Source organism: Brassica napus, chromosome A1, assembly GCF_020379485.1.
Source record: "Brassica napus cultivar Da-Ae chromosome A1, Da-Ae, whole genome shotgun sequence".
In the NCBI taxonomy this organism is placed as follows: domain Eukaryota; kingdom Viridiplantae; phylum Streptophyta; class Magnoliopsida; order Brassicales; family Brassicaceae; genus Brassica; species Brassica napus.
In genome coordinates this window covers 21,242,314-21,303,261 of record NC_063434.1, presented here as the reverse complement: position 1 = coordinate 21,303,261, position 60,948 = coordinate 21,242,314, and the positions used below count along the sequence as shown (strand labels likewise).

The following is a 60,948-nucleotide window of genomic DNA, read 5'->3' as shown; positions in this document are numbered from 1 at the left end:
ATAATATTATCTAAAAATTAGTAACTTAAAATTTTAAAATTAGCACTTTTAATTGTAGTTTTTAAATATATGAGTTTGATATGTTTTTAACATCAACATCATATATGTATAAATTAAAAATGTAAAGACCCAGAAAATATAATAAAAACATATCTAAAGATTCATGTGTAATAAAATTACTAAAAGGTTAAAATTTATATCTTATATAATAAAAATATAATAAAGATTTACATGTAATAAAATTACTAAAAGGTTAAAGATGTACAAAACAAGAAAATATAATAGAAATTATATCTTATCTAATAAAAATGTAATAATAAATCTTTAGATAATTATTATTATATTTTCTGAGTTTTTACATTTTTAATTTATACATATTTAACGTTAATGTTAAGAACACATCAAACTCATATATTTAACAAAAAAAAAATTAAAAGTACTAATTTTGAAAATTTAAGTTACTAATTTTTAGATAATATTATAAAGTTTTTTTCGATTTTTAATGGTAAAACCCCTCAACTATGTTTACTTAATGTAGAAACCCCCAAACTAAATATTTACCGGTAGTAATAGTAATTATGACTTGTTAAAATTTAATTCATTAAATAAAGTTAGTTTAAGGGATTTTCCGCTAAATACTTATTTCATCTCCAATAAGACACCAAAACACCAAATTTGGTGTGATTTCATCTCCAACAAGACACCAAATTTGACACCATCCCACCAAATTTGGTGTAATGTGAATAGTGTTATACCAAATTTGGTGTAACACTATTCATCACTCCAAATCGTTAAAATACATATTTTAATATGTTTCATTTAAAAATATAATTTAAATTTGTAATTAAACATAAATATATTGTATTATTTTTGTTTTAAATTTATTTTCACATTTGGTGTGATAACATTCATCACACAAAATTTCTAAAATATATTTTAATATGTTTCATTTAATAATATAGATCAATTACTATCAAATTTGTAATTAAGCATAAATAATATTATATTATTTGTATATTTAATTTATTATTATATTCAAAATAAATTAGTAAATAACTATTATTATTTATCACTTACAAATAATAAAATATAAATAGAATCCAGATATAACAAAATTATTATTTATCAATTACAAATAATAGAAATATAAAAGTTTCAAAACTGAAAACATCAAATAATATATAATATTAGTTTTGGTGTAAGATTTGGTGTTATTTTTGGAGATGACAAAAAAAATTGACACCAAAACACCAAATTTGGAGATGCCGTTAGTTTGTGAAGTTTTTATCCAAAACAAACTTAGTTGAAGGGTTTTAACGTTAAAAATCATTTTGTTAATAAGAAGATGAAAACTGCGTTTTAGTGTAAATACTTTTTAAGATATATAGATAGAGATAGATAAAATCATTTAGTCTGAAACCTCGTTGGGGATACTCTTGACTCTCCATTCAGTCTTAAGACTTGAGTATGCGACTGATCTAATGCATTTCTGAATCCAGCCTCGCCAGTTTTCACCAAAACCCATTGTGGGCATATAAAATGATGATTACTGATTAATTAATGAAGTAAAGGGTGTAAGCAATATAAAAATGATGATTAAATTAATATACGAACGAAAGTAGCTCTGCGGACAAACTCATTATAAAATAGAATAACAACATGTTCCCTCTATGTTCACGCATCTCGGAGAAAGAGAGAGAGAGAGAGAGAGAGAGAGAGTACGTCCAAATCTATCCACCCGTCACTTCGCTGTCATAAAACCCGGAGCCTGACCCGGATCCGATTTCTCACAATCTCCATACCACCCAAATCTCTTCTCTTCTCTTCTCTCTCAACTTTCTTTCTTTCGGGGGAACTGGAAAAAAATGTACTCGGCGATTCGCTCGCTTCCTCTCGACGGCGGTGACTACCATGGACCCCTTGACGGTACTAATCTTCCCGGCGACGCCTGTTTGGTCTTAACCACTGACCCCAAACCCCGTCTCCGGTGGACCGCGGAGCTCCATGAGAGGTTCGTTGACGCCGTCACGCAGCTCGGAGGTCCCGACAGTGAGTTCTTTTCTACTCTTTATGTTCCGTCTTCCCTCTCTTAGTTTTGTTATTGTCTTTTTGGATCTTGTCTTAAATGAAATGTGAGCTAAGTGGAAGGTTTTTATTTTATTTTATTTTATTGTGCTCTTTGCTCTTTATTGTTCTTTAAGACTTGAATCTGTGTCTTACAAGATCTTTACAAATAGGAAGATATGCTGCAGTCTATAAATTTGTTTCCTTTTTAGAATTATAGTAATTTAAGCAGTGTCAGTATCAACTTTGAAATTTTGTTTTATAAAAAAAAGAACTTTGAAATTTTGGTTTTTGTCTGAATCCTGTAGTTAAGATCCTACTCCAGTTTTTGTTTGTTTTTTTTTTTTCTTGACACTTGTTAATGGAGACGTTTCTGACTCTATCCCTGTTCATCTTTTATAGAAGCGACGCCCAAAACAATCATGAGAACAATGGGAGTGAAAGGCCTCACCCTCTACCACCTCAAATCACATCTCCAGGTTTCTCTATTCTTCGTTTCCCTTTGATTATGTGGTTTCTAATAAACTGTTCTCAGAGATATTTTGTTAATGATATACATCAACACCACCTTAGATTTGCTAGAATTTTTAAGAGTTGTAGACTGAAGTTCAGCTTTCACAGTATAGCTTCCCATGTTTGATGGTGTTATGCTTCTCGCCTTTGTATGTGTTCTGTTTTTGCCCGACAGAAATTCCGTCTAGGGAGGCAAGCTTGCAAAGATTCCACTGACAACTCCAAGGATGGTAATGTAATCTTTTTCAGTTGACCTTTTTGTTTTTCTTCTTGGTCTATATCTCTCTGTTTGTCTTCGCTCTTTGTTTCACATTTGGATCCTCGTTTGTTAGACCTATATCATGTGTAAGGCACAAGGGATACTGTTGTTTTCTCATAGGTGTTGTTAGAAAGATATATAGGCAGTCTTAAAACTGATTATAAAACCAAAAAAAAAAAACTTGATTTAGAAAAGAGAAAACATAGAGTAAAACATCAAGTTGGGAACACTTTTTTTTTTGATGAAATCTCAGTTGTGTGTACACATCTCTTGAGCTCCACTGATTCTGTGATCTTGATGCTGCAGCTTCTTGTGTTGGGGAGAGTCAGGACACAGGTTCATCTTCATCATCATCATTGAGGATGGCAGCGCAGGAGCAGAACGAGTACGGTCAAACTTGATATATCCCTACTGTTTTCTACTGGCTACTCTTACAATTTTATTAACCCTTTTATTTGCTTGCGAGCCCAGGGGTTACCAAGTCACTGAAGCTCTACGCGCTCAGATGGAAGTCCAAAGAAGGCTGCACGAGCAATTGGAGGTTAGGTTCCTTCACTTCTCTTGTTGTACTTTTTGAACCACAAAAATGTTATGCAATCACATTAACCAGAGTACAATCCAAAATTAGGATGTGGTTATTACCAATTTTCTTTTCTTTCTTGGCTTTAGAAATGAACAGTGAGTGATCCCTGTTTCCATCTGCCTATATCTCTACCTAATAAGTAGTAGGGCTAGGCAATTGGTGTTTGGTTCGGGTTCATTTGGGTTTAGCGTTTTCGGGTTAATGAATTTCAGCACCATTCGAATATTATAAAAATATGGGTTGGGGTTTGTTCAGGTTCGGTTCAGGTTTAGATATTTGTCCAAGATCCGGTTGAACCTGAAATAGTTTCGGTTTCAGATATTATTTTTTATTGGGCTGGGTTCGGATCTGTTAGGATTCATTTTTATCGGGTTTGGTTTGGATTTTTCGGTTTCGGTTTATTTGCCCAGCCCAATAAGACTGAACAAATATGACCTTGAGACCCAAACAGAACTTTTGTTGGCGTTTTTGCAATGTTGTTAAAGTTTGATATTTTAGCATGGGCAGGTACAGCGGAGACTCCAGCTGAGGATAGAGGCACAAGGAAAGTACCTACAATCGATTCTTGAGAAAGCTTGCAAGGCCTTCGACGACCAAGCTGCTGCTTTTGTTGGGCTCGAGGCAGCTAGGGAAGAGCTCTCAGAGCTAGCCATCAAAGTCTCCAACAGCTCTCAAGGAACAGCAGTCCCGTTCTTCGATACAACAAAGATGATGATGATGCCATCTTTGTCCGAGCTTGCAGTAGCAGTAGACACCAAAAACAACATCACAACCAACTGTTCAGTTGAAAGCTCTCTGACTTCCAACACCAATGGGAGCTCGGTTTCTGCTGCATCGATGAAGAAGCGGCTTCGCGGAGACGATGTAGGCCTAGGGTATGAGGCAGGGTGGAACGTGCCTAGTAGTAGTACCATTGGATAAAGAAAGTTTAGGACCGAAGAAAGGGGAAGGCAGAGATAAGACTTAACTCTTCTTTACTTGATTTGAGGGGTGTGGGTGGGATTGTATTATTGGATACAAAACTTGTCATCAACATTTCATCTTAGCCTACTTATGTATATATTTGATGTTGAAGCTTTAGTGTTGAAGCCTTGTCATCAAAATTTCAATTGAAAGGGGTTGGAGGCAAAAACTATAAAGAAACAAATAAGATAATGATAATCATTAAAAAAAACACATTGAAATGATCAAAGTGTCACCAAAGGTTGAGTCTTTTACTTTGCTTCTATACGTAATGCCTTTCCTCATGATTCTTTATGCTTTACTTAATCTGCTACGCCTTGTCCCTCTCTTACAACTTTTGCATCGAACATCACAATTAACATGAGTGAGTTCTTGTTTTTTTTCCATAATTTCTAACAACTTTTCGATGTTTATTTGGTTTAACACGTACTTGTATAATACAAAAACCTCGTAGGAAGCATGCTCTGCTGCTGCGTTAGCTCGGGGAGCAACAAGAAGTATGCTGAACTGGATGCTAAGCTCGCACGGAAAATGGTGGAGAGCCGGAGATATTATCCGGGACATCGGAGTTTAAAGTCCATTGATTCGGTGATCATGAAGTTTCCTAAGCTAAGAGAAGGATTAAGAAAGATCAGAACCGTCTTCGAATCCTATGGTAACGTTTTCTAGAGTTTACCTTTCAAGATTCCACCGGTTTGGAGTTTCTTTTTTTAACATTTTGGTTCATGGGTATCCACAGATAGCGATGGAAACGGGACAATCGATATGGAAGAGCTGAAGAAATGCTTAGTGGAACTGGAGCTGATGAGTTTGTCGGAAGAAGAAGTGAAAGGTTTATACGGATGGTGTGATGTTGATGGAAGCAAAGGGATACAGTTCAATGAGTTTATAGTCCTTCTTTGTCTCATTTATCTTCTAGCTAAACCTTCCTCTCAATATAGCTCGGTATTAATCAACACATGTGATGATTGATAGATTTAATGTTTTAGCTATTGAGCGTAACTAAATTTTGTTGTTGTGTTTCTTAGGAGGAATCGAGTGAGATGGGTCCGAAGTTGGTTGAATCTATATTTGATCCGATAGTGGAAGTGTTCTTGTTTTTGGACAAAGATGGTAAAGGGAAACTGAACAAGGCTGATGTGATAAAGAGATTAAATAATGAAGACTATCCGCTTGAGAGATCTCCTAAACATGTCACCAACATGAGATTCGGTACGTAAAAATCTCTTGTATATGCTTTTGTTTATCAGATGAAATGTGTTGATTACTCATTTGGATTATATCTCGCCTATGGTTTTTGTTTTGTTTGTGTGGTGCAGAAGAAATGGATTGGGGAAGAAAAGGGAAAGTGGGTTTTAGAGAGTTTCTATTTGCTTTCATGAGTTGGGTGGGTCTTGATGATGCAGATGATTATATCAGTAGCTAAGAAACAACACTTATGTCTGTGTACTAATATGTATTATGTATACCAATCTGTGATCAAGATGATTCATTAAGCTTGTTTAATTAACATATATACATAATGAATAAGATACAATTTGTTTTCAAAAGATATACATCTTAACACACAGCTGCATAACATACCTACTATGTTTAGCTGATAACGTATTTACATGAAAATTAAAATTTATTTAGCAAAAAAATGATTTACAAATGTCGGAAATAAATAAATAATAGTGCTCTATTACTAGTTATAAACCAAACTAGAAATGGAGCAAAAACATAGTAATTTTCAAATTTCAAAGAACTATCTACGCGAATAGACACAGAAGCCGCTACTCTACTCTACGATTAGCTTGTACAATGGATGCAGACAATTCTGTTTTGGATGGATTTTTTTTAGTTTCTTCGTGTGAGGTCTTCTTACGTTACGTTCCTTGCACAAATAGTAAAATGTTACTTGAAAACATAAACGTATCATGATGTAGTTTAACCTGCAATATAGCGGTGCAATAGTATTGATTACCAGTCCGGACTCCGGAGTAAAGATTGTTGCCAAGTAATCATGAGCTTATGTCTGGCCATATTGTGTAATCATATAGGGACACATGAAGAGATGATATCTCGACCCCCAACATAAAGCACATCGTGACTTAATACCCACATTTTTTGGTTATCAATACTTCAAATATCATACTACTATGAAAGCCTTTAAAAGAGGAAGGTTGTTTACACATGCTATGTAAAATTACAGGTCGTTTGATTATCATCAGAGAGGTTTAGAAAAATATACTGTCTAGTATTCTCAAAGTGTCATTGTTCAAATCGAAAATAGATTCCATTAAAAGAGAGCAAAACACCTCACACCACAAACAATCAAGTCATTAAAAAGCACAGCTCAACATACAAACAATACCCGATTTCAAAAGAAAGAAAGTTACAAAAACACATCATTTCTTATTATTGTTTCCTTTGCCTCCTCCTCCGGAAGTAGCTGCTCCTGCAGCTTGAGCAGCTTTCTTCGCCGCCTTCTCTTGCAATGCTTTTGCATCCCTAACCATATAAACACACAAATTAAGGAACTTATTAACCCTCTAGAAATCGGATTCAAGGGCCAATACGAATCTGGTCACCTTTCACGGCGTTGCTCTGGAGTTAAACCATCGTCTTTGGTCTTTCCCTTGCCTCCGGCACGAGCTTGAGCCCTTTCACGGTCTCGCTCTCTCTGGCTTCCTCGTGAACACAAACCCATATAGTCAAAGAAAACAAAACTAATTTGCTTCTTATCAACACAAGTATTAGAGTAACATCACTCCCAAGATCAGATCTGCTTAGAATATTCACACGGAGAAACCAAAGACAATTGCTGATCTAATAATAAAACCCTAAAAATTGATAAAATTTCAAGAAATTTCAGACTTGTAGAACACGCAAAACCAAATTCAAGAACTATGAGGTTCGACATGGAACAAACCTAAAGAACAATTAATCGAGATATAAGAAAAGATTGGAACAAAGAGAAGTTCAAACGAATAGACAAGGATATGAGTCATGGTGGTGAGCTTAGCAGAGAAACCCGCGCAGCCAACAAGAGATCTGGAGAGAGATCTCTCCCTTACAGAAGCCAAAGGCCAAGAGACAATGAGGAAGATTGATGGTGTGCATTATATTTTAAAGATTCCAAACGCCGTCTTCGTGTGACTTTCCTCTTTCCCATAATGGTAGTTTCTGGATTCTTTATCGGTTTGGTACCGGTTCTTTTGGTATTTCTTTTCGATAAATTGGTTCGACATTTGGTTTGTTATAAATTCGGGCCGAGTTAGATTACTTACACGGTTACACACCTACCGAATTGAAACGCTTCTCATATCCCCAGTATACTAATAGAAAAATATTTAAAAACTTATAACATGTAATTTGTAGTAATTAAAAAAGTGTCATACTGAGTTGTCACGTAATTGAAATGCTAATTTTGCTTACGTACGGCTTGAGAATCAATTGAGAATTTTGTTAGTCCAAAATTAAATTAATAGTAAATGTTATATTATATAGTATATCCATTATGGACCATTCATTTATCAAACTGTAATTATTATATATTATTTCCTTAAATAAAACATACAGAATTACCTAATGTGATTAAGATATATATGATAATTAATGATTTTAAATAATAATTTTTTTCTAACAATCTATATACTTTCTATCATTTTTGTTTAATTATTTATTATTAAAATAAACTACACGATTACATTAAGGGGGATTTGCCAAAAGTGACTCAAAACTTGATTTTGAATCCAAAAGTGTATTCCAAATTCAATCAAATACAAAAGTAACCTAAAAGCCTAGTGAAATTACAACAACCCTCATATGAACAAACAAAAAAGTTGTATTCAGTTTTACCTTTATAATCCTCCGTTAGAGAATACTTCTTTGTAAGTATTCTCTATGATGACTTCTTTGTAAGTCTTCTCGTTCAGTAGATCTTAAAAGTAATTTTATAAAAAATATTTTGGTAGGTAAAAAATTGAAATCATGTAATAATAAATATTTCTCAATGATGTAAATTTAGTTCATCTGAAATTGAATTATTTTCAACATAGATGAGTGAATGTATATTGGCTCATGAGTCATTGGTTTAGGGTTTGGTTACATATGTTAAAGTATTGTATGTATCTTTAGGGTTACACTCTGAAATCTTACCTTCATTTTTTTCTTTTTCAAATTGACCCATATATGTTTAGTAACTATCCAATAACTTGATTTAAACACTTTTTAAGTTTTTTTTTTAAGTTTAAGAAAGTGCTTTCTGTATACTTAATTGATTTTAGGGTCTGGAAAACTCACATAAGACTTAAAAAGAAGTCTTCAGACACATTCCGCCTAAATTTTAATAGAATTTATGGTTCCCGCCTAAATTTTGGAATAATTTAGGTTTCCCGCATAAATCAAAGTCTTCCATAAGTCTTCCGAAAGTCTTCCATAAGTCTTCGAAGAGTCTTCCATAAGTCTTCCAGGAGTCTTCCATAAGTCTTTCATAAGTCTGCCAGAAGTCTTCCAAAAGTCTTACAGAAGTCTTCCAAAGAAAGTCTTCTCATAGATTAGATCTTAAAAATAATTTAAATTTTTTATAAAAAAGTATTTTTCATGGGTTAAAATTTGAAATCATGTAATAATAAACATTTTTCAATGATGTAAACTTATTTTATCTGAAATTGAATAATTTTCAATATAGATGAGTGAATGTAGATTGGTTAATGAGTCATTGGTTTAGGGTTTGGAAACATATGTTAGTATTGTTGGTATCTTTAGGGTTTTAGATTTGAAATCTTATTTTTATTTTTTTTCCTTTTTCAAATTGAACTATATATGTTTAGTAACTATCTAATAATTTGATTTAAACACTTTCGAAGTTTTTATAAGTTTAATAATTTTTTTTTTTGCATAGTTATTTGATTTTAAGGTCTAGAAGACTCACAAAAAAACTTAAAAAGAAGTCTTCCGACACATTCCGCCTAAATTTAAGTAAAATTTAGGGTTTCCGCCTAAATTTTGGAATAATTTAGGTTTCCCGCCTAAATCAAAGTCTTCAAAAAGTCTTCCATGAGTCTACATAAGTCTTCCATGAGTCTTCCATAAGTCTTCTGGATCGAAAATATTTAACCTAATTAGAATTTTTGTCTCCATATATAAAGATAATTTACACATTCTCTTTCTTCCTCCCAAATGACTGCAACAAAAATGTAATATGTCTCACTCTAAAACTCTCCAACCTCTCTCTAATATCTTTGAATATCAAAACACCAAACTTTATATCCATTTCTCACTTTTTATGTCTTCTCACTAATTTATCTTCTTTTTGCAGGTTTTTCATTACATGATTTTCATCTTTCCATCTTCTAAAGGTAGATCTCTAAATTTTGGATATGAATTTATGTGTGTGTTTATATGTTAGATTTTAAAAAGTTATAGATTCAACATAGTGTGACTGTTTTGTTTATTTTGTAAACATAAAATTTTCATTTTTGAAGTTTTTCTCTGTTTTGAAGTTATTTGAATGTTTTTGAATTTGCAGATTTTTCCAGACCTGAGAGAATTTGAAAGACTTCTCAGAAGACTCTTAGAAGACTCTCAGAAGACTCTCAGAAGACTTCTCAGAAGCCTTCTTAGAAAGTCTTCTAATGCATTTTATGCTAGAAGACTTCATGAGAATTCTTCCGAAGTCTTCTGCCTAAAGTAGTATAAATTTTGGATATGTATTTTGTATGTGTTTATATATTAGATTCTACAAAATCATAGATCCAACCTAATGTGACTCTTTTGTTTATTATCTAAACATTTATGTTTGAAGTCTTCTCTATTTTGAAGTCATTTGAATGCTTTTGAATATGCAGTTTTTTCAAATCTGAGACAGATTTTGGAAGACTTCTAGGATAATTCTTGGAAAACTCTCGGAAGACTAGCGAAAGACTCTCGGAAGACGTTCGGAAGACTTTTTGGAAAATCTTCTAATGTATTTTATGCTAGAAAACTTCTCACGAAGTCTTCAGAAAGTCTTCCAAAGTCTTATGCACAAAGTGGTACAAAGAGATGATGTAAAGTGGAGTTCAAGCTTATCTATGTTCAGAAATAATATCTAGCTGTGTAATAATTTTGTTTATGGTCTTTTTATGATTTGTATGTGTAATATTTTAGTTGTGAATTATTTTGTAAACTTTAAGAGATGTCAATCAAAAGAATGGTAAATATGTTCACGTTTTGCCAAATGTACTTGACTTCATTATAGTTATTGATGCAACATGCCAAAAAAATATTTTAATCATTCTACCCACACATAACAATACACAACAACACAAAAACTTAGTAAAATTTGCTAAAATTAAGAGAGAAGAAGTCTCAAGAAACCTTAGTCAAATTCATAAAAGATCAAAATTGAATTTTAAGTGAAAGTTCAAATTTTAAATCTCATGGAAGTTAAAAATTATATCTTATGAGGAAGACAACAAACACAGAACATCAACGTAATAAAACAAAATCATCGGAGAAGACTTCTTATGAAGTCTTCTATGAGGAAGACTTACAGAAGACTTCTCCGTTTAGCTAGAAACATTATTAAACATCAATATTTGTAACTTCATAATTATCACCAATTAAGTTATAAATTTGACTCAGTAGTCCCAATATTTACTAATAAACATGAATTAGCAAGACGATATTAAAAATTCATTTTAATATTGGATAAATTTGAAGTTTAATAAAGATTTACGTAGAAGACTTCTTTTGAAGTCAGCTACGGAAGACTTCAAAAGAAATCTACTTTGTGTAGACTTCAAAAGAAGTCTTCTATTTAGGTCATTTTTGCAATTACAAATTTACGAAGGAAGAGTTTTTAAGAAGTCTACTTTACAGAAGACATCTTTGGAAGTTTTCATTTGTAAATATTAGCTTACTTTTGAAATTGAATTTTTTTCGAAATTCCCAGAGAAGACTTCTCGGATAAACATGTCACTTTTGAATTTGACCGAAGTTAGTCAGAATTTTGACTTTTATGTTTTCAAATTATACTTTGAGAGCCCTTTTACTTTTTCAAATTCAAACTTTTTTATAATTTTTTTTTAATTTTTTTTTGAATTTGTTTTTTTCAATTTTTCTATTTGAAAATCAAAAATTATGTTTGAAACTATTTTTAAAATTTGTTTTATATTTTTAAGTATTTAATTATATATTTATTAGAATCCTAAATTTCATATTCAAAAAACTCTACCCCACCCCTCAACTCTAAATCCTAGGGGTATAAGTGTCTTCTACCATTCATTAAAAGTGAGGGTAAAAGTGATTAGTGTAGACATGAATAGATACTATGAATGTGATATATGTGGCAATTTCCCTTAATAAATATCCATACCCATATTAAAAGTATACTATATATCTATGTTTATATCACTTAAATTTAATTAAATATCATATACAATAGATAAAATTGATTGTTTTGATTTATCTACCCTAAAGTGATTGCGAATAAACAAGAGCGGTCATTTGATTTATATGCACACGCCAATTTATTACATAATAGTAACTGATTTCTTAGTTATTTAATATTAAATTATTATTTTATTATTTCATAATATGTAAAAAAACATAAAATAAGTAATAAATATAAAATATTTATTCTGCAAAGGGCTCGGATCTTAACCTAAGTATCTATCTCTTTAATAATTTTAAATCTTAAACATTTTCTAAATTTTAGGCCAAAACAAAATATGAAATAATTCAAAAATCAATATTTATATCGAGCAATAACCAAAATGAGAAAAGTGACCCAAAACTGAGGAAAATATTGAAGAGAGATAGGATTGACACGTGAACGTAAACTTCTCATAACCATAATTAACTTTTAAATGACTAAATTATGATATAAAACCGAGCTGACATAGTTTCATTGTAACCAAATAGTAGGCCTGAGATTTTTCGGCCTAAAGTTAAGTTTTTATAAGAAAAGTGATTTTTTGACCTAAAATATTTTTAAAAATGGGATTAGCTCATCACTAAACAAATTATGTAATTAACAAAAAAAATTTAAAAAAATTGTTCAAGGGTCAAAAATATTAATTCGATCAAGAATATAAATTTGATTTTTTCATATAATATTTCTTAAATAATTTTCATATAAATTCACCCTGCATAAGGCGCATGTCTTATCTTAGTATAAGCTATTATTTGTAACCATGGCCATTTGGATTGCTCATTTTTCGTCAAAAACGCATTTTCCCGCTGGAACACATTTTCTCGTCGAAGCCACAAAAATGAAATTTCACATCAAAACACATTTTTCCGTCAAGACTGCCAAAAAGCACTTTCCCGCCAAAATCGCACCACACATTTTCCCGTAAAAACGTGTTTTGTCGCAAAAGCCGCAATAATGCGTTTTTTCGTCAAAACCACAAAAACATGTTTTCTCGCCAGATTTGTAAAGACATGTTTTCCCTCCAAAACTGCAAAAACATGTTTTCTTGCCAAAACTGCAAAAACATGTTTTCTTGCCAAAACGTGTTTTCCCGATGGCTCATTTTGATGGAAAAACTAACAACCCCTTTAAATCTGGATGAATCATCTAGATGGATCACATAGATGGAACAGCTGAATGAAGATGATAGATGGAGAAACGAACAGAGCTGTGGAAAAATCAAACTAGAGGAAAAAATAAGCTGCAATTTTTTTAAAAATTTACTGAATGATGGAATACATGTTAGATAGATCATAATATTTTATATGGTATTCATTTTGTTATAAGAGAAACAAATATCTATAAACTAATCATTACAAATTGTAAAAATAACTAAAATTTATTAAAAAAATATTAGTTCTTATTATAAATATTTAACTTATATCTCAATATGTTTTAGTAATAGAATGATATTTTATAATATTATAAGGCAAATTATAGTATAACTTTATTTAAAACATATTTATTGAACATTAAAATATTTATTGCTATTAATTTAAAATTTAAAAATGGTATTAGCATATAATTTAATAATATAAAAGTGTTGATTTTGTAAATATGTTTTTCACTTTTTATAAGAAAAAACAAATATCAATAATTAAACTAATTATTACAAAATGTAATAATCAACATTTACTAATTATTAGAAAATGTAGTAATCAACATTTACTTAAATTGGAATTAAATATTATTTTCCAAATTACATTTTTCATAATTTAATAAATCTAAATTTTAAAAAAATATTCACATAGAAAGATATAAACTAACAAATAAAAAAAATAAAACTTTTAATTAAGCATATTCAGTTTAGTTGGAAAATATATGGGAGCAAATCTAGATTTTGAAAATATTATAGATGGCAGATTTTGTGCCAAAATATGAACATCTGTTTAAATTTTAAAAATATATTTTATAAATAAATTCAAGCAAATTTAATATTTTGAAAATAAATCAGAGCAACTCTAGATTGAGATCTTTATTATTAAAATTTTAGTATTGCTTTAACAAAGTTTATAGCAACTTAACAAATATGCTTTAAGAATATCCCTCCAAATGTTCACTATTTACTAAATATTTCCAGTATATAAGAATATATTTTACATTGTAATATGGCGATTGTATTGATTTATATTTTATCAGTGATAAATTATTTAAAAAATTCATAGTTATACCATTAAAATACTTAGAATATTCTGTAATTATTAAGTGAATATTTGCAACGGTTTTAATATGATAATACACTTCATATTTTATTTATAAAATCTATCATTAATTTTTTTAACTCTGTTATTTATCAAATATAAAATAGGTTGTACGAAATATCCGAAAACGAAAATCGACCAAGCTGAATTCAACTCAAAATATTGCTATATTAACCAAACTAAAAACCAAAACTAAACTCAAATTGATAAATAGCTGAACCGTTTTCTTGAACCGAAAGACCGAAAACCATAACTGAACTGGAATCAAATCAATACAAAATAAAAAAAAATTGGAGCTGAGCCAAAAACCGAAAGCCCGAGCAAACGGAAGAGTTAATAAATTTACCAATAAAATAAAATGTGAAATCTAGTAATGTTCTATAATATGAAATCTAGATATTTTACAAACGTTAAGTGTGAAAACAAAATAATGTATTTTTTGTAGAGAAAAAGACTAAAATAGCACCAAACCAAGTTTTTGTTCTCAAACTAACATTCAAGACTCAAAGTCACAAAAATAGGTTTCATTAAAGAGGTAAATATACACTTATACTCCTTGGATTAATTAATCCAAACCTTAGGGTTTAAAGTTAAGGGGTGGAGTTTTGGAATTAGGGTTTAAAATTTTACAAAATAAAAAATAAATACTAAAAAATTAAAAATAAAAATTTAAAAACAGTTTCAAAAAGTATTTTTGAATTATAAAAATAAAATTTGAAAAAAAAAATAAAAAAAAAGATTTCGAAAAAAAAATTATGAAAAATTTCGAATCTGAAAACATATAATCTGAAACTATTAAAAAATTCTTTTCTCATTACTTTATTTTTATTTTATTTGTTTTTATTTATTTTTGTTTGTTTATTTAATTTTAAACCAAGAGTATTAGAGATATTTTATCCTTTAATGAATGTCATTTTTGTGACTTTCTTCTTCTAGTGTCATTTTTGAGATAAAAACTCAAAAAGTGCTATTATGACAATTGCCCTTTTTTTGTATTGACTACCAAATATTTTGACTCACAACGTTAAGTTAGGAAATTAATTAATTATATTTTGAATAGTATCTTATAAATTAAAGTTTATTACTTTAATTTCAATAAACAAACAAAATATTAGTACATTCTTTTTTATTGTAGCACTAAAGAAAACAAATTATGGCAACTAATTTAATCTATAAGATATTTTTTGGTTATAAATAGGTTTAACATTGACATGCAAATACATCAACAACAACAACAACAAAAATCAAAGAAAAAAACAATATAATGACTAAGTTCATTACAGTCTTGATTGTATTAAGCTTTTTGTTTGCTACTCAGTTTTCCAATGTAAGATTACAAGAAAAACTGTTAACCTTCTATTGATTTGTAAATTGATCACATTCATAAATATTGTTCTTTTTTCTCAGGCAAATGAATTAGAATATTCATCAGAGTCTATCCACACGGTATTTATATTTTTTAAACATCAATAAAAACAGTTATTATAAGAATAAACAAAATGCATCGTTTCTAATTAACACAACACTATTTTCAGGAAGGAGGAGAGGGTTCTGTAAAAATTGGAGGTAATATCATTTAAAATTTTATATACTTTCGTTAATAAACTGATAAATAGTTGATTAAAATATTTTTTTAATACATTTAATAATATTGTATATTTCTGTAAAGATTGTCCGGCGGCATGTGATGTTCGATGTTCAGCGACATCCCACAAGAGTGCTTGTTTGATGTATTGCAACCAATGTTGTAAGAAATGTTTGTGTGTACCATCAGGAACATACGGGCATAAAGAAGAATGTCCTTGTTATAACAACTGGAAGACCCAAGAAGGTGGACCAAAATGTCCATAATTGTCAAAATATAAAAAGAGAAAACAATTTTATTTCAATATACGTAAATTTTATGGTTATTATTACTTATGAAATAAATTGAAAGTTTTATTTAACTATAGTGAAAATCTATTACAAAAACTATTTAACTGAAAAAACAAAAATATTATTAAATATAAGAGAAAGTGTATAAACTATTGAAGCATACACAAAAAGACCCAACAGAAAACTCATGACATATCCAAAAGCTTATGTAACTTAGCAAACATTTAGTCATATTAAATGATACTAATTGAATTAATTTTGGGTGTACACCTTTGGAAAATGGGGTACCTCAAGTTTTGGTGTCAATTTCACAAATTCTTTCAATAGTAAAATTTAATTTAATTTACTCTCACTTAATCTCACATACTCTTAATGAATTAATAGAATTCATTTTTGTCCCTATGTTTTACCCTCCAAATTCAAATTTCAAATTTTAGATCTCACTAGTCGGAGTACAACTATGTATAACTAGGGTTTTAGTCATACCAAATTGCACTCGAGTGATGATAGAAGGCAGCAAAACTATTTTTTGGGTTGTAGTTTTACTTATGCGTTTTTCGTATTTCTTTGTAACTGCATAAATTTGTACATTGAAAAAGGATGAACATATAGACGAAGAACAAAAGAATTGGATGACGTATGAGCAGGACGAAGAACAAGAAAATCTGATGAAGAAGGAGGATCAAATCAAAGGAAGAGGATGAATAGATAGAAGAATAACAAGAGAATACAATAAGAAGAAAAGAAAACAGAAGCTATCAAACTTAATATAACAAGATTTGTACGTCATAATATTTGAATCCACAAAACGTAAATATAAACTATCATTACGTATAGGTTATGTTCTAATTTTTTTTATCAATTATGCTATTACAAACTACGATAAATATTACATAGACGATATTATAACTGAAAAATCTACCAGTCTTATGAGGATTTAGGTTTGACTGCATTACTCCGAAGCCGCCGTATGAGATCCATTCTTGATGATACTCTTTGCGCCATGGTGAAGATCTCTGGTAAGTCTTTTCTCGATCATTCTGCATAATTCGTCTTTGCTGGGAATCAAAACTCAAGACCTCATGGTGTACAAGTTATATTCTCTATGAACTTAAATATTTTATGAAAAAACTTTAATTTGCTAAATCATATATTTCCAATACATATATCATCAAATTTTACTTAAATTTATTTTATTTATAACTATATTTTTTATAATATAATTGGCACCATATACAAGAAAATTATTTTGATCCCACATACAAATCAACATTTACTATGAATCATAATTTATATTCCTCCTATTTTTGATTGTGTAGTACTGAGCTATATAGTAAATGTAAATTAGAATTAGAGAAAAAGACTAGGATAGCACCAAACCAAGTTTGTGTTTCCAAAGTAGCACTCAAGGCTCAAAGTCACAAAAATAGGTTTCATTAAAGAGGTAAATATACACTTATACCCCTTGGGTTAATTAATCCAAACCTTAGGGTTTAGAGTTAAGGGGTGGGGTTTTGGAATTATGGTTTAAAATTTTATAAAAAATAGATACTAAAATAAAAAATAAAAATTTTAAAAACAGTTTCAAAAAGTATTTTTAAATTATAAAAAGAAAATTTCAAAAAAATAAAAAAAAATTTCAAAAAAAAATTTTTTTAAAAAAATTTATAAAAATTTCGAATCTGAAAACATATAATCTGAAACTATAAAAAAAATTCTTTTTTTCATTTTTTCATTTTTTTATTTTTATTTTATTTATTTTTGTTTGTTTATTTAATTTTAAACCAAGGGTATTAGGGATATTTTACCCTTTAATGAATGTCATTTTTGTGACTTTTTCCTTCTAGTGTCATTTTTGAGACATAAACTTCAAAATGTGCTATTATTGACAATTGCCCTTAGAATTATATATTCTTTTCTAAATTATATTTTTCATAATTAAATAAATCTAAATTTCAAAATATTTTCATATAGAAAGATATAAACTAACAGATAAAAAAATTCAAACTTTTAATTTAAGTATATTCAGTTTAGTTGGAAAATATATGGGAGCAATCTAGATTTTGAAAATATTATATATGGCAGATTTTGTTCCAAAATTTAAATATCTGTTTATATTTTGAAAATATTTTATAAATAAACTGAAGCAAATATAATATTTTGAAAATATTTTATAAATAAATTGAAGCAAATCTAATATTTTGAAAATAAATTGGAGCAAATCTAGATTAAAATTCGAATATTGTTTAAACAAAGTTTTTAGAAACTTAACAAATATGTTTTAAGAGTATCCTTCCAAATTCTCATTATTTACTAAATATTTCCAGTATATAAAAAATATTTTATATTGTAATATATATTTTACATTGTATTGATTTATATTTTATCAATGAAATATTATTTACAAAATTCATAGTTATAAACATCAAAATACTTAGAATATTATGTAATTATAAAGTGGATATTTGCAACGGTTTTAATATGATAATAGTCTCAATAGTTTATTTATTAATCTATCATTAATTTTTGTATGTCAATTATTTATCAAATATAAAACCGGTTGCACGAAGATGAAGAGAGCTGAACTTGCTCACAAAAACACTGGAATGGACATGTTTTTGATTTCTCTATGAAACTATTGGTTTGGATTTATTTTATCTTAAAAATACAAAAAGTCAAATAATTGATTCTATGACTATTATATATTTTTACTAGGGTCGACTCGCCCTAAAGACGGGATATACTTTACTTGTGATTTACGTTATTACTTTTTGTATGATTTTGTGATTTGTATTTTGAGTTCGAACTAGATATTAACCCGCACATCCGTGCGGATATAATTATATTTTTAAATTAACTTTTAAAATTTAAAATATGTTATAAAGATATATATTTAATATCAATTTTATGTATATAATTTTTATTTTTAAAATTTTTATTTGTTGAAATTTGTTTGATGATATTGTACAAATGATATATTAATGAAGTATTTTTGTTTATTTATTTAAAATGCAACATCAATATTAATAGTTTAATTTAAAACATTAGTTTTATATGAAATAATAAAAAAAATTATTAACTTCTTTGTTTAGAAATTTTTATTCTTGAAATATTTTTATGTGAATAAATTTATTTTATAATATTATTTTATTTAATATATTATATTTCAGTTTAATATTTTTATTTTTACTAAAAATATCAAGCATAAAATGTTAAAACCAATAAAATATTATTTATTTTGTTTTATATAAAAATTTAATTTGATAATTTAAAAATAATTAGACTATACTATTTAATTTTAAAATTAGTTACTGAAATATATAGAATATGATCGATATTAAATATGATAAACACTCAAATGATAATTACCTAATGAGAATTTATTTATCTTTTTTTAGAAATGTTATTGTTTAAATGTATATTTTTTTTGTTAGGAGAATATTATATAGGAGTAATTTTATGATGTTTAGTTAAATTTCTAATGAATGGTCTAATATAGACTTGTGTATGGTAGATAAAAAATAGGATTCTATTTTAATAGAGTAGATTTGCAAGAAATTTGTATGATAACACTACAAAAAAAAAGATCACATAATATTACATAAATAGTTTGAAAACAAATGATATCAATTTGAGACACTTATTAGTAAATGATACAAAATAATTGTTTTAATATCAATTATTGTAATTGATGTTGTTTTTTGGGAAAATTCCCATAACAGAACAAAAAATAGCATGGTTGTCTTTTTGGTATAAAACCATTTTTTTTCCATTTTGTCTCCTTTTGCCCTTTCCATTTCTGAAACTTAATGAAATAAATAGTTTCATGAATCAAAAAAATTATTAAAAATATAAAAAATTAATAAAACACCCATATACATAAAATGGTATTTTCGTTTAGCTGAAAAACTCAATAAATAAAAAATTTAAAATATGTTCTACTAAAAGTAGATTTTATCTTCTACAGAAAATGAGTTAGTAGAAAACGAATTCTATATTATACAAGTTCAACTACTTTTTTCAGAACGAACAATTTACTTTTAATTAAAATTCTAAATATGGAGAATGCGAATTCTTCTATTTATAAAGATATCTACTTTTCTCCATAATGCAGTTTCTACTTTTATGAAATATTCTAAACTTCTCGGAATACGAAATCTAAACACTCGTACGTCTACATGAGGTAGAAATTGCATTCTTAATTTTTGTCATTGTTCTACACAGTGTAGAAGGTGTCTTCTACGGATAAGAAAACATGTTTTTTTGCGAAAATTAAGGAAATTTCAGTTAAGAAAATATTCTTAAAATATATTCTAACTTCCTTAAAATGTGTATAGGTCGATTTACCTTGTCAAAAACGTTTTTTCCTTTTTATTAAACTTTTTTTTGAAAAAAGTTATTTTCCTTTTTTGTTAAACCTTTTAATAAAAAAATAAACTTTTTAATTTTAAAAACGTCTTACATATTTTTGTTTTTTATAAAAAAATTTAAAAAGTTTGTGAACTTTTTAGCTTTATTAAAATTTTTTAATAAAAATAAAATTTTTAAATTAAAACATTGTTTTCCTTTTTATTAAACTTTTTAAAGTTCTGTTAAGCTTTTAAATTGTGTTTAATGTATTTATATTGATTAATCAAGGGTTAGTTTTGCTATTATGAAAAAAAATATACTAAAGGGACAACTTAATGATGGTATTATACCGAATGGACAACCATGCTATTTTTTTGTTCTGTTTTGGAAAATTTCTCTTGTTTTTGTTTACGTCAAAAGACCATTCTATTACTCAAATTTGAAGTGGTATGGGTAACCAGACCGGAATAGAACAACCAATAAAATGTAACTCTTTATGAAAGGATCTAGCAGTTTTAGCTAAAAGTCTAAAATCTGATTGCGCACTCGTGGAACTTGAAGTCAAGCATATTTGTAGCGTCTCTATCCTCTCCATTTCCGTCGCAAAGTATGGCCAAGCATGAAGTTCTTTTATCCATTGTAATTGATGTTGTTATTAACTTATCTTTGCCATAAATTAATCTCATTTAAGCAAGTGAAGATCAATTAGAAGATAAATTGTATTTTCATTATATACGTGTAAAAATATGCAGTTTACTCTAAACTAAAAATAATTTAATTTTTTTCTATTGTTTCTTTTGTTCTTATTAGAAATCAAAGGTTTGATAAATTAATAAAAAGATTTTATATTTTCATTAATGTAATTATTTTTATCTTTAGTGTTTGTTATATCTTTATTATTAAAGTAAGTAAAATAAAAATACTTGTCACTACAGTTGAAACTCAATACAAATTATGAACTATTTTTCATTCTTATATATTTGTTTATGAATGTGTTGATATTTTTTTATACATTTTTAAAACCTATTAATTTAGATAATGTGAAAAATGAATGAAAATATACATTTATATAATTATATAGATCACAGCCTAGGATTGTTATGGCCTAGGATTGGTCCACGCTACGCGCATAATTTAAACATTGTGTTATTTCCTTTTGAAGAGAATTGTGAATCATATGTGGACTTGTTGCCCTGGAAAATTAGTATGTCTTTTTTGTTATGTTTGTGTGTTTGTAGTAATAACTTGTCTGTTAAGCAATCCTTAATTTTGTATTGTACTTTTAGTAATAACTTGTCTGTATTTTGTTAGTGTATCATATTTCATTGTATATATGGTAAATATTTGTTGTTTTTAATATTTAATTTGTTATCTTTGATGATGTTTTCACTTAAGCTTCTAATAGCTAAGTAGGCAACTTATGGAAAAGGAGATTAGTTATTGAAACGGGAAAATTTGAAACATAGTTTAGCAAACTAAAAATCATGAAAACTGTTAATCATGCATCGTGAAGATCCGCAGCAATAGTCTTAATCAGTTGTCTTGGTCTTCTTCTTGATCATGGCATCAAACCAGCAGCTCCACCTCCACATCAGCCAAGCACGACTTGTTCTCTGCTGTTTCTTCCCGAAGCCCTCCTCCACCCTCTAGTTCAGTTACATTTCCACTAATAATTAGCGGGTTAGCAACTGAAGTTATTGGTGAAGAAGAAGTCATTGTCGTGGTTGTGTTCCCAATTTGCCTATTACCGGTTTCTCCGAGGATTATCTGAAGCTTTTGTGAGTCTAGGCATTGTAGAAGTTGCTACAACTCTCTCACAAACTCTATTGATCCACCTATGATCAAAGCTTGATCTCCATGTTATATACATGCATACCAAATAATGTTTGAAGATATATGAATTCAAAAAAGAAGTATATGCGTTATTAGGATGCCCTTTGAACGTAAGATCCATGCATAAGAGACCTGAGGACATGAAGATGCTCGTTCATTTTCTTCATAGGGCTCTTTTAACGACTGCGATATAAGTCGTTCGTTGGCTTTCTACTTCTTCACTTGTCTTGCTTGTTTTTGTTCTCTTCCTCTTGCTCTTTAACTCCTTTGTGAAGTCATTCTTGTTCTCTCTATCTCCTTCTTCTTCTTCTCCTCCAGTAAAAGCGAGTTGCACGGAGTTGTTATTTTCATCATCTTGATTCTCCTTTTCTTCGAGAAACACGTTGGCCTATATCTTAATATTTAAGACTGGTAACTTCAAGAAATAATCTGGGTCCATCCCGGTTTCTTGATCATTTTGATTTCTGGTCTGGTTCAACGCCAGTTTCGGACCAAAGTGCGCAAACTGCATCACGCCTGCGAGGCTAGGTGTTGCTCTAAATCCCGACGGAGACAGTTGATGCTTCTGCTGCATCGTTTGCTTTTGTTGTTGAATGCTTTTTCTGGACATATAGTATATCATATCGGAGAAGTTATCGTCGTTAATACCTGAGGATTCACTGAAGAAGTTCGGTTCCTGAAAGAAACCGGAGTATTTATGTATATATATATATATATATATATATATATATATATGGAGAAAACTTACATACCGAGTTACCTTTATCCATGGCTTCGTACTTGATTATAAAGCTTGTTGGCCTGATAACAACAATCCATGAGCTTCACAGTGACTTTGAATCAATTTTTTCACACTGCAAGTTGATTCCATGGTTTCTTACTAATGTCAAGAGCAAAATACAGAATTTTGGGTTTTGATCAATGAGGAATTGTACCAATAGAACGGGCACGAAGGAGAGATCCAGTTAGCAAAGGCTTCTGCACAAAGTTATCAATTACCTAATAGCGAGAAGGATAGATGAGTGAACAGTTATAACGAAAATTAAGTTTCTTGCGAGGATGATGTTTATTAAGGGATGAAAGTTGACCTTTTCAGAGGAGAAGAACGTAATACAAAACGACAGCATTGAATGTCGACCCAGAGATTCCTCATGACGATTCTGCTCACACACCATCCTGGAATTCCATTGTCAGAGATTGAAGAAGGATGAAGAACCCTAAATATGAAAGTTGCTATTGTCCTGAGTTGAAGGCGAGAAGGCGAAGGTGAATGGATTTAACTTTTGTTAATTTTAATCCAAGGCCACTTGGTAAAAGTCCATAACAAATTAAACGAAATCAACGATGTGCACATGTGTCACATGAAAGCCGATTTAATGAGGTGGAATCCTATGTGGCGCATCATAGAGTGAGATAACTGTACTTTATTATTATTTTTTTTATTTTTGTCAGCGTACGATATTTATTAGATTCCTATAAAACTCGGTTACAAACAAGATATGGTTTTATAATAGGGAATTCGGCAAAAAAAAACACGAACTTTGCAGGAATTGCCAAAAGAAACCTCGACATATTGGTTGGCCAAAAAAACACCATACTTTTGTTGACTTTTTCAGTTTATTAAGCAACTTAGGATTGACTGACCAGATTAACACACCGTTAGAAGAGTTAACAGATATTTAAGACGGCTTTAAGCGACGTTAATTGGGGGCGTTAATTAGGACGACCTCGTTTTATCTCTTTGTCTCATTAAAGACAAATGAATGAAACGACATCGTTTTAGGTAGCTTTGTTATTAAAAATATGTGCCTTCCGCGGGTCGAACTCGTGCACTCGTGATCAATGGTAGGGGTTGTGCCACTGAGCTAGTGGACTTTTCAATGGATTGATGAACAGAGTTATTTTTAAACTATGAAATATGAGGTAAATGAATAAAAAAGAAACGACGACGTTTTCCTCTTCGTCTTCAATTTTTTAACGAACACGAACCCTAAATTCCCAAAATCTCAAATCGTGTTTCCTCTTCAAGCTCGATTCCCTCCTTTCCTTCTTCGAGTATCGCATGATGAGTTCGGGTTGTGAGGATTCGTCTGTCAATGCGATGGGTATTCGTGGTATTCCGGAGAAATGCGAGTGTGGTCGAAGCACTGCGATATACACATCAAAATCGAAGCAGAATCCAGGAAGAACCTTCTTTAGATGCCCAACGTTTCGAAATGTAAGTGTTTTATTTGATTATGGGTGCAACTGATTGTGTTTAAGAAATTGTTTGAACATAAAAGCTTCAATAGCTAGGTAGTGAGATGTAATAGTCAATCATGATTCTTTTTTTCCAAGATCACTTGTATAAATGGGTAGATGAAGCTGTCTACGAAGAGGTTCAGGATGCATTGCCAAAAATCGAGTGCTTTGCATCGGATCTCATGAAAATTAAAATGGAGATCGAAAGCTTCAAAACTGCAGAGGAAGAGTTGAAAGAAGATGTTAGGAAGGCGAGCAGTGAACTTAAGAAGCTGAATGTGATCATGAAAGTGGGTTTTGTGATGGTTTTCTTAAGCATTATCGCATGTCTTGTGTTGATCATGTTTGATAAAGCAAATGGGTTGTCTTTGAATAGCTACTAGGAGACTCTATTTATGTTATTGTAATGGTTTCAGTGATTTGAACTCATGGTTTATTTGAGTCTAATGTTGTAAGACTGTTTATGTTATTCTAAAGATTTCGACTTATGGTTTATGTAAATCGGTAGTAGTTAAAACAACATCATGAACACACCAAAAAGACAACATCTTGTTACAAAAGCATAGAGTAAACCATCATACAAAAGCATTCCGAGAGAGACACCATCTTGTTCCAAAAGCACAAGAGTAAACATAAGCATTTAAACATAGATAAACAAAAGAGTAGTTCTTGTTCCAAAAGCATTTAAATTGATCTAAAACCATCTTCCCCACGCTCCTGTCTGTGATGCTTGACCTTGTGAAGCTTGTGAAGATTGTGAAATTTCCCATGGTGATGCTTGAGCTTGTGACGAGTGAGCTTGTGACGAGTGAGCTTGTGAGGCTTCAGCTTGTGAGTCTTGAAAATGTAGTCCCTATATCATATAAATGAATCGTCAATAACATCAAAAAACGCAGACACATTACCAATAGCTAAAAAACTAAGAACATAACCTGATTTTTCCTTGGTCTGCCTCTCGGTTTCTTAGCTGGACTCTCAACAGAAGCATTCCGACATGTATTTTTGTAGTGACCTTCTTCTTTGCAATTAGAGCATGTCATAACTCTGTTCACACGGCTCAGCTTGGTGGTAGACACATTCTCATTAGCTCCCTTCTTTCTATCATGGTTCCTAGGCCTACCAGGATTTCCCTTTCGATTAGGTGGTGGAATCACACCTAATCTATTGGTCTGAGGCCACTCTATCATCCCATTTACCGGATGATCCCATAACTGTACGTTTCGCGCCACCTAGAAGTTGTGTAGCAAGGAGCAACAAATTCAGAAAGCTTTCTTTTCGCACCAAGGATGACCTTAGCAGCATGGATGCATGGAATACCATTCATTTGCCAGCTTCGACATGCACAAGTCTCCTTCTCCAAACTCACAACATATGACAGGTCTTCATGCTCCACCTCAGTCTCTGGCCCAATTGCCAAACGCAGTATACACTCTTTGGACTTCTTCTCAACTCTGTCTAAAGCTTTATGTGTCTTCATGGTGAACCTAGTCTTCCTGTCGGTAGCCATCTTAGACCTATTGTAGTTCCTAGTCATACATTAGCCCCTTATCTCCTCTAACATGTCGAGCAGAGGCTTCTTCCTAGCCTCCCTGATGGTCTTGTTGAAGGACTCACACAAGTTGTTCAGATTATCATTGCAGTAGGAGCCTATCTTGAAGAAAGCTCTAGACCAAGTCTCTGGCTTCGTCTTTATCAGAGATGCATGTGCACCAGAATCATAGGTCTTAAGCTCAGCCATGTGGTAGTTGAACATACCAGGAGTGTAGCTCCTTGCAATCAACCAGAAGAACCTCTGTAACATTAGATCCTTTCCACCTTTCCTCCAGTTCTCGTATATATGTCGACAACACTGCCGATGCTCAGCTTCTGGAAGGAGGGTATGAACTGCCTTCACTAATCCCTACAAGATCAAAAAAAAAAAAAATCAGAAACTAGAATCAAACATTCACAGAATCAAACAAGAAAGCAAAGTGTTTACCTTTTGTTTGTCAGACATGATAACAAATCTTTTCCCATCTTCCAATCCCAAATCCAAGACCAAACGCTTCACAAACCAATCCCAGTTTGTATCATTCTCTATCTCCACTACAGCCCAAGCAATAGGGACAATCCTATTGTCTCCATCTCTTCCGACAGCAGCCAACAACTGTCCCTTGATGTCCCATTTCAAAAAAGCTCCATCTAAGCCAATAACTGGCCTACAAGTCTTCTTCCATGCTTCTTTTTGTGCTTGGAAACACATGTAGAGCCTGTAGAACCTCTGCGTACTTCCAACTGTGGCTCCTGGTATGGTCTCAATGTCCATGGTTGATCCAGAATTGCTCCTGAAGATCTCTGCTTGGTAATCCCAGATTTTATCAAAATGCTCCTCATGTGTCTTCCTCCTTTCTCTCATCAACTTCGTCTTGGCCTTAATGCACGAGTTTTCCTTGACTTCCATCTTATACTCCCTTAAGATCTCAGCCTGTATCTCCTTCGCTGTGATCTTAGGATTCAGCCTTAACCTCTCAGCAAATAGACTTGCAATTGCTGACCTCTTAAGTATCCTCGACTGCCCTGTCTTCTCACACTTATGGTCATTGACGTATGTCTTTACCATCAGGTTCTGTTTCCTCTTATCGTAAGAACAATAGACCATCCAAGGACATGGATCCTCATCATCTCTCATTTCAGCAGCACATTTTGCACCCATCTTCAAGCTACTGGATCTGTAGTACTTGATGTTGTATCTGGTTTTGAGTGTATATCTCAGACAAGTATGTTTGAAGTCCTCAGCATCTGAAAATGTCTTGCCAAGCCGAAGGAGCTCCGTTGGATCAGTGTCTGCTCTGTAAGCTTCCGCAGGTATCATCTCCTTTTCATTCTCATCATCTGATGACACAGGATCAGGGATTTTATCATCATCCCATGCATCATCATCCCCTTCGTCTTCATCAACCTCACAGTCATCATTTCTTGCTTCATCACCAAACAGTAGACCCAAATCTCTACAGTTTTCTTCCTCAATGCCACCAATACCATTCTCATTCTCTAATTCAAGCAGGCCATCTTCTAATTCTCGCTTACCATCATCTTCTATATTTCCAAATTCCTCTTCTTCATTTGTCTCCTTCTGGGGATATTCTTCTTCTTCTTCATCTACCTGCTTATTCTTCGAGTTTCCAGGAGGAGGAGACACAGTTAGAACACCAGTAACCTTCTGCTTCTTCGATTGTCTCGGAGACGGAGTTGAACCACCGTATGGTGTCCCACGCCTCGTAACCTTCTCCGGAGATGACACAGGTGAACCATATTGTGTCCCACGCCTTGTCTTCGACGCCTCTGTAGATGCCAACATCGATATCCCTTCAACTCTTTTACTCTTCCTCGATCTCTCCGGCGATGACAAACTCACAGAAGCACCGCGTTTTCCACCCTTCTTCGCCGCTCCCTTAGGTTCAGACGCACTCTCATCACCACCTTTTCCACCCTTCTTCGCCGCTCCCTTAGGTTCAGACGCACTCTCATCACCACCTTTTCCACCCTTCTTCGACTGTTGAACCGCTTCTTAACTCCCGTAATCGAAATTCCTCATCGCTCCCCAAATCACTACCTCCTTTCCATTCCTTGTGAACTTCGTCTTCACCATCTACAGAGACTAATCCCCAAATCGATTTGAGTTTCTGAGAAATTAGGGTTACGATTTGATTAATCCTCAAATCGATCATCCACATATTTTGATCAATAAAACTAAATATGTGTGGTAATCTTTCGAAAAGTCCACTAGCTCAGTGGCAAACCCCCACCCCCACCCCCTAAGGACCACGAGTTCAGGAGTTCGAATCCAACCAAAAACAATTTTTATCAAACAAAACGACGGCGTCTTGAGATTTTGTCTTAAACAAAACAACTGGATGAAACGACGTCGTTTCACTAAACGGCAGTATTTAACGGTTAGTTAACACTGTCGTAACTGTCGGTTAACGGTGTGTGAATATGGTCAGTCAATCGTAAGTTTCTTAATAAACTATAAAAGTCAACAAAAATGCAGGGTTTTATTGGCCAGGCTCGAGTACAGGTTTCTTTTGGCAATTCCTGCAAAGTTCGTGTTTTTTTTGGCCGAATTCCCTTTTATAATAGGAGGCACTGCCATATTTTGGTATTCTCAGAAATAGACACTCATGACTACTTCAAATCATGCTAAGGTCATAGCATTTTTATTATTAATAAGGTTGACAAAATAAAACATGTAATGAGTGCATCATAATAACCTAAGTCATAACGAGTCATAATAATAACCTAAAGAGTGCATCATAATAACCTAAACATGCAAATAAACTACTTTGATAATTTAATATATAACGTAAAGAGTGCATCATAATAACCCAAGTCACAACGAGTCTTTTTCATATAACCAGCAAAAGACGAGACCGTAATGAAACAAACACTATCTGGACAATCCGACATACACCACACCGATTACCCCGAGCATTTCCCATATTAAATGGTACCACTACATACTGTTCTATTCTACTTGCTTCTACCGAAAACAAAACACTAAGCCTTTTTGATCACCAAAAAGACATTGAAAACTGTCAAGAAAATGTCTACGAACCTAGATCCCTGACAGTTATAACCTTCATGAGATCATTCTTCTCCAAGTGGTTTGGGGTTTCGTCAGAGCTTCCTCGAATCCTCTTTTCCAGAACACCATCATCCTCCTCCACTGCTTCAAACTTCCTTTTAGACCCTTCTGCTGAAGTTCCAACCATTTCAGACTGCACCTGCTTACCATCACCTCCATCAACCCCATCAAGACCTTGCATCTGCTGATGCTCAACATCTTCACTGGCTGGTTCGAGCCCCCCCCCCCTCCAAAGTACCCGAAGAAGTTCCCCTTTCACCATTGTTCTCAGCAGAGCCATCAAAACTAGCATCTGGAGGCGGTGGGGAGAGAGCACGCTCATTAGGGTCAGGAACATCAACCCAAACGAGTTTACAAGACTTTTTAAGATGCTTCAAACCACCACAGTTCCGACAGAACCTGAACCGCGCTGTGTTACACGCAATGTCCTCATAACTTAAACTCACAACCTTAACCTCTCCGGACTCAAACCTAACCACTTTCTTGAAACACAGTCTTGTCTCCACAGAAACATCCACGCGAGCACGCACGAAACGCACATCAAAAGTCTTATCATCTAAGTCAACCTCCATTATCTCACCCATACCCTTAACAATCTCACGAACCGTTCCTTCGGACAAATACCGAACCGGGATCCCTCGAATCTTCACCCACATCGGGATCGATTTCAGAAAATCAGGACCTGGTTCGTCCTCCCAACGCTGCAACACGACGAGCCATCCGTCGTACGTGTAAGGACCGGACCAGAGAACCATCTCCATATCGCGCTCCGTCTCGAACAGGAACTGGAACTTCCCGCCGCCGTTGATGCGGCCGCGCAATCGAGATCTATCGGCGTGCCAGTCCAGAGGGAGCCTGTCAAGCAACCCGTGGAGATCCAATCTTCTTGGGGAGAGAACACGACCAATCAAGCTTCGACGGTTGTTTTGTTGGGCTTCGGCGTAGGCAGTTTCTGGAACGATGATCTGAGGATCGGCCAGACCCAAAGCGAGATGTCTCGGCGCTCTTCGTTGATTGTTCAAAGCCATAACCGCCGGTGCGAGAGATGATCGCAGCGATCGGAGAAAGTTGAATTAGGGTTTGCTTTCGAAAATGAACGATGAATATTTATTTAGTAACTGTCATTGCCGCTAACCGCCATGTGTAGTTACTTTTGGATACGGGTTTTGGCCTACTAAGCCCAAACATTATTAAAAGCCTGATAAGAAAAGCATGCAGAAAATGGACAACGTCTCGGGCCCGAGAATTTTGACCAATTGTTTGTTCCAAAATGTACACAGTAACGAGAAAATAACACTAACGTATCTGACGACACGAAACAACGGTTCCGAGACATTTCATAAATGTTCATCGTCTTCAAGAAGCTTAAGTGGATGCCAGTGGCCGATGGCGTATTATGATTTAATGATATTAATGTAGTCATTAGCAAATTGTTTTTCTGAAATTTATATATTATTATTTTGTTAGGTTGTGTTATACTGACTAGTTTAATTTCAAATCAAAAAATTATTAACTAATCATATCTATTGATTTATATAATATTATTTTCCAAAGTCTATACTACAGTTGGATTCAGAAACATCAGACTTTAAGAATATTCAATCCGGTAAAATCGAACCAATTAAAAGCGAACCAAACTTTAGAATTGGTAGTATCGAATAAGCCTAATGAATATTATTTTGAGAAACTGCAGTATATGGATATGGTTCGGTATATAAACCGGTCAAACCGAATAAACCGAAGAAATCAATTAATTAAAATATATTCGTATATTTATATATATAATTTATAATAAAGTTAATAATACATACATAATTTATTTTATTGCTAAGATATTTATAATTAAAACTTTGATTTTAGTACCTTTTTTTTTTAGTTAAAAAGTTATTTTTCTAATTTTCATCAAATTAAATATTTTAAAAACAATTATTGGTAATTATTTGTACTAAATTATAGTTATATAATAATAATATGGTATTACTATTTTTAATTTTATTTTACTCTTTAACTAAAACAGAAAATGTTATATTTAAAAGTTAGAGTAAGGAATATATATTTATGTTTTAATAAATCTGATTTCTAATCATATAATTTATTTATTTTTATAAAAGATAAATATAGTTATGGTTTTTTGTATAAAATTCGAATAAACTGAAAACCGCTAGTATAGAAACCAAACCAAACCAAATTAGATATGGTTCCAATATGATAGCTAATTTTTATAAACCAAAATACCAAAAAACCGAAAAACCTGAATGGAAACCGGACCGAAATCCGGACTGAACATGCCCTACATCAGACCTACACAACATGATTAAACCCATTTGTAAATGAGATTGGATGTATTTGATATAGGGGTGGAGACAAGTACTAGTTACCGTCTCGTACTCGCTACTTTGGAACTTGACTCATACAATCAATTGCTTGGTTTGACTAAATCGAGTATCAAGTGATCTATTTTAATTACTTGAAAATATAAATAAGTATCATGTATTAAAATAAAAGTAATTACTTGACGTTGTTTGGTTTGTTACTCATTTTTACTAATGAAAAAAAAAATTCTTAATTCATAATAAAATAACTCATTTATATTTTTATTTCCATAAGCGAATCAATCATAAGTGATATATTTATATAAGCATACTGGAGTTTCCTATTTGTATATTTCCTAAATTGATTAAAACATAAGACAAATAATAAGATATTCTTTATAAATAATAAAGTTATGTTGTTTTGAATTATAACGAATTATCAAATAACTTAACGATAATTAGCAAGTAATTTACAATTAAAAAAATATGACAAGTAACTTGCAAATCCGTCAATTTTTTTAACAAAACAGCAAGTACACTCGTTCTCAATAAACCAAATATAAATCTAAAATTCTACTTCTTGTACAAACCAAATTGAATACCAAATATACCGAAAATACCAAGTACTCGATATGTGCCACGTCTAATTTGATCAACATATCAGATATATAGGTCTTTTCTCAAAAAAAAAAAAATCTATAGGTCTAGCTCAGTTATTATATAGTGCTACAAACAAATACAACCAATACTCATCAACCCTATAGTCACCAATACAAACTCAGTTAGCTTACGATTCATGATAATCTTCACTGTGAAGACTTCACATATGCGGAAAATTGTTTCACAATAATTACAACTAAAATTTTATTCATGCTTTGTGCAAAATTTTTTATAAAAATTATATATGAAAATAATATGCCAGAATAGCATTTTAATTTTTTAATTTTTATGAAGATTGAGATTTTTATCTAAAATCTATGAATAAAAAAAAGGATTTAATTTGATATCAAATACATTTGACGTCTAGTTATATGAAAAGTGAGATTTATTCAAATTGTAATTTATTCAAGAATCTAATAAGTTCTACTATAACACGAAATCATAATCTTAAGTTCAAATCCATTGTGTATTAATTTTTTGATGTTTAATAATTAATCTGGGTTAATATATTTTTAATTTTTTCGCATTTGTAAGGTTTACCTAAACATTTTATAATTAAAATAAGCTAAAATGTTATATTATCAAAATGTAATCAATAAGACAGCCACGAAAATACAACATCTATTTCAACTTTAAACCAAAACCATACTCCCAAACCACTTTCGGCTTAGGATAACATATAGAAGAATCCCAAGCCGTTTTTGCTCCACACGGCTTATCAAGACATCTATTCCAGAGGATTGAAGAAACCAGCTGGTTTCTAATAGAGTTCAGAACTTTTTGGGGAATGAAAACAGCTCAACTCCAAAACCACTATATGATTTATTAACACAGTTTTGTACAAGTTCTTATAATTTTTTCTGTAAAACTAAAACTATATTCATCTAAGTTTTATAACTTTAACTTTAAAAATTAAGTTAAGATTAGTGAATATTAATCTAAAATTTAATTAGTCTGACTTTAATACTTAAACTACCATGTTAATTTTTACCAAATATTTTTAAAGTATTTTAAATACAAAGGATTTACTTTTGTGTATATATAATAACTTATATTTTCTTTTAGTGATTATAAAAATATTAGTTTATTCAGTCAAAAAGTTAGTTTATTAGTTTATTAAATTACTTAATTATGTTTATAATTTGGTTTTAAATATGCATATATTTACACATACACACACACACACACATATATATATATTTCTAATAATATAATATTTATGCACCATGCTCATAAATAATAATTTTAAATATAATTTTTCATTAAAAAAATTGCACATTATTATTTTTATATTTTAACTTCTTCACTTTGGAAAAATAAAAAGAGAAATGTATTTTTTTTGTAATCTTGTTTCTTTTGAATTTGTTTAACTCTTTCACTTTTTTTTTTAATTTCAATTAGATTTTATATTTTGTAGAAAAATAAATTTTTAATTTTCATTATAATTTAGTGAATACTTATTTATTTTAATTATATCTCTTAGCAGCTAGTCTTAAATATGTCTGTTTTTTTAAAGTTAGTTTAAGAATTGGTCCCAGAATCACTGATCTTATACCAGCATGAACGTTTATAATATAATTTGTGTACAAAAAAAATATCAACATGACACCATGCATTCCTCAGTTTATCATGAAATATTCCTATATAGATATATCTTCTTTTTTTTTTTTGAACACCTCTATATAGATATATCTATATAGTGATTTCCAGTTGATCTTTGAAATGAGTTTCCTCTAATTATCATGCCTTCTTTTCTATATTAAATTAATATTTTCATATATGTTTCTGCCCTATTTTAAAAATTATAGTACTGTTTCCATTTTTTCTCTTTTAACCAAAAAATTGACATTATAATTTATTTCTATTTAACCTGTGAAATCTTATAAATTCAGTGCACATAAAAAATTACTTAATTACTGTGAGATACATTTTTTAATAAAAAAGGTAAATTAGCATGAGATTTCAGAATAGAAGTATATCTATGTGTGGTACACAATCCTTTAAATCTCTTCTAAATAGATACACAATCCTCTTCTAAATAGCTCTCACTAAGAAGAAAGAAGAAACAAAAACAAAAATTAAACCTTTGCATCATTTAGAAGAAAATATAAAAATGAGAACTATGAAAAAGATCCTTCTTTCACTTATCATCATCTCATCAATCATCACCTTGACGTCTATGCTTCAGCCACATACTTTGTCACTGGGTGAGGAATTCGACGTGCGTGTTATCAACAGCTTCAGAGACAACTCCTCTCTACCTCTAGTGATCTGGTGCACCTCGCCACAAGGTGATCTCGGTGGTCGCGCGCTTCAAGAGGGAGATGACTTCCGATGGACGGCCAGGATCGAGCTGTGGTCGTGGAGGGCAGAGTACACGTGTACAATGAAGTGGGAGTTGAAGAGGAAGAGGTTCGAGGCGTTTAAGGTTTCTAGAGACAGCAATAGATGTGGAATTACAAAGAAATGTTCTTGGTCCGTTAGAGAAGATGGATTTTATTTTAGTAGTGACGAGATTTATTGGACCAAAGATTTTTCTTGGTTATAATTTTATCAATTTTAAACCTGATTTTCTGTCCAATCACTTGAATATAATAATCATTTTGTCAATAGATATCCAACCTCTTTGCCTTGTTAGGACATGCGCAACAACACAGGCACCTAAGCAAATACAACGAAGGTATCTGGATTACGTTTTTCATAAAATTTAGAACCCCGCAATTATATATACATATATAATATATATACACATAAATGTATTTTTAGATACTTTGAGATAAATACTTTCAGTGAAAGTGCTCTAAGCGATTTATGGATATTTGATTTCTTCTAATGGGTTTATATTGACTAGGATGTGGACCCCGCAGTTCGTGGAGAAAACGACACTAATTTTTAATGCAATTTTAAAAAAACTAATTATATATATACATATATAAAAGTGGTAATCCAAATGGGTGTAATTCGTAAATTGATAATGATTGAATCACACCAGGATTACTTCCCTTAAAAAATATTTTGATTCTACTTCAAGCGTTAGGTTACACACATCCATTTGTACAATAAGAAAATTAAAGTATCATTGTTGTTCTAGTTCTCTAGGTTTTAGAGTTCAAGGTGCTTGTTCTTCATGGTTGTGTTGCCTCTGTCTACCACCAGACAGCTTCTTTGGGTTGTGTAAAGGTCCCCTCTCTAGTCTTTAGAGAAGGAGCGTGTGGGAGTTCTTCGATGGTGTTGAGTCACCGGCTGTTATGTGTTCCCGGTGGTAGCGCATCTTGGTCCTCATCCATCCCAGGGTCAAGGAGTAGTCATTTGATTGTGTCCTCTTCAGGATGAATCCTCTCTTTTCCTTGCAGGTATCTTTCATCATTTTCTCAACAGCTCCAAATCAACTGGTTCTTCTCCAATAAAGCTCGGCTTAGGTTGGGCGGGAGTGCTTGATCTCATGTGCATCTGTCTATCCGCGAAGGCTGCAAACTAGGAGGTCCTCGCAAGCTGTGTTCTTGACAAGCCCGATCTTTAAGAACTGTTCATCGGGCAAGCCATTTTCTACTGGGCTTAGTTTTCGTTATCATTGCCAGTTCAATTTTGCGACAAGCAAATGTTCCGATTTAGATGTATGCTTAGATTATTAGCTGTTGTACTAATAGTCAGTCCCTGCGTAGTTAGGTTTGAGTTTCTGTTTAGTTTTTTTTTAAAATTATTCTCGTTCTTGTTTTCTCTGTTTTTCTATCAAAAATCTCAAAATTGGTAATGAATTTTAACTTTTGACCAAAAAATAAAAATAAAATGCGAAATCTAGATCTTTACACACCGACGGCTCCAAGATTTTTTAAAAGTTTTTAACTATATGCAAACGTCTATAGTGACAATTATGACATAGTATATGACAAACGTCTAGAGGTTCCTCCCAAAACGTGGGATCGTCTTTTACCAAAAGTTGCATAATAGTTATAGGAAACAATATGATTAAGTAATATTTTTAGTTAGTTTAAGAATTTTTGTTATATTAACATAAAATATAATATATATATATATATATACACTTTAATTTAGCTTAATTATAAATTAAATAAATAATTAAAAGTTTAGATAAAAATCAGCCGTCTTTACCGGAAAAAGATACAATCTTCTTAGAACAATGAGCCAATAACGTCACCAAAGAAAAAGTTGGGCTGCCATAACTAAAAAACGGCTATGCGATGCTTAAGAACAATCAATGCTGGTAAGAGAATCTAATCAACGAACAATCAATGCCGAAACAAATATCGATAAAGTTAATTTGTCTTTTCAGAAATTTTGAGAAACTAATTATTTTATACTGTTTAAATAAGTTTTTATTTGAAGAATAAAGTGGTTTATATTGTATACATAATTGACGAGACTTACCAAGCCTACTACTTATTGTATTACTGTTATTTAAAACTATCCAATTTAAAAAATATATATAAATATTGCTTTTAAAAATCTGGAATCGAATAAACCATGAGTTAGCGTTCAATGGCTTTGACTTTTTATAAATGTTTTCGATATGTATGAATTCAAACCTATGTGGTTGACAAGAAAAAAAAATAAAAAAAGAAGAACGACAATAAAAATAAAAATAAAGTAAGAAAAATTACAATTGAACACAAGAATTAAGACATACACATTTTCCTAAAAAGTAACTCTAAAAATATTAAATAAATCTAATCCAGCCAATCATCAAAAATATTATAAAACATTATTGGTCACGTAGTTTTCAATGAACTTTAAACTAATTAAAAAATATCAAACATCATGTATTTTGAAACATCAATAACTTTTCAAAACATCATCTATTATGAAATGGAGGGAGTATTAAACTGTTCAATCTATAAATTATTTAATTATGTTTAGTTACATTTTATTTCTATGATTATTTAACAAATGGATTAAATATTTTTAAAATGTCATAGTTATTTGTTATATTTAATTTTAATTGATATGAAATATTAGTTTATATAAAAAATACGTTAAAGATTAATTTAAACATTTGAAATATAAATTTTTTTGTTACAGTTTTAATATTAATTTAAATATTTTAGTCATAAAATAATTAATATTTATCAAAACTATCAAAAACTAAAAGAATCTTGATTAATAATATAATAATAAAGAATATTCATTTTTAGTGTAATATTTGGTGTTATGGTTGGAGATACAAAAAAGTTTAGTGTTAAAATTATACTAAAATAGTATAGTTTTGATACTAAATTAGTGTTATAGGTTGGAGATGCCTTGAGTGTTGACAAGAAAAAAAATAAATATAAAGAACAAAATATATACAGTTCAGTCTTCTTAGTAATGCATGACGTGACAAGCGTGGAGAGGAATTGACACGTGGCATTTGCGACATGCCAGCCACTGACATTATTTTCTTTTGTCTTCTGCTTCATTCAACGAGTAAATTAAAAAGGAAACCAAGAAACTTTAAGGAAATACTCAAATACCCCTTAAGATTCTGAAATGATGGACATTGACGAATCATATCATCGTTCAAATATTTGGTTAGTAAATCATTCCTATTTTCTGCAAGATGCGTTATATTTTTTTCTTTTAACTATTTTAGGTTAAAGACTCCTATTTTCGTGTAGTCAAATCAAAACTGAAATAAAATCTTCATAAAGATTATGTACAAGTTATTTCATAATAATAAAATTGATGTTAGAAAAAAAAAATCTTCAAGTTTTCAAAAAAAAAAAAATCTTCAAGTTCAGACAGATTTTATTTCCTTATGTTATGCCCTGGAAAATAACAAGATTGAAAATTACATTTATGCAAAAGATACTACACACGGGAACATATCAAATTTCATGGAAATATGACTAAAGAAAAGAAAAATATTTTCTTAATGAGTATGGTAAGACTTTATTTGTTTGAACATTATTTACAAAGAAAATATACACTACAGATTTTGTGCACATACGATAAGTCCATAACACTACAAGTCAAGTCAATCGAAAAGATATATATGGTCACATGTGTGCTGGTGTTTGTTCAGATTATATACTAATAAGTAATTTAATTGTAAAGTTGGAAATGATAAATTATTCTGTTTCTAAAAATAAAATGATATGAACAAATCTCTTAATTTAAATATTTTGACCTTATATAAAAGCCACATCCTTTGTTTTCGTAGCCACAACTAGTCCTCTCTCCTCTCTAAACGTCACATGAACAATCAAATCATCCCCGTCGGTTTTCCGGTGATATTCGGAGACCGGCAGTTACAGCACATGCAGTCTCGCGCCGCAGATCCAGTTCAAACCGCACCAAGCTTCAACAAATACCATTTCAACCAATCTCCAGCGATATTTAAACGACAGAGAGATTATGCGCTTGACTCCAACGCTCTAATGACAGCTCAGAAACGTAGGTCCGTTGCGTTTGCCCCGCCACAGTCTCTAATTGAGGCACAACTCGTTTCTCAGGTCCAGCAGCAACAAACAGATATCGATCTGTTCGCCACACAGCAAACGCAAACGCTCAGATTGGAGTTAGAAGCGAGGCAGAGAACGCAAACGTTATCCTTAGCGTCAGCGGTTCAGTCCGCGTTTGTCAAAAAGCTTAAACAGAGAGACGACGAGATCGTCCGAATGGGGAAACTAAACTATGTTTTGCAAGAACGAGTGAAGAGTCTCTACGTCGAGAATCAGACCTTGCGTGACCTCGCTCAGACCAATGAAGCTACAGCTAACACTCTCCGGTCAAATCTTGAACATGTTCTCGCTCAGGTCGACGAGTTTCCGGCGACCGCAGCAGCCGGCGGAGATGTTTTTCGTCCTCCGGTAGAAGAGGATACGGTATCCAGCTGCGGGAGCTGCGACGGTGCTGATGGTGGTGATGTCACGGCGGTCACAAGAGGATGCAAACGGTGCGGTGAAAGAACGGCTAGTGTATTGGTGCTGCCTTGCCGTCACTTGTGTTTGTGTACAGTTTGTGGATCGGCTCTGTTACAGTCATGCCCTGTATGCAATACGGTCATGCATGCTAGTGTCCATGTTAACAATAACATGTCATGAGACTCTTGACCCATATTTAAAAAAATATATATATATATTTCGTTTTTTTGCGAAGGATTTGATAGCAGAGTACAAGAAACTAGGTAATAATCCGCGTCTTGCGCGAAATGTGATTATTAGTTTTGTTATTTTTTAATAATGAAACATTAATCTGTTTAATCTGGATATCGATTCGGTTTTAGATTGTTTTTTAGTTTTTAATCTCTTAAAATATAACTATCATTTTAAATCAATATTTATTTGGTTTGTTCGGTTAAAATATTTGATGTTTTTGTTTTTTTTTTTCATGTGTTAATCAAAAATTACTATTATTTGTTTGTTTTCATGTTATGAATCTTAGATAGTCGTGATTCGAACCAATGGTTTCATATTATAGTTTCTAAATGGATAATAGTTAAAAAAAAAAAAAAAATTATTAAGACAAATCATTTTACTACAATTTGGTCGTTCGTGAAAGAAGCATTAAGAAAAAAAACTATTTTAACTTCCAAAAAAATTAGATATTTAAGTTTTGGTAAATACTTAGTGGGGGTTATTGGTTGGTGTATTTTGATGGATTTAAAAATCCAAACTAAATCTAGTGTTATTGGTTCTATGATTTTAAAATATGTATTGAAATCATGTGTTATTCGTTTAATGTATCATAAATTCTAATTCATATCAAGTGTTATTCGTTTAATAATTCATAAATTCTAATTCAAATCAAGTGTTATTCAATCATACGGATTTACTAATAGATTTGATTTCATAATGTATTTGAATGGATTTGCATGGATTTCTTTGTGAAAAATACAAAGGCCCAAATCCGAAGGAAAACCTCCGGATTTGTAAATACTAATCCGAGAAAACTTGAAAATTTGTATATTTTACTTGGATTTATAAATACTATATGGATTTCTAAATCAATAAAAATATATAAACCAATAACACCTCCTTAGTTATAAGGTGCTCATGTCAATGTGCACATGTATGTGTATGTAAAAGTATATAAAGATGGTTGATAAATATATAAAAATACTGCTAATTAATATTAAATGACATTTTTTCAAAATAATACATGAAAAAAAAATTCTTAAAATGAAATTAGTTAAAAACAAAAATGTTGTAAAATTTATATAAACTATAATATATAACTTATATATAATTCTTTAAATATATGTGTGTGTATATCTATATGCATATAACGAATCAAATTGGATATTCGTTACTATAAATATTGATATTTGTGATTTGTTTTTTTTACGGATATTACATTTTAGTATTTGATTTGCTTTGTAGAGTAATGGATATCCGGATTTTTAGGTTCGAATCAAAACGGATAACAAATCGAATCAAAATTTATGAATAATTTGTCCAACTCTATTGGTAAAAAGTAAAAATAACGTAAAGAAGAACCATGCATGTGAGTTTTATATTAAAAAACGGAAAGTACGTAGTGTGAACATATTTATGTAGAGTTTGGCTGAGAATCTCTCTACATGTGACATGTGTCCATTTTAGTGTTAACGCATTTATGACAATGCTTCTACAGATGACATGTGTCCAGTTTAGTGTGAGGCATTTATTACAATGCTTCTCCTTTAATATATAAGGGATACTATGAATTTTTTTCTTTTTTTGGGGATATTTTATTATCAAATCGATTCATTTTTTTATTAAGGGTAAAATGTCAATTTCGACCACAACAATTTAGGTTGTGCCAAATACAACCCGAATAATTTTTTAGTGCCAAATACGACATCAACTCAATTATAATTTGAAAAAACTATCCAAACTTCTTAAAACGTGCTTAAATCTACATTGACTCTAACAAAAGTTAGTCAATCGTTAACAAGATAAAAAAATGTTGTTTTGATATACGAGGAAAAATGTCAATTTCGACCCCAACACTCTCAGTCGTGCCATATAGGACCCGAACAAATGGTCAGTACCAAAATCAACTTCAACTTAATTATAATTTAAGAAAAACTACCTGAAATTTTTAAAAGTGCATAAATCTACATTTACTTTAAAAGAAGTTAGTCAACCGTTAAAAAGATAAGATGATGTCATTTTGGTATATATATATATATATATATATATATATATATATTTTAAATATGTTTATTTCGGAACTCAAACCGTACTGTGATACCATTTTAAATGGGCATACTAACAACTAAATAAAAATGACTTTTTGAAATATTATTACAAATTTGAAATTATATAAACCACTATTCTTTTTTCATCTTATCCAATTTAAAAATTTGGTGATAATTTTTTCTGTTTTATATAAATACATTAATATGCTTTTATCATATCTTTAATAAACTTATATCTTATTAAAATATAAATAATAAAATATTTATTATTATACAATCTCAAATATGCTTAAAACTTTGATATTTATTTATAATTTTTTCTTATATAAATTATTTTTAATTTTTAAACTTAAGTGGAATTTTTTTTATTTTTCAAAGTTAATATTATATATTTTTGATATTTTGTTGAAAAATGTTAAGAGGCCTTTTACCTTTCTTTTACTAAGATATTTTGTAAAAAATATTAGACATATGAAAAAATAACTAAAATATATAAAAGCAAACACCAAAGTTTTAAATTGGATAATACGAAGAAGAATAGTATTTTATATAATGGGGAATTATAATTATAATTTGTAATAATATTTCAAAAAGTTACTTTAATCTAGTTGTTAGTGTGCCCTTTAAAAAGTATCCCGGCATGGGTTTGAGTCCCGGAATGAGACATAAAAATATATATATCAAAACGATGTCGTCTTATCTTGTTAGCGGTTGACTAATTTATATTAGAGTCAATGTGATATAGGCACGTGTTAAGAAGTTTTGAGTAGTTTTTCTTAAATTATAATTGAGTTGAGGTCATTTTTGGCACTGACAATTTGTTCGGGTCCTATTTGGCACGACTGAAACTGTTAGGGTCGAAATTGACATTTTTCCTCGTATATCAAAACAACGTCGTTTTATCTTGTTAACGGTTGACTAACTTCGGTTAGAGTCAATGTAGACTTAGGCATGTTTTAAGAAGTTTATGTAGTTTTTTTAAATTATAATTGAGTTGAGATCGTATTTGGTACTGATCAATTGTTCGGAGAGTATTTGGCACGACCGAAATTATTGGGGTCGAAATTGACAATTTTCCCGTTTATTAAAGCTTTATAGCACCGTTAGTAATTTCTTTCATTCGTACGGAGATACATTACTCTTTATCCGTTTTCAGTTTCAGTTTTGTTTCAAATGATGTAATGGGTCCATTTAATAATGAATCCGTATGGTGGTAAAGAACATGAGAAAATTGTGTTACCAAAGTTTTATAATGAACAAGGTGAAAATATTTATATGAATTTAATAATTCTGCATACTGAAGTAAAAAAACTAACTATTTTTTTTTTTATTGCAGGACTACCCTTAAAAATAAATGATACAAGTAATAATTTTATATTTTTTTCTTTACTAGTAAATTTAGTTATTTATATGTGTTAACAATTCTAAATTATCATCACTATTCAGAATGTGTCGACATGGTTATGGATATAGAATACGGGAGTTCCAATACAAATTTCTAAATGAGTCTTAGATCTTCTCTCTAAATCTACTAAAAACTTTAAGTATTGTTTGCTATGAAAAGTAGAAAGTATGATAGTGTGTGTTGCCTAGAACAATGACAGAGCATATAAATGTAAGCTTAAAATCGGCCAGAGGTATTTTTGTAAATGTATTGTGATTTGGGATTTAGGTCGGCTGGAAACCTAGTCGGGTATTGCGCGCTTTGCTGTTAAATATTTACTTTTATAATGTTTCAGCTTTAAATTCAATTTTACAAGTTGAAACATTATTTTTTCAACAAAGACTTTATAAATAAAAGTAGTTGTCCATATCTTTTACGTCATCTTCCAGTCACTCCCTAAATCTGTTTTCTTCTTTGGAAAATCAGTTTTGGAGTTAGACTAAAGCATCATTAAAAAGATCATTTATTCTATTAAAACTGAAGTACGTACAAAAAATTAATTGTCTAATTTTAAGTGATTTCTTACATTAGCTTCATTTATTTTTAATTTTAACCACTTCATTTATTGTCTTTTCCAAATAATTTGACAACATTTATATAGAAATGTAAAATAGAAGTTGTCTATTTTCAGTTTTTATTACATCTTTTACATTCTATTTTTAATTCTTCATAGCTACTTCGTAACTACTTCATTAATTATCTTTATTATCATAATAATTCGAGATCATTTGTTTTACGTGTCAACCATAATAATTTTATAGGTTTGAATGCAATTGTTCTATTCCTGACAAAAATTCAAATTGGTTAACAAATAATTTTTTTATTTACATAGTTATTTAGGCATGAGTATTTACTACTATTTATGTATCCGTTTGGGTACGAATCAGTTCTTTCAGGTATCGGAATTTTTTTGTTTTAAAATTAGACTCTGTTTGAATATTATAAATTTATGGGCGGAGTTCAAACCGGATCCTTCTGAATTCGGGTGAGTTCGGTTATGATGTGTAGAAACCTACTAATATCCAAATAGCCTATATATTTAAAAATGTTACTAAATAAATTTATAAAACGGTAAAACACACCCGCGCATGGCGTGCAAATCAAGCTCTAGTATCAGTTAAAAGGAAATATAGCTGAGTTTAGGTCATTGTTAGGTCGATCTTTTAGTTTTGAACGTCAAAGACTTCTCAAATGACATTATTATAGAGTGATCGACACCGATTAATTTCTACTGGATTGATGAAAGATGATTGCCATTCCTAATTGCCATATTGTTATGAGAATGTTTGAAAGAAGTGTCAATGTTCCTTTTTGAGAGAATATAGTGGGAAAATATCATATTAAATTGTAGTTATGTTAAGGGCTAAGATCACAATACTAAAAGGGGAATATGGTGCAAGGAGAAGCATACTACGTTATTTAAAAAAATTAGCCAATCATATTGTGAAATGTCATAAACAATAACCGCATCATTTCTCAAAAAAAAAAATCTCAACACAACTCCGACGGTCACCTTTTCGTTTCATCTATTTGTCGTTTAGGTCATCATCATACATCAGTTTCAACTCTCCGGTGTCTCCACCTCTGATGAGATAACTCCCGCATTCAACAAGGCAATCACTCCATGTCCACCAACTCTTCAGCTTCTCCTGCAACTATCTATATATAGGAAGCTCAACACAAACAATTGATCCAATGAAAAACTGAAAAATAATCAATTCAATCACATGTTTATCTTCCCGTGATGCTAAGAACAGTGTTTCGCGTTTATTCTTCAGTTTCCATATAACAAGATTTCAAACTCGAAAGCACTCATCTTTCCATGGAGGTTTAAGCCGAAATGCAACCTAGCTCATCCATTAGGCACTCTTCCTCTGAATCTTCTTCTTATGTGCATCCAACTTCATTAATACTTCATGGGTTCGATCTGCCAAGTGTTTGGGATTAAGTTTGATCGATTTAGGACATAGGAATAGTAATTTATTGGCTCTTATGATTCGACTGCTTCCTAAAGTAATGAAATTTAATAAATTGGTGATTGTGTAGATCTTGATTTCCAAATTCACAGATAATAACCTATACAGAGAGGAGCTTAATCCCACCTGTTTCATATGGCATTGGTCTTTATCAACAAAGCTGTGATTACGCAGTATCCACACTCGACAACTCTTCTAACCCTTTCATGTATTGATGATTATTAACTATTAAAATTATGTCCTTTCGTCAAACTAAATTTACTCACTTCCCCCCCCCGAAATACTGATTATGAATTGGTCATGCTTTCGTTTTTTTTGGACTGTGTTAGCAACTGGCTAATTCATTGCTTATAGACAAATGGGATACACTAGATCCAAAGGAGTCGATTTGGCCAGTGCCAAAAGGCTTCTCCCGGTTTCCAACTTCTACAATGCTAATGTTGCATTTGCTCTTGGAAGATTGTAAGGAGTCAATATTTCTCTGTATATCGCCATGAAGAGACTCACCTCTTCTCGATGTTTTGATTGCCAGTTATCTCTGTTTGGTAAAGGCAATCCAACAATTCAGGTATATAATATGTTTGGAAGTAGGGTTGATCTATCTATTTTTAAATTTTATCATGTTTAAAGCGCTGAATCTCTTGATCAAATTTCAGGTAGCTCTAATTGTAACTACTGACAGCTGCTGGTTGTGTAACTGCAGCTTTTGAAAAAAATTCTTTTGATCTTTTTGGGTATGGTTTTGGCTTCAACATCTGATCTGTCCTTTTCCAGGTTGGTTTCATCTTTCTTTGTACTTCTCGTGCATCTATCTTCCCAGTAAACCATATGATAAATGAAAAACAAAATGTTTAGCAGATTATGTACTTTGTGATGGTTGAGAAGTCTGGTGCAGAAGACGACTTTCATAATGGTGTATAACAGGTTCCTTTCCCTACCATTTTTGCACCATTGTGAACTCTGCACTAACAACAACCATCTTTAGTTTTTTGCTTTGATCTGACATCCTGACCGGATGAGATTATGGAACACGTGCTGGGATCGAGCTATGTGTCTGCAGAGATTCTTGCAATAGTTCCAGATCCAGGTGAAATGGTTGCAACAAGACCCGTGAATGAGCAGTATTAGCGCTCATCATGATCGGCCGGAGTAGCTTCTTCTTTTGTTACTTGGGACCTGGGAATCTGGTGAGGGCTGTTGTTGAAACTATTGGCTTCCGCTGTGTATATTTATAATTTTCTTGACTCTGTGAGTGCTCTCCGTTTAAGCAATTTTTAGAGAGACAACAGTAGGTACACTTGAACTATTCTTAAAAAATTGCTTCATCATCCCTTCTCATTAGCATTTTTCCCTTAAAAATTCAGATTTGGATTCACTTTTTTGAACACCCCTTTCTTTTTGTAATAACTATGTATAAAGAAGTTACCCAAAGCTGATTAATTACAGTTATACTAATCTATGTTTTGTCTCAGCTCTATTTTTCCTTCTCCAAACAAGTTTTTCTTTTCCTGTTCTTCCTACTTTTCTTTTTTTCTTTATAGGTTATAAGTGTTACATATGTCTTATATACAGAGGAAGATGAGAATCTAAAATAATTACAACTACAATTGACTAGCACGATTACACGAATTTGATTTTATTTGAATGTAGCTCTCACATATTTGATAGTCATCACGACATATTCTGATATGAGCAGGATAATAGGCAATTTTACTGTTGCAGAGATGGTCAAACTTAAACTATATCTTAAATCATCATGAAAAATCAAACGTAAAATCATCTGTTTTTGCGGCACTGTCTCTTATAAGAAAATAGGTGATTCTGTAAATATTATTCTAATATCAAATCATAGCATGGTTATTACAATGCCGTTTTAAAAGTGAATTATTATAAATCTTAGCTTCAAACTTCTTTTTGTACAGTTAGAGAAGGAAGATAAAAGATGGGCCTGTGAATATGGAACTTGAAATCTCCATTAAATTCTCCAACCCCTATGACCATGGCACACCCATTACAATGGCTGAAAAAATAGATCTTATTGTAGGATCTACTGTAGATCTATTGTGTATATATTATCAATTGAAAGATCATCTACATTCACATGATGACAATACACTTTCTATATTAAATCAATGTGATATACACGATTAACATACATAATTCCCATAGATTACAATAACATGACATTCTTTTCAATTGAAAAAGAGTTAGAGCATCTCTAAAAAGTATATTTCATCACCATAAGAAATTGTTGTAAAATGATTAAACACTACAACATTCTGAGAAAACCAGACTGTGTATACATTATCGCCGACCAAGTGCCCATGCGCTTCTAAACATATTTCCCACTTTTTTGTCGACAACTTGAAATCTTTCCTAGCTTCTGCTCACTCATAAACATCAATTATTATCCACTCAGTTCGGTATTCGTCTTACTTCAAATCTATACAATTCGAATCAAACAGACATATATTACATCATGCTCACCTTAAAAAATGGATATACACAAAATCGCTGTCTCAATCTCACTCTTAGCCACATTGACAACATTAACCCGAAACTGGCATTGTGTTCGTCATCGCAAATAAAAATCTTGAATAATGTAACCAATATATCAAAATTTACATCTACCACTTTCTTTTTAACGCTAAAACTATCTCCCCCCAACATTTCTTAGAAAAACTTCATCCATACCAAGTCATATATAACCGAAATGTCTACATTTTTATAGTTCTTATACTAAATAAGATCAAATGTCAACGATTGCAATTTGCAAATGGCTAGAAAAAAAAAAACTATTTCCCTCATCATTACTGTGTCCGTTGTGTGATTTTGGTTTTATGATGTGTAAACATATTCTATACTAACCGGAACTTGGTCTTACAAAGACTAAAGATAATTTCTCCATTAATTTCCCAAAATGAAACAGGAAATAAACCATTTAGTTCAAACATATAAAATATTTATAATCTTTATAAGTTGAAAAAATCATATAAAATATAATTTTTTTTCTTTTAAAAATATTTTATTTTAAAATTTTAAAATATAAAATATTTTTTTCTTTTAAAAATTTATTAAAATTTAAAATTTAAAATACATAATAAAAGGACTCTGGTATTTATAATGTTACTAGGTGGTTTAACTCCATCCGAATTATCAGAGAAGTCGAAGGAACATGCAAAAGGCCAAGGAAAAAAGTTTTATTCAAACAACTAACCGCTAAGGGAAACAAGTTCGATCTATAGATTGAAATATTTTACATCAAAAAATGAATCTCTACTCCTCTGAAAGATTTGTGTATGTAAGGAGAGGAGGAGAGAAAATTTCTCTCTCTCTCTTAACAAGTCTTTTTTTAATTGGGGATCTCTTTTAATTGACCAATCAATGGATACCTAAATCAATCTGTAAAATCTGGTTGACGCTTGCTGGTCATACCGGTAACATAAGCATAGTGGTGGTTTGTCCTGATGTTCTTTACGTGCTATATATAAGATTGTCAAGCATATGCTTGAGAGACAACAACTATGAAATTATCTTTGGGGGCCAATTTCAACAATTATTTTAGCAAACTACATTTTCAATTTCCCTTTTTTTGACTATGCATATAACCTCAACACAACTATGCAAGTTCTACTAGTATAAAGACTAGTAAAATACCTTTCATCTTCGTTATGAATATCTCCGGGTTCTGCAAATGTATTGACAATCGTCCACTTCACCAAATGAATCTTTTAAATTCTTAAATGGATTACATGGTAAATTGTATTTTACAGTATTTTTTTTAATAAATATCATTTTATAGTAATTATAAAACAAGACTATAAACAAATGTGATTTACATTATTATGATAACAATACATCAGTTCAATTGGTATTATAAGTTCAACTTTTAGATTATGAGGTGACCGATACCAAAAGAATCTCTTATATTCTTAAATCGATGATGATATTAACTTTACCAAATTCTTTTTGGTAGATCTCTTTTTCGAGCTGTGACATTGATGAAAATATGTTCTAACTTCTAACTGTAGTTCTACAGCAGTACAAGTGTCCTTAATCTTTTTTTACCAGACTAGTGCATGTTTCTGAACTCTCTCAAATCACGTTCAAGATTTCGGATACATATACTAAGAATATAAATTAAATTAAAAAGACACACAATAAACTTATGGGGTTTCTTTTAAATTGAAAACTGACAAAAATAAGAAATATATACGTCTAAATTAAATGTAGGGCTTATTTACGTACTAGTTGACAATATAAATGAAATAACTAGCATTAATTTTGACAGCATTGATTTTGACATAATGTATAAACCAACATTATGATTGATTTAAGCCGGTTATACCTCCGCTTATTACATGCCGGTTATACCCCAGTCAACATGTCAGAAGCTATAACTTACTCTGCGACCGACCTCTCATCCCTGCTCGGTCCTAACGCCACCGCAGCAGCATAATACATCTGCGGCCAACTAGGCACTGGTAACAACAAATTCACCGATGCAGCCTTTTCCATAGACAACACCTACCTTCTCTTCTCAGCTTACCTCGTCTTCTCCATGCAGCTCGGCTTTGCGATGCTCTGTCCTGGCTCCGTTAGAGCCAAGAATACGATGAACATCATGCTCACCAATGTCTTTGACGCTGCAGCCAGAAGACTCTTTTACTATCTTTTTGGTTACGCCTTTGTCTTTGGCAGATCGTTCGAAGGATTCATCGGAAGACATAACTTTTGACTTAAAGACTTCCCAACTCTCACCTCCGATTACTCTTTCTTCCTCTACCAATGGGCATTCGAAATAGCAGCAGCTGGAATTACCAGTGGTTCCATCGCTGGAGGACTCAGTTTGTGGCTTACTTTATATACTCTTATTTCTTATCTGGATTTGTTTATCCGGTTGTCTCTCATAGACAGATGGGCCAGTCCCTTCTGTTCACCAGAAGACCGTTTGTTTGGCGCCGGAGCCATTGATTTTGCTGGCTTCACTGTTGTTCACATGGCTGGTGGCATAGCGGGCGGGATTAATGGGTGCTCTTATCGAAGGTCCTAGACGTGGCCGGTTTGAGAAAAGTGGTTAGTATGGTTTCAACCCTGGTTCCTTCGCCAAGATCCTCGTTCCGTACGAGTCTGGTTCGAGCTACGGCCAATGAGCGGAATAGGCAGGACAGCGGTTACGACCACGCTTGCTGGATCCACCGTGGTGCTAACAACAGTATTCAGAAAACGCCTCCTCTCTGGCCATTGGAACGTAACCGACATATGCAACGGGTTGTTTGGTGGATTTGCGGCCATAACCGGGGGTTGCTCTGTGGTGGAGCTGTGGGCTGCTATTGTATGTGGTTTTCTGGCAGCCTTCGACCTCATCGGATGCAACAAGCTCGAACGCAGCCAGAAAACCACATACAATTGCAGCCTACAGGATGGTAGGATGGCGAGTTTGAAGTCTACGGTGTAGTATGTTTGCAATGATCTATTTAATTTTTTAACAAGAGTTATTGCAGAGCCAGAAATAGTAGTTACTTCTACACCATATGTCAAGCCCGGCCCTGGTATTTTGAATATTTTAGCGTCTCCCACTAAAATAAAATTATAAGATAAAAAACTTGTAAAATATGTGTTAAAACAAGAAATAGAATAAGGCGTGAAATTAAGATACCGGGGCTAAATTAAAATAGTGGCATGAAAATGAAATATTCACAAACACATGTAAACTGTGAAGAATTAAAATCATTTGAAAAGTATGTAAATTTTCATCTAATTTATATTTTAAAGGGTACATATTTTAAATTTTAAAGGTTAAGTTTTTTTTGTCAGCTCTAAGAAGGTTAAGTTAAATCAATCAAATAAGAAAATATTAGGTTAATGTAAGCAAAAGACTAAAACAACCTTAATGAATTAAGACCTTAGGTTTATCGTCAATTCAAGTGGCACATGTTGGTAGATATTGAAATAAAATAAGGGTTATTTTCCAAGTGTATTTGAGTTTTAATAAATTAGATTACATGATGGGCTAATATTATTAGGGCTGAAGTATGATTAAGACTAAAATAGGGTTGGGTTTATATTTTATAGGGCTGGACTGGCTAGAAAACCCAATAACATCCCTAGAAATGACATATGGTGAAACAAATAGTCCAATATATACCAAAAACCACGGGTGCTGACACAAAATTTTGTTCATTTTTTCTTTTCGCAGGCGAATTATAATCGTATTGTAGAGACTAAAATGAAATCTGTTAAAAGCGAATTTGCTAAATGACCGAGTTTGGAAAAAAAATTAAGTGTAGAGCATTGATTTTACATAATTCAATTCATAACAATTATGTCATTTTTTATTCAGTACTATCTTTTTATTGTTTAAATTGCCAGTAATATAAAAAGAAAATTGTTGACATGGACAACTTGACACTCCACAATTAATTATCACACAGCGTAGTGCCATCAACACCACATATTTGTGTACCACATAAATATGCATCTGATTTTTCTAGATCATATCATTGAAATAAAATATGACTCCAAATCCACTCATATCTTGCAAATACTAAACTTTACTCCAAAGCTCACCCCCTAAATACTAAACCCTAAACTTTAAATGCCACCCTTACATCTAAATACTAAACCCTAAACTCAAATATAAACCATAAGCCCAATTATCAAAATCTGAAAATAATATATAATATTATGTAATGTTACACTAAACACAGACCTAACTTTTGAATACTATATGGTTGTAATCCAATACACAACTCCTAAATGCTAAACTCTTACCTAACTTTTGAATATAAAACCCTTAAGTGCTATCACTAAACCCAAACCTCAACCTCCACCTTCTAAATACTAAACCCTAAATCCTAATAACTAAATCATAAATCCAAGTATAGACCCTAAACTTAAATAGAATAGAATAAAATACATAGTATAATACATATTAATGAAAAATAGAACATTTTTTATTAATCGTCAAATGGAACAATACATGATAGGGTCACTAAACCCAAACTTCAACTCTCACTTTCCAAACACTAGACCCAAACCCAAATAGAATAAAACAAAATATATAGTATAGTACATATTAGTGAATAAAATAATACATTCTTTATTAATAGTCAAATGGAACAATACATGATAAAAGAGTATAATAACATACTATTTTTTATTACATAACATGAATAAAATATTCATAATATATATTGTTTTACATTTCTATTCCCTACGCATATAATAGAATAGAACACAATGTTATAAAAACTGTTCATCTTCTTAGATCAATTCTAGTCATTCACAGCGACAAAGATAAGTGTAACTGGCAACATCGGTGGGAGTGGTACATGTAACCACCTAGTAAACCGAAGAGATCAAGAAGATTAAAAGAAGAGTTGACGAACCTTGCGGCACGCCGTTTACGTTGTCGGCGACTCCATAGATTTCAGATGCATTTGAGATATGCGAAGCTTCTCGTCAGTAGCCAAGCGAGCCGTTGCAAATGGGCATCTTATAGGCAAAGCTACTCCAGAGATAGTTTTGATGGTCACAAAATGGATCAATAATGGGGAAGAAACCACTCATGTTTTACAAGCTATGTGATTCTCCAAATGCCACGACATATATGTGTTAAGTAAGTATTATTAATTTAGTTTTTTTTTTGTTTACAGATTTTACCGGTTGTGTAAAAAGACAGATTAATATTATTACATAAAAAATGCACGGTGTATTATTGTATTAGAATATTTAGACATATAAGAGCATCTCCAAAAAGGAACTCTATTTTGAAGTTTCTAAAACTCTATATTTGAAGTTTAAAGGGGTTCTTCTCCAAAAACAAAACTTCAAACTCAACTTCAAAACTATTTGTATTTTATAATATGGTCCTTATATTTGTCATAACTAATTTGAATTCACAAAACTTTTGTAAATAACTAGCACATATATAAACATATTACAATAATATTAATTAATAAAATATTATATTAAAATATAAAATTTTAAACAAAATAACTTAATTAATATTAAACTTCAAGCAAAATGCCATATTATTCCATAAAGTAATTTTCGTAATGCATATATGATATACTAGTGCATTTCGAAGTAAAAATGGCTCTCCTCTTTTTTTTGTAGATTAAAGATAAATATTGTTGAAATCAGTGATATTAATACTTGTAAATACATTAGATTAGAACAAGAAAGTAAAAGAGAAACATAAAATATTGCTAAAAGACTAACTTTTATCGATGATATTAATACTCGTAAATATATTTAATATGAACAAGAAAGAATTGTACGAAAAAACATCATCAACAATAACAACAGCCATCATCTTCAGTTACACAAAAAAAAATTGGAAGGTTCCGGATTAAACTTACCTGACTAATTTTGTGTAATAGTTATGTCTTCATGTATTTTTTTAGAAGCTTTTTTGTTAAGTTTCTTTTGTATACTTTTGTTATCTAAATCTAGTTTTAAATATTTTAAATCTTAATTTGCAGTTTTATTTATTTTTTGTGTAAACTTAAATTTTGTAAACAAAACTTAAAATATTTATGAGATATAATTTTTATAAGGATTAAACAATAAACAAGAAAATATTTATGAATCATAAATGTGATGTGTAATTGTAGGGACCAAAATGCAAATAAAAATATGAAACTTCAAATTTGAAGTTTTGGGTAGTGAAACTTCAAATATAGAGTTTCACTACTCAAAACTTCAAATTTGAAGTTTTGAAGTTCCTTTTTGGAAAGCAAAAAACTTCATATTTGAAGTTATAGAGTGTCTTTTGGAGATGCTCTAATGAATTATAATTTGTTTGATGATTATACATTCTAATTTTTCATCCTTTAACCAATAGACATTGCCTTTAGGATTAAACAATCTACAATTAGTAATAAATAAAAGTAAAAGCAAAATAAATAAAAAAAACTATCCATCGTGTCTGATGCTAGTGTGACCATTACATGCTTTACTTAGCTTTCTTCTACTCCACAGATTCAGGCAAACGCGCCGCCGTGAGAGGAAAAAAGAAAATGCAGAACGGAGCACACGGAGTGGCGAAGGAGCAACCAAGACTCACTCTTTACATAATCCTCACGACAGCCTTCCTCTCTCTCTGCTTCCTCCTCTCTCTCTCATCCTCCTTCCACTCCTCCCCTCCCTACTCCGGATCCAACGGCATCCGACCCGACCCGAGACTCTTCCCCTCCTCCTCCAAGATCGCCGCCGACACATCTCCCCCTTCCGTCGCCTACCTCATCTCCGGATCTTCCGGCGACTCGCGTCGGATCCTCCGTCTCCTCTTCGCCGCTTACCACCCGAGGAACCGGTACCTTCTCCATCTCGACAGCTTGGCGACGCAGTCCGAGCGAGATCGGCTCGCCTTGACGGTGGGGGATGTGCCTATCTTCCGAGCTGCGCGGAACGTCGATGTCGTCGGGAGGCCTGATTTCGCGTACCGGAGAGGGTCGTCTCCGATGGCGTCGACGCTTCACGGAGCTTCGATTCTGCTTAGATTGTCGGGGGCGTGGGATTGGTTTGTTGATCTCAGTGTGGACGAGTACCCTCTCGTTACTCAAGATGGTCAGATCTTTTATTGCAGTCTCTATTGGTTTTGTTGTGTTTTGATTATCGTGAGTTTGTTTGTGCAGAGCTTCTTCACATTTTGTCGTACTTGCCTAAGGACTTGAACTTTGTGAACCACACGAGCTACATTGGCTGGAAAGAGTAAGACTTTGCTTTTAAATATGCTTCTATTGTGTGTAAAGTGATAATTTTTGTGATGGTCTGTGGTAGATCGAGGAGGTTGAAGCCAGTGATTGTGGACCCTGGGCTCTATCTTGTGGAGAAAACAGATATGTTCTTTGCTTCACAGAAACGAGAGCTGCCCAAGGCTTTCAAGCTTTTCTCAGGTATTACCAAGCCACATTCTCTTACTCTCTGTTGTTCCTTCCATATTTGTCTCTGTTGGTACACTAAGTTGATTTGCTCAATATTGACATGTTTTACTGAAGCTCAAACTTCAATTATGTCCTGCAATAGTGTTCTTTTGTTTGCTGATTGTTCTGTTCAGTAGGAACTAAGTCCCTTTTTCACAAGGTTAGCAATTTTTTGCTCTGGCTCAGCTTGTTCGCAACATTTCACTATTTTTTAAAGGGTAAGAGTAGATGAGACTAGTGTTGCTTGGTAAAAATAAAAGACTACAAGACGTCTCTATTAGCTCTGCTTAAAAGCAGATAAGTGAGGTTTGGTAAGTCAAAATCTAGGAATTGCTGCAATTGTCCTCATTACTATAGTATGTAATCACTCTTTGATGGCTATTATGACTAGCTGAAAGACTATCTGAAAGATCAGAGTCATAGATGAATCTCGAGCGATGAAACTGCGAGGATGAAAATCTGTGCTGTTCAAATAGGAGCTATGTCCCTTCTCTATTCTAGAAACATTTGATACGTAGATTTCTGAAAGAAAATGTTGTAAACCGTTGATAACTTTAGGTGGAAACTTTGGTAACAGTTAACCGCTGCGACTACACTATTAGTTGCTTAAGTGGAGAAGTACTTCCAACGTCTAGGAATCGCTTACAATGGTTCTCATTGATATAAGTTTGTTGTTTGTTGATCTGTAGACTTATGAATGTGAATCAAATTTTGGATGACATGTAAAAGGTCATTGCTTGAACCAAGAAACTTGTATGGGCAGTTACAACTAGTTGAACGAATTGATATAGCTGAAAAAGGGAGTTTGAGATACTGTTAAGTCTTTGATGTTTAAACTAACTGCGATAATCTCTTTATGGCAGGCCCATCTTTCTCCATCTTAAGCCGCAGTTTTATCGAGCACTGTGTCTTGGGTACTGACAACTTCCCTCGGACTCTACTCATGTACTTGTCCAATACACCTGCTTCCCTCTCCAACTACTTCCCAACTATCCTCTGCAACTCCAATCTCTTCAAAAAGACCATCATCAACAACAACTTACTCTACCAAGCGTCTAACGACACTTCCAAAGAAAGACGCCACCAGCTTGATTCCAAAGAGTTCACGGAAATGGTTGAATCAGGAGCAGCATTTGCAAGAGTGTCAACGTTCGACGACGCTGTCCTTGATCGCATAGATCATGAGCTTCTGGGACGCGCACATGGTGAAGTTGTGCCTGGTGGCTGGTGTTTGGGAGATTCTGGAGACAACAGGAGCTTGTGTTCTGTCTGGGGCGACTCAGGTATTCTTAGGCCCGGTTCTGGTTCGGAGAGGCTCGAGAGACGGATTGTTGAGTTATTGTCAAATGATTGGTTCAGATTGCACCAATGCATAGCAGAATGATCATCTTTTGCCATACCTTCAATAGAGTATATAGCTTGGCCACGAAGGCGATAACAACAATGATGTTTAGCGTTTTATGTATCTTTCACATGTAATCTTGTGAGTTTGAGTTTGTTGATTCATTGGTGAACATCTCAACCTCTCTCAGCCTTTTTGTTGTCTTTCATCTAAGCTGGGAAATGTAAGGACTCGGTTCAGTTGAGTGTTTGGTCAAGTCTTAAACTGTGTAAAATCTTGGGTTTTACTCTCCCTTCCACAAAAATAGTTTCTTATAGTTTTCTATAATTTTTAATAATTTTTAAACAATAATAATTTAATAACGTTAATTAACTTTTTAAAATTTAACACTCGTACAAATTATCTATGTGAAACAATTTTTTTCTTAAAACATCTATTTTAATAGAACAGAGAGAGTATTAAATTAAAGGCAAACCAAGTCATAATTCTTATAATATAAATTTCAGAGATTTCTGTGATTTACACATACAACAAAACAAGAACATTCACACACATACACACATGCACAATTATCTTAAAGTCTTTAGGTAAGGCTCCTTTTATGTTTTGTTTAGTACTTAAGATGGACAATGATCCTCAGCAAAGACTCTGCTCCGTCCACAAAATGTTGACCAGATGGAATCAATGGCCTGACCTCTGCAAACCCACAAGCATTCTTGAACCTACCTGTTCCTCCAGTCACTGACAGATGCGACATGGCGCTTCCTATCCTGTAAATTCCATAGAAGTTGAGGTTGTCGTTGTATTCTCCTCCTTCAAGCATAGCTGTGAAAGCCATCATCTGTGTGCTTCCATCTCCAGAACTTGCAACATAAACTCCTTGGGCCTTACCAAGCGGCTGAGAACCCAAGTCAGGACCAGATGTGAGTATGTCATCGATCACGGTTATGGTACCAAACCCGAGACTCAGACCATCAGGACCTAGCTGAGTCTGGATCCCGTTCAGGTTCTGACCAGAGTAAGCTGTACCGGACAAGCCTGTCCCGAGAGGTACACCGTTGATACCATTAACCGTTGGGAGGGCACCGTTTGCATTAGGTATGGCTATACCGTTCTCAGGAGGAGTGAAACCAATCTGCTTGGCGAAAGGAACTTGACCGTTGTATATGTTGCCGAGCAAACCCGTGATGGGCCTCGCCGTGGGGCTACCTCCTCCAAGTATGTCGTGCATGTAGAGTTCGAAAATGGGGTCTTCAGGTGCAGGATCAAGTGCTGCTGCGAAAACAGAAACTGTGAACAAGAAGATTGCTGTTAAAAGCAAGAATGGTGATTGCTTAATCATCATCATGGGGCGCTGGTGTGTTGGAAGAAGATTTTGAACAGATTTAATTATGTTTGATGAGTATATGAGATGTGGGCAATGGTGTTTAAATAGAGAGGTGGTGATTGTGAAGTTGTTGTGTTTATGATCGTTGTGTAGTTGTTGAATTGGCTTCTTTATAGCTGTGTTATATCTCGAGCGTCATAAGCTAGTTGTAGCTTAATTTTGGTGGTTTAGGTTGAATGATTAGGATATTTAGTCATCGCTGAGTGCAATAAAATGAGAAACAAACATTACTAAATTGATCTCTGCTAATATCAAACATCTTCCTATAATATTCTGTTTAAAAAAACATTAAATAATAATTAAATAATCAAATACATAAATAAAATATATTTTACATTCAACAATTGCTTAATTAACTTCTAACAATTGACTATTCTAATACGTTATAAAAATTCAACTAAAATGAGCCTATTCTATATTTTAAACCCAACAAATTTACCTCAAACAAAGGTAGCTGTTATTTATTTTTATTTTTATTTTTACTTAACATTTGAAAGCTAACTGTTATTATTACCAAGAAAATACATTCTACATATGTAACATAAATTAAAAATCTAATATCTTATAGCAGTGTTACAGACTTACAGTGTTATAAGACACTAACCATATACTCCGTACTAGATATTGTCCACGGTTCCCGTTTGCAATTTTAATATTTTGTTTGGAAACTTTTGTTTGGATATAATAAATACTAGAGCTTATGTTTGTTTTTAATTTTTATAAATAAATATTTATTCATATAAGTGCTAATATATATTTTTAAATTTATCCTTTTAAATAATTGTTTAATATCACATTTTCGAACACAATAATTTTATAGTTTATATTGAGTAATTTTGTTTTATCTTGTAAATCATCAATTATATCATCCATATTTTTAGAATATGATCTGTATATCTGCACAAATGTATTTTAATTTTTTATGGATCAAAAGTTTATGATGATGTATAATAAAATTATTGTATATACTATTTAAAATATATGGTGCCATACGCTGGACTATTATTTATATGAAAGTATACGTGACATAATATATTTATATATTAATCTATATATTATAGAAATGATTCTTTGTATGTGACTTTTATTTTAGTTATTGCTAATAAATAATAAAAATGAAATTATATAGCTTTTAGAACAATATTGTTAATTAAAGATTTAAATCTAGGTTTACTAATTATTTTTGCCATGATTTTTCAGTTAGAATTTGATTTTAGGAATACATTAATTAAACAGAAAAAAACAAAGAATCCTAAAAAGTAAGTTAATTAATAATTTCAATGACATGCCATTGTAAATAAATTGAAAAGTTGAAGGATATTTTATTTTTGTACTTCTCTTTTAATAACATAGATTGTGCTTAAAATAGGTAAACTGAAATCATTTTAGCATAAACTTTCTAATAATTTAAATTTATTAAAATATAACCAACCCGTTTATGAAATTGTATTTTCCAAATTGATTACCATTTTGCTGTTCTTTTGTATTTATAAGTTATTTTATTTATAGACGATTTCTATTTTGAAATTATATAAATGGTTTGATGCATATAAACTTCTAGTGAATTATTGAAAATTTTTACACCATTAGTTTTATATTTATTTGAATGACGTAAAAAAATAAGTTGAATGTTTGCTACTGATAATAACAACTGCTAATAATCCCACTGTTTTTTTTTTTTTTTGTCGACTAATCCCACTGTTCTAAATGTGACATCCCTATCTTCTTCATTTTTTTTTATGAAATGACATCCCTATCATTTTATCTATTTATTCTTATATTTATCGTTGTCATTTTAAGATGAGTAATGCATATCAAAAAACGCAGATCAAACAAAAATACAGATCAAGCATAACAAATACAAATCATGCAGATCAACCAGAACTGATGATGATCAAACGAATTTAATAAATTATCGTAATTAATACATGTTAATTTTTTTTAATAAAAATTAAATATCTCAACAAAATAAAAGATAAATATAATATTGACAAAATAACAATAAATATCATCATTCTAATAAATATAGTGAAATTATAAATTATATGAAAATTTATCACAATTACAAAAATTCTAAAGAGTATTCTTCTTTTGCTCTTATTTTTGTTTGACTTTCGGTTCTTTTTTACCATTTGGTTCAACTATATCATTAATTAAGCATGGGCATTAAAACCAAGAATAGAAAACTGAACAGGAACCAAACAAAAAAAACCGAACCCGAAACTAAAGTTTAAAAATAACCAAATGGTTCATATATTTGTTTAGCCAAGAAAACGAAACCGAACCGAAAACCGAATGGTACCCGAATATTCAAAATAAAATTTATATATCTAAAAATATTAAATATATTTAGTATTAGAAATATCAAATATTCTAAAGATACTACTTATACACCGGACTATAAAAAAATCGAAATACTAGAATATTTTTTTAATCTAAAGTATTTTAAATTATCTAAATTATCCAAAAGAACCGAATTACTCGGATATTTTGATTTTTTATCCAAAATATTAAAATTTGTCTGAATTATCCGATTTACTAAGTATTATTAAATATAAACTCTAAATTAATTGTTTATTTACAATTCATTGATAACCTAACTAAAGACGTGCTGAAAAAAACTAACTAGAAGCGTACTTTAATTTTTTGAATTTTTTTAGTTAATTTAGATATATGAATCAACTAAAAATAATAATAATTAATTAAACATAATATAAAAATACTGCTTTTATTAAAATATTATATTAATTAAATAAAATATGAAAATACATGCATATGTTATAATATATTTTTAGAGAACATATGAATTTCTTACTTAGTATTACTGGATATATATTTTAACTCATTTTAATCAAAAGAAATAAATTATTATATCATTTATATATATTAGACTAAAAAAGAAATGGAAAAAGAAAAAGCTACAAACCCATTGGTCACCTGGGTATCGCCCACTCCCTTCTGCTCCTCTTAGGATATGAATGTGATGCAATAAAAATGCAGAAAAAACATAGGAGAAATAGACTACAGCTTAATCTGCATTTTTTTTCCATTCATCTTTAATATGCTGAATAAATAGACTGCATTTTTATCTGCATGTAGAACACTTTATATGTAAAATATATTGTCTGCAAACACATCATAAAAGAGGCTGATCAAAAATAGAGGCCCAATGGGTGATATTTTTGTTTTTTTCTTCTTTTTTTTTTCCCTATAAATACTACACACAACTTCATTTCTTTATTTACAAACTTAAAAGTTCTATAATATTAAAAAAAAACCTTTATATGTTTACTTGACATATTCATAATTTAACATAATTTTCTGTAAGAAGTATTTTACACTTTATTTTAGTATACTATATAATATATAAATATACTAATTAATATAACTAGAACATAACAAAAAAATATGAAACTGAAACTACACCAAAATTTACAAAAACTGAACGGGTACTCTTTCTAAAATTTGAAAAATAAAAATTGATCAACCCGGCTGAATTACTTGAATATTTGTCGGGCATATACGGTTTTAAATCGAACTTTCATGGATTTTTTGTTTTCATTTTTTTTTGCTTTAAACTCGAAGTAAATTGGAACTATTTTTAAGGGAAAATTACATGTTTACCACTTTCATGTTACCACTTTTTATTTTTACCACAACTAAAGAGACATTTTGAAAAATATCTTCTTCATTAAGTAGCAAAAGACTCTTATGACCTTGTTATTTATATATATAATAAATTATTATTTAAATAAAAAATTAAAAATTAAAAATTAAAAAATTATAAATTATAAAAAAAAGAAAAAATAAAAAAAAAAGTAAAT

At 31.4% G+C, this 60,948-nt stretch overlaps 9 protein-coding genes and 3 pseudogenes across 10 annotated transcripts; 8 read left to right on the top strand and 4 right to left on the bottom strand.

Annotated features, from left to right (window-relative positions):
• Positions 1 to 1,680: 1,680 nt before the first annotated feature.
• Positions 1,681 to 4,499, top strand: LOC106434060 (protein PHR1-LIKE 2). Of its 2 annotated transcripts, none has more exons than XM_048736643.1 (6): positions 1,681 to 2,049; positions 2,467 to 2,543; positions 2,753 to 2,807; positions 3,143 to 3,221; positions 3,308 to 3,377; positions 3,918 to 4,499. In XM_048736643.1, exons 1-6 carry the CDS (start codon positions 1,866 to 1,868, stop codon positions 4,338 to 4,340), a joined length of 888 nt encoding a protein of 295 aa, XP_048592600.1. In that variant the 5' UTR covers positions 1,681 to 1,865; the 3' UTR covers positions 4,341 to 4,499. The 2 variants fall into 2 exon arrangements, with proteins under 2 accessions (XP_048592600.1, XP_013730350.3); XM_013874896.3 differs by having other exon boundaries at positions 1,683 to 2,049; positions 3,927 to 4,499.
• A 146-nt stretch (positions 4,500 to 4,645) lies between these two features.
• On the top strand, positions 4,646 to 5,932 carry LOC106434067 (probable calcium-binding protein CML22). The gene is made up of 5 exons (XM_013874901.3): positions 4,646 to 4,746; positions 4,837 to 5,037; positions 5,122 to 5,327; positions 5,411 to 5,594; positions 5,702 to 5,932. The coding sequence occupies exons 1-5, from the start codon at positions 4,743 to 4,745 to the stop codon at positions 5,806 to 5,808; spliced, it is 702 nt and encodes a 233-aa protein (XP_013730355.2). The 5' UTR covers positions 4,646 to 4,742; the 3' UTR covers positions 5,809 to 5,932.
• Positions 5,933 to 6,638: 706 nt separating this feature from the next.
• LOC106434066 (small EDRK-rich factor 2) lies at positions 6,639 to 7,548 on the bottom strand. Its single transcript, XM_013874900.3, has 3 exons — positions 7,369 to 7,548; positions 6,956 to 7,058; positions 6,639 to 6,875 (listed from the first exon to the last, which is right to left on the bottom strand). The coding sequence occupies exons 1-3, from the start codon at positions 7,373 to 7,375 to the stop codon at positions 6,773 to 6,775; spliced, it is 213 nt and encodes a 70-aa protein (XP_013730354.2). The 5' UTR covers positions 7,376 to 7,548; the 3' UTR covers positions 6,639 to 6,772.
• A 7,699-nt stretch (positions 7,549 to 15,247) lies between these two features.
• On the top strand, positions 15,248 to 15,976 carry LOC106434071 (gibberellin-regulated protein 12-like). Its single transcript, XM_013874905.2, has 4 exons — positions 15,248 to 15,354; positions 15,435 to 15,473; positions 15,563 to 15,593; positions 15,697 to 15,976. The coding sequence occupies exons 1-4, from the start codon at positions 15,292 to 15,294 to the stop codon at positions 15,876 to 15,878; spliced, it is 315 nt and encodes a 104-aa protein (XP_013730359.1). The 5' UTR covers positions 15,248 to 15,291; the 3' UTR covers positions 15,879 to 15,976.
• A 5,704-nt stretch (positions 15,977 to 21,680) lies between these two features.
• LOC106434063 lies at positions 21,681 to 23,260 on the bottom strand (annotated as a pseudogene).
• Positions 22,890 to 24,729, top strand: LOC106434076 (uncharacterized protein At1g43920, Chloroplastic-like). Its single transcript, XM_048736638.1, has 2 exons — positions 22,890 to 24,307; positions 24,423 to 24,729. Exons 1-2 carry the CDS (start codon positions 24,148 to 24,150, stop codon positions 24,707 to 24,709), a joined length of 447 nt encoding a protein of 148 aa, XP_048592595.1. The 5' UTR covers positions 22,890 to 24,147; the 3' UTR covers positions 24,710 to 24,729.
• A 3,907-nt stretch (positions 24,730 to 28,636) lies between these two features.
• Positions 28,637 to 30,070, bottom strand: LOC106434049 (annotated as a pseudogene).
• Positions 30,071 to 33,246: 3,176 nt separating this feature from the next.
• LOC111200497 (S-protein homolog 6-like) lies at positions 33,247 to 34,536 on the top strand. Its single transcript, XM_048736631.1, has one exon. The coding sequence runs from the start codon at positions 34,036 to 34,038 to the stop codon at positions 34,468 to 34,470; it is 435 nt and encodes a 144-aa protein (XP_048592588.1). The 5' UTR covers positions 33,247 to 34,035; the 3' UTR covers positions 34,471 to 34,536.
• Positions 34,537 to 37,271: 2,735 nt separating this feature from the next.
• Positions 37,272 to 39,099, top strand: LOC106432449 (BOI-related E3 ubiquitin-protein ligase 1-like). The gene has a single exon (XM_048736626.1). It carries the CDS (start codon positions 38,114 to 38,116, stop codon positions 38,960 to 38,962), a length of 849 nt encoding a protein of 282 aa, XP_048592583.1. The 5' UTR covers positions 37,272 to 38,113; the 3' UTR covers positions 38,963 to 39,099.
• A 7,927-nt stretch (positions 39,100 to 47,026) lies between these two features.
• Positions 47,027 to 51,480, top strand: LOC125576471 (annotated as a pseudogene).
• Positions 51,481 to 53,178: 1,698 nt separating this feature from the next.
• On the top strand, positions 53,179 to 56,053 carry LOC106432459 (beta-glucuronosyltransferase GlcAT14B). The gene is made up of 4 exons (XM_013873299.3): positions 53,179 to 54,039; positions 54,108 to 54,183; positions 54,253 to 54,368; positions 55,259 to 56,053. Exons 1-4 carry the CDS (start codon positions 53,421 to 53,423, stop codon positions 55,777 to 55,779), a joined length of 1,332 nt encoding a protein of 443 aa, XP_013728753.2. The 5' UTR covers positions 53,179 to 53,420; the 3' UTR covers positions 55,780 to 56,053.
• A 155-nt stretch (positions 56,054 to 56,208) lies between these two features.
• Positions 56,209 to 57,503, bottom strand: LOC106432456 (dirigent protein 16). The gene has a single exon (XM_013873296.3). The coding sequence runs from the start codon at positions 57,083 to 57,085 to the stop codon at positions 56,348 to 56,350; it is 738 nt and encodes a 245-aa protein (XP_013728750.1). The 5' UTR covers positions 57,086 to 57,503; the 3' UTR covers positions 56,209 to 56,347.
• Between the last annotated feature and the right edge of the window lie 3,445 nt (positions 57,504 to 60,948).

What these genes read in the sequence shown, in the direction of transcription:
- LOC106434076 (XM_048736638.1), top strand. Translation starts at nt 24,148, where the DNA reads ATGATGAGTTCGGGTTGTGAGGATTCGTCTGTCAATGCGATGGGTATT. An exon ending in CCCAACGTTTCGAAATGTAA is followed by an intron (nt 24,308 to 24,422) that starts GTGTTTTATTTG and finishes TTTTTTTCCAAG; the next exon opens with ATCACTTGTATAAATGGGTA.
- LOC106432456 (XM_013873296.3), bottom strand. Translation starts at nt 57,085, where the DNA reads ATGATGATGATTAAGCAATCACCATTCTTGCTTTTAACAGCAATCTTC.
- LOC106432459 (XM_013873299.3), top strand. Translation starts at nt 53,421, where the DNA reads ATGCTTTACTTAGCTTTCTTCTACTCCACAGATTCAGGCAAACGCGCC. An exon ending in AGCTACATTGGCTGGAAAGA is followed by an intron (nt 54,184 to 54,252) that starts GTAAGACTTTGC and finishes GGTCTGTGGTAG; the next exon opens with ATCGAGGAGGTTGAAGCCAG. An exon ending in GGCTTTCAAGCTTTTCTCAG is followed by an intron (nt 54,369 to 55,258) that starts GTATTACCAAGC and finishes TCTTTATGGCAG; the next exon opens with GCCCATCTTTCTCCATCTTA.
- LOC106434067 (XM_013874901.3), top strand. An exon ending in AACCGTCTTCGAATCCTATG is followed by an intron (nt 5,038 to 5,121) that starts GTAACGTTTTCT and finishes GGGTATCCACAG; the next exon opens with ATAGCGATGGAAACGGGACA. An exon ending in CTTCCTCTCAATATAGCTCG is followed by an intron (nt 5,328 to 5,410) that starts GTATTAATCAAC and finishes TGTGTTTCTTAG; the next exon opens with GAGGAATCGAGTGAGATGGG.
- LOC106434071 (XM_013874905.2), top strand. Translation starts at nt 15,292, where the DNA reads ATGACTAAGTTCATTACAGTCTTGATTGTATTAAGCTTTTTGTTTGCT. An exon ending in TTGCTACTCAGTTTTCCAAT is followed by an intron (nt 15,355 to 15,434) that starts GTAAGATTACAA and finishes CTTTTTTCTCAG; the next exon opens with GCAAATGAATTAGAATATTC. An exon ending in CATCAGAGTCTATCCACACG is followed by an intron (nt 15,474 to 15,562) that starts GTATTTATATTT and finishes CACTATTTTCAG; the next exon opens with GAAGGAGGAGAGGGTTCTGT.
- LOC106434066 (XM_013874900.3), bottom strand. An exon ending in CCAGAGCAACGCCGTGAAAG is followed by an intron (nt 6,876 to 6,955) that starts GTGACCAGATTC and finishes TTATATGGTTAG; the next exon opens with GGATGCAAAAGCATTGCAAG.
- LOC111200497 (XM_048736631.1), top strand. Translation starts at nt 34,036, where the DNA reads ATGAGAACTATGAAAAAGATCCTTCTTTCACTTATCATCATCTCATCA.
- LOC106432449 (XM_048736626.1), top strand. Translation starts at nt 38,114, where the DNA reads ATGAACAATCAAATCATCCCCGTCGGTTTTCCGGTGATATTCGGAGAC.
- LOC106434060 (XM_048736643.1), top strand. Translation starts at nt 1,866, where the DNA reads ATGTACTCGGCGATTCGCTCGCTTCCTCTCGACGGCGGTGACTACCAT. An exon ending in GCAGCTCGGAGGTCCCGACA is followed by an intron (nt 2,050 to 2,466) that starts GTGAGTTCTTTT and finishes CATCTTTTATAG; the next exon opens with AAGCGACGCCCAAAACAATC. An exon ending in GGCTGCACGAGCAATTGGAG is followed by an intron (nt 3,378 to 3,917) that starts GTTAGGTTCCTT and finishes TTGATATTTTAG; the next exon opens with CATGGGCAGGTACAGCGGAG.